This window comes from Rutilus rutilus (assembly GCF_951802725.1).
Source record: "Rutilus rutilus genome assembly, chromosome: 7".
In the NCBI taxonomy this organism is placed as follows: Eukaryota; Metazoa; Chordata; class Actinopteri; order Cypriniformes; family Leuciscidae; genus Rutilus; species Rutilus rutilus.
Window position 1 is genome coordinate 10,656,189 of NC_140221.1, and position 69,715 is coordinate 10,725,903.

Here is a 69,715-nt window from a genome sequence, read left to right on the forward strand (position 1 = left end):
CGAGCCCCAGAGACAGACCCCCCTGTGAAGGTGTCGTCAAGTAGACAGCCATCGGCACAGATCCTCAGTGAAGACCACGAGAACTAAACAAGTCCTCTGCACAGACACTATGGTCAGCTTCAACTCCACAATCAGACTTGTCATGCAGCCTTGAATTAAACCACACTATGTTGCTTTGTCTGGAGAACTGGCCTCCCGACTGAGTCTGGTTCCTCCCAGGTTTTTTTTTTTTCTTCACCATTCTGTCACTGATGGAGTTTGGGTTCCTGGGTACTGTCACCTTTTGACTTGCTTAGTTGGGGAAAGGTATAATTAAGAAATTCACCGTAAACGTTTTACAATGTATAACTGTTTATTTCAAGTGATATAACGTGAATATACATGATGAATCAGAGTTCATTGTAAGTGGCTTGGAACATGCTCGTATAGATGGTGTACAGGGACAGACACAGAAAGACAAAACACCACCAGGGTCACACACGACGCTAGAATAATATAATAAATTATGTAATAATGTGTCACACAGGGACTTCAGGGAATGTCTTTTTACTTTTTTTTTATCGTAAATTATATGGTAATTCAAAGTTTTTATTTCCCCCCAAAAAACAACACTATTTTACAGTAAAATGTCATATAATGCAATATTGAACCATGCAATGTCCATGATTTCCCACTGCATATGGTGAAGTAAATGACCAATTAACAGGTTTTTATTGCAGTAGTATAGTCTTTTTTCTGTACAAACCTTTTTTACAGTGTAGGGGTGAAAACCCCCTGACTGACACTTGACCACTGACTTGAGCACCTGGATGCCTTTTTTTACTGTGGCCTTTCAGACAGAGGTCAGACATGTCTACACGACTGCCAGATTGGACTACATGCAACAGCTGCTCAAGTGCTTCTTAACTGGGAAGAACTTCACAAGTGATAATCTGAGGATCTGTTGGACATGGATGCCATCATCACTTGACTGACTGTGAAAGCCCAATTGCCATGATGCTAATATGTATGTAACCTTATTATTGGAGACATTATTATTGTGCATTTGGAATTTAGAGATACATTTCTGCTTCCAACATCAACCTTTGTCAATGGAATTCTTACTGTGATAGTATCTGCAGTGATGGGTGGCCAACAGAACATCTTATCAGGGCAGATCATCCTTCGGATCCTCATCAAACGGAACACACACACACTCACACACAAGCTCTCCAAACATGTATGGACTGGAACAGATAATGGGGTCTTTGTGTCGACTGCTATCAGCTCCTTTTGGAGATCTAAATCTGTTTCGTGTTTGCACGCATAAGTCTGTATTCAAAGGAAGTGTTCCTGGATCCTCATCCTTTATTCATTAATAACTCAGTAATCACCCTATCCCAACAAAGATGTTGATCCAGCAACATGTCCTACTTGGAAAAATCACAAGTTCTGTTTGCAGCATATAGTAACTGGGATTTTGCTTTCCTAAACAATGGATGGGGCAGAAGTGGTGAGAGTGAGTTGAAAACAAGCATTATTGCTGCAATTCTGTTTAGAGCTGAAATAGTCAATTTTACCTTTAATGTCAAATTGTACAATAAGGTACAGGTTTTATTGTTCACAATTCATTAGTTCATATTATTAAAAAAAAGAAGTAATTTGCTCATTTCCCATACAGAAAGTTGCTTAAATACCATAGTACAGGGAATCAATGAAGAAATAAACTAGCTAGTCGCAACCGTTTTCCAAAACAGTAGCCTAGTAACTTTTGTCATCAAACCATATTGGTTCAACAATATATTACTGTCATTCATTAGCCTGCAAGTCCTGCAGGAAATAACTTCTGCTAATAAATCAGTTTGAGATTGAATTAATGGACCATTTTGCATAAGCATAGCTATAATGTTAAGACTGTGTCTTAAGTACAAGTATGACCAACTAGCGGTTAGTCAATGGGCAATCAGTCTTATGTTTTAGTATCAAATTAGACCAATCTACATTTTTTATGTAACTAACAGTTATGAACAAATAAGCCTGAAGGGTTGCCTTGTGCACAGCTATGGCATATGACACAGCGCTGCCCACAAGGCTATTTGATCCTACACAACATTTTATTTTTATCAGCTCTTTTGTCTTTGGGTCATAATATTCCTCACAGATTTCTTCTAGTTCTAAATCAGATACATATAACACAGTAAAGATTACATTTATATGACTGCATTACTGAGAGATTGATTGCATGTGAATTAATTCTATCTGGAAGCGTCTCTCTAGACTCTCTATTACCAAGAAATATATGCTAGAATTTTTCAGTTTCTAAGCTATTTTATTGATAAATCTCAGAACAGTGTTGACAATACATTTCTGCGCTACTGAATGTTTCTGGTCGCACGATCTGCACTGCATCTGTGTGCGTGCATTACAATGCATCAGCACTTTGGTTTAGAATGCCGACTACTTATGTGTACAAATAGCTGTTTAAAACGTGCATTCACCCTATCAATTTTGAGGATCCAGATGGTATAATCAAACATATATTGTGTAGCGCTCTCAGAGTAGCCTATTTATTTGTCATTTTAACTGAATGTCATGGCAGAGCATTAAAGTTGACTGCTATACTAACAAGAAACTATGATTCTTCTAACAATAGAAGACTTTACAGTGGCCACAGCATGCACATGTCCACAATAATGTATGGGTATCCCATTTGTCATTTTAGGTTTCACAGGGGTGCTCAAGAGCACACTCGGAACAGACTTCTGCCAAGCCACAGGCTTCAACCCGACAAAGCGGCATAACGTCACAAAAGTGAGGACTTGGAGGCAGTCATCAAGGGTGTAATTTGGGACAGAGCCATTGCCTCTGCAAAAAGCCTGTATCTCCTTTGATAGCCATTCAATGGTAGCTATATATTCTGACCAAATTCTGTTTAAATGTAAAATTGGAATGGGACACTTTATGGAATGTCTCTTTTATAAGAGACACACACACAAAAAGTAAGGGTCCAAATGCATAAAGGTTTGGAATGACATGAAGTTGAGTAAATGATGACTATCCTTGACTGTTATAATTTAATTTTTATTTAATTTTACTTTACTTTTTGCGAACTATTCTTTTACTCAGACTATTGACAGGTTGCTAGATATCTAAAGAACATTGTACATGTTGCTTTGGAAAAACAGCAGTATAAAAAAAGACCTTTGGTTTTGAAAAATGAACTTACTGCCAAGCACCAAAAGCTCACTACAGGAGAAAACCCCTAAAACCTGGACATGGAGGTGTGGGTCAAGAATAATAAACTTCACTTTGCACACACATAATTACATTTTCACATCTGGTATATGTCAGCAGAGGAGAATCACAAAAAAAAAAAAAAGCAGGGACTGCACTGGACTAAAGTTACCAAAGGAGGAGAAACCAAACTAAGCAATTAGTCCATGAGCCAGGGGGGTTGATCGGTATCATCGCAGGGACAAATGCTATCATTGTTTTTTGGCAAGGTATACAGCCCTAGTATTAGAAAAATCACGATAGCAGTGCAGGTGGTAGCAAAATCACTTTTTTCAGCTCATGAAGTTACTAACCCACTAAGATAAATTCCGTTTTTGAAATCTGGTGTATATCTGGTTTAGGCTCATGCTAGGGATTTTGTCAATATTCTATAATATGGTGCTTGGTATCGTTGGAAAGGGGGCCTTTTAGGCTTTCATTTAAGCCCAGTACTGAATCTGTCTGACAAACACAGAGGTCACACTTCTTTAAACCAGAAATAACACACATTTTTTCCCAATTTCCGCCTAAACTGTATGCTTTCTTTTATCCCTGTGGCATGAAAGAACACCACAGACACAAAACTCAACAACTTCAATACTCAAGAACTTCTGATGACTCAGAAAATGTATAATATACCCATACTATTTATTTGTGAGAGCCTTAAATTAGACTTGTGCAGCCAGCACAAGTCTTCAAAATAGAATAGAGCCAATAGAATGGACAAATAGAATACTCTATTAGTCCAGGGCCAAATGGCCTATTTATTCATGTACAGTTGTAATAAAAAGTAATTGTTTCAATAGTGTTGTCAACATAACACTTGTAAGTGGTTTAACAAAATGTCTTTTGATATTCACCCACTTTCAGTTAGAATGTCAGAAAGTAGCTTATGCACTTATGTTGATGGATTTTGACAGTTGGACAAGGTTTTGTCCGTTTTGTGAAAAGATTGTTGGTTCAGTTGACTGGTTATAACAACACTACCAACTATGCCATCTTCAATCAACTTCCATTGAGTTCCAGGGGTATTAAATGCTAGCCTGACTACGTCATACTTCTTACTTCCGCTCAATTTCATTTCGCTTCTGTACTCAGTCTGAGACAGCGTAATAGCTTTCTGTTTTCCTCCGGCCTGAAAACAGCCGGCCAATCAACGAACAGAGGGCGGGCTGAGAGCCGTGACGTAGACACTGATTGTACCGTGGATGCGTAGATTTACTTCACATAATCTGCAAAAGTCGTTCACAGCCATGTTCACTCCGGTATTTCGCTCGATGGTTTTGTTTTCGCATCATACTACATGTGTTTACAGTGGAAGTTAGATGCGGCTGAGCATGCGCATAACACACGCCATAACCAAACGTTATGTGATTGGCTTACGGGAACCAATGATTTTAAACTTCAGACAAGCGCCTCCCCGCGAGAAAGAAAACGCTTTTCAATTATGCCATGCCAGACTCTGTCTACGAAGCAAAGCGAAGTAGCAGAGTTTGGTATTACCAGGCTAATTAAATGCAAGTACAAAATACTTTTTCTCTTGTGCTTGTGAATTGGTGGGGAATAGTAGCAGTAGCTAATGTAAGCTTGGTGTTTTTAGCAGGCTAGCTATCTAGCAGGCTAGCTAGCTTGCAGGTTAAACAGTGTAACAGTAACTGCTACAGTGCAGTCTGGGCTCTCAAGTGTCACGTGACAGACACTTATTTCGGTCTTTTGTCACGCCCTCTCGCCACACATTGTATTTCTCACACGGAAAAACTATTTATAATATATTTAAGCCGCAGTGCCCAAAATGTCTCTGGCCGCGCCAGTCTCATTATGGAACCGGCAGGAATCAATCGCTGTAAAAATCTATTATTGTCTATCCATTATAAAAGTGCATCTATCCCTTATAAAAGTGCATCTATCCATCATAAAAGTCCATCTATCCATTATAAAAGTCCATCTATCCATTTTAAAAGTGCATCTATCCATCATAAAAGTCCATCTGTCCATCATAAAAGTGCATCTGTCCATCATAAAAGTGCACCTATCCATTATAAAAGTGCATCTATCATCATAAAAGTGCATCTATCCATTATAAAAGTGCATCTATCCATCATAAAAGTCCATCTGTCCATCATAAAAGTGCATCTGTCCATCATAAAAGTACATCTATCCATTATAAAAGTGCATCTATCCATTATAAAAGAGCATCTGTCCATCATAAAAGTGCATCTATCCATTATAAAAGAGCATCTGTCCATCATAAAAGTGCATCTATCCATTATAAAAGTGAATCTATCCATCATAAAGGTCCATCTATCCATTATAAAAGTGCATCTATCCATTATAAAAGAGCATCTATCATTATAAAAGTGCATCTATCCATTATAAAAGTGCATCTATCCATCATAAAAGTCCATCTGTCCATCATAAAAGTGCATCTATCCATTATAAAAGTGCATCTATCCATTATAAAAGTGCATCTATCCATTATAAAAGAGCATCTGTCCATCATAAAAGTGCATCTATCCATTATAAAAGTGCATCTGTCCATCATAAAAGTGCATCTATCCATTATAAAAGTGCATCTATCCATCATAAAGGTCCATCTATCCATTATAAAAGAGCATCTATCCATTATAAAAGTGCATCTGTCCATTATAAAAGAGCATCTATCCATCATAAAAGTACATCTGTCCATCATAAAAGTGCATCTGTCCATCATAAAAGTGCATCTATCCATTATAAAAGAGCATCTATCCATCATAAAAGTACATCTGTCCATCATAAAAGTACATCTGTCCATCATAAGTGCATCTCTTCATCATAAAAGTGCATCTGTCCATCATAAAAGTACATCTATCCATTACAAAAGTGCATCTATCCATTATAAAAGAGCATCTATCCATTATAAAAGAGCATCTATCATCATAAAAGTCCATCTGTCCATCATAAAAGTGCATCTATCCATTATAAAAGTGCATCTATCCATTATAAAAGTGCATCTGTCCATCATAAAAGTGCATCTATCCATTATAAAAGAGCATCTATCCATCATAAAAGTACATCTGGCCATCATAAAAGTACATCTGTCCATCATAAAAGTGCATCTATCCATTATAAAAGAGCATCTATCCATCATAAAAGTACATCTGTCCATCATAAAAGTGCATCTCTTCATCATAAAAGTGCATCTGTCCATCATAAAAGTGCATCTGTCCATCATAAAAGTGCATCTATCCATTATAAAAGTGCATCTATCCATTATAAAAGTGCATCTGTCCATTATAAAAGTGCATCTATCCATTATAAAAGAGCATCTATCCATTATAAAAGTGCATCTGTCCATTATAAAAGTGCATCTATCCATTATAAAAGAGCATCTATCCATCATAAAAGTACATCTGTCCATCATAAGTGCATCTCTTCATCATAAAAGTGCATCTGTCCATCATAAAAGTGCATCCATCCATTATAAAAGTGCATCTATCCATTATAAAAGAGCATCTGTCCATCATAAAAGTACATCTATCCATTATAAAAGAGCATATATCCATCATAAAAGAGCATCTATCCATTATAAAAGAGCATCTGTCCATCATAAAAGTACATCTATCCATTATAAAAGAGCATCTATCCATCATAAAAGAGCATCTATCCATTATAAAAGAGCATCTATCCATCATAAAAGTGCATCTATCTATCATAAAAGTGCATCTATCCATTACAAAAGAGCATCTATCCATTACAAAAGTGCATCTATCCATTATAAAAGAGCATCTATCCATTATAAAAGAGCATCTATCCATCATAAAAGAGCATCTATCCATTATAAAAGAGCATCTATCCATCATAAAAGTGCATCTATCCATTACAAAAGTGCATCTATCCATTATAAAAGAGCATCTATCCATCATAAAAGAGCATCTATCCATTATAAAAGAGCATCTATCCATTATAAAAGAGCATCTATCCATCATAAAAGTGCATCTATCCATTACAAAAGTGCATCTATCCATTATAAAAGAGCATCTATCCATCATAAAAGTGCATCTATCCATTATAAAAGAGCATCTATCCATCATAAAAGTACATCTATCCATTATAAAAGAGCATCTATCCATCATAAAAGTGCATCTGTCCATCATAAAAGTGCATATATCCATTATAAAAGAGCATCTGTCCATCATAAAAGTGCATCTATCCATTATAAAAGAGCATCTATCCATTATAAAAGTGCATCTGTCCATTATAAAAGAGCATCTATCATCATAAAAGTACATCTATCCATTATAAAAGAGCATCTATCCATCATAAAAGTGCATCTGTCCATCATAAAAGTGCATCTATCCATTATAAAAGAGCATCTGTCCATCATTAAAGTGCATCTATCCATTATAAAAGTGCATCTGTCCATTATAAAAGTGCATCTATCCATTATAAAAGAGCATCTATCCATCATAAAAGTACATCTGTCCATCATAAAAGTGCATCTCTTCATCATAAAAGTGCATCTGTCCATCATAAAAGTGCATCTGTCCATCATAAAAGTGCATCTATCCATTATAAAAGTGCATCTATCCATTATAAAAGAGCATCTATCCATCATAAAAGTACATCTGTCCATCATAAAAGTGCATCTCTTCATCATAAAAGTGCATCTGTCCATCATAAAAGTGCATCCATCCATTATAAAAGTGCATCTATCCATTATAAAAGAGCATCTATCCATCATAAAAGTACATCTATCCATTATAAAAGAGCATCTATCCATCATAAAAGTGCATCTGTCCATTATAAAAGTGCATCTATCCATTTTAAAAGAGCATCTATCCATCATAAAAGTACATCTGTCCATTATAAAAGTGCATCTGTCCATTATAAAAGAGCATCTATCCATCATAAAAGTACATCTGTCCATTATAAAAGTGCATCTGTCCATTATAAAAGAGCATCTATCCATTATAAAAAGAGCATCTATCCATCATAAAAGTGCATCTATCCATTATAAAAGTGCATCTGTCCATCATAAAAGTGCATCTATCCATTATAAAAGAGCATCTATCCATCATAAAAGTGCATCTATCCATTATAAAAGTACATCTGTCCACCATAAAAGTGCATATATCCATCATAAAAGTGCATCTATCCATTATAAAAGTGTATCTATCCATTATAAAAGTGCATCTATCCATCATAAAAGTGCATCTATCCATTATAAAAGTGTATCTATCCATTATAAAAGTGCATCTAAGCTAAGACTCCTATGTAAAAGTTTTTAAGCTAAATTAAGAGTTTTCTGAGAGGATTCTTAGAATCTTTATGAATACGGGCCCTGGACTTTTCTCTCAGTATAAATCAAGTACACTGAAGTGTAATTTTAAGTATATTTCTGAGAAGTACATAAAATGTAGACTGAAAGTATACTTTCTTATTTTAAGTTTAAAAGAAGTATACTAAGTGTGAAAAACACCAAGCTTACATTAGCTATTGCTACTATTCTGCTACTATTCCCCACCAATTCACAAACACAAGAGAAAAAGTATTTTGTACTTACATTTAATACCCCTGGAACTCAATGGAAGTTTATTGAAGATGGCATAGTTGGTAGTGTTATTTATAATAAAAGAAAGCATACAGTTTAGGCAGAAATTGGGAAGAAATGTGTGTTATTTCTGGTTTAAAGAAGTCATGTGACCTCTGTGTTTGTCAGACAGATTCGGTACTGGGCTTAAATGAAAGCCTAAAAGGCCCCCTTTCCAACGATACCAAGCATCATATTATAGAATATTGACAATATCCCTAGCATGAGCCTAAACCAGATATACGCCAGATTTCAAAAACGGAATTTATCTTAGGGGGTTAGTAACTTCATGAGCTGAAAAAAGTGATTTCGCTACCACCCCTGCACTGCTATCGTGATTTTTCTAGGGTGTATACCTTGCCAAAAATCACTATGAGACTTTGTCCCCCCAGATGATACCGATGGACCAAATTTGGGGCCCTGGCTCATGGACTAAATGTCTTTATCTGTAGTCCAAGGTTTTACAGACCTAATGCTTGTTTTAAGGTTAACTATGTTTGCATTGCACATCCAGGCACATAAAAGGTTCATAACAGTTACATGACATAAAAAGGTTACATAAAAGGTTAATAACAGGTTCATAACAGTTAATATAAAAGGTTAAAACCACATAAAAGGTTCATAACAGTTAATAACAGTTGTATTATTTTAATTTAATACTGTGAAGCTGCTTTGATACAATCTGTATTGTGAAAAGCGCTATACAAATATACTTGACTTGACTTGACTTACATGAGTGGAATTTCACTCTACAAACTAGTGAAGCATTTTTTTTTTTTTTTTTGGGTAGACACCACATGGTTTCATATTTTGTTATGAGGAAATTACATTTTAAGTGAGCCGTAAGAGTCCAAATACGTGTTTAAGGCTGTTGCAGGAATTTCTGTTAGCATAGGGAGAAAAGACCAGGCAGTAAAAGGTGACACAGCAATGCGACAAGACTCAAAGAACTTTATGAGAATAGATTTAATATATACAGTATATACTGACACTTTTGTTGATTGATAAGTAAACAAAAGGTATTTGTATTTTTAATCTTATACGATATTATTAATTTCCATATGAATCTAAAGAAAATTCTAAACACTGAGCAAGGTGGAACATCTTGTTTAAATGTTAACTTCAAAACTTGCGACACACAAAATAGTCTGTCACAGTGGTGATGACACAGTGGAATTAGTGTGAGTAAAAAGTACAAATAAATAAATAAACAAAAATCAGGCATGAGACTTTGTATGGCCTACAAAAAAAGAAATAAAAAAATGACAAATAGGTTAAAAAATTAAAGACTCTATTTGACTTCTGAAACTTCAAACAGTGCACCTAGAAAACATCCTAATGCTCCATATAGAGTTTTGAACATAATACTGAACATAATTCTGCAAAAGCTTGACTGTTTGTTATAATAAAGCTTATATTAAAGTAACGTACAGAACATAATGCAGAGGCAAAAATGTATATATTTTGCTGGCAAAACCAAACAAACCGCAAAATAAAATCAAACAATAATCAATTAAAAGTATGACAACATTTGATGCAATGTTGGCCACTCGAACCAAAATTACAATTTGTTTGGTTTATACTGCCCACTTGTGGCCAATCTGGAGGGTTTGAAAAATGGTGAAGACCTCAACCGTGGACACTGCAAGCTGCGCACACAGCTTCAATTTTCTGTTCTCTTCAAACCTGAGAACATCTTGGTGCACATATCTCTCTCTTTGTCTAAATAGTCCTTGTAGCACCTGAAAAAGATCAGTTGATTAGTTTAGCTTTCACATTCACACATGTAAGAAGCAGACTTGACAAAAATATGAGAATGAATACTTACAGAGCAAGCTTTTTCAGCAAGGTGTTGATGTCAGGGTCAAATGGCTTTTTCGCCTGAGCAAGTGTAAGGTAATCTTGTGCTTTCTCATAGTCTTTCATATCCAAACAAGCCTCATAAAAAAAAGAAAGAAAGTTCTAAATATTATATCAATACTACCATATGGCCTTAATTGGCAAACTGAACACAAATAAAAAGCCACAACTATGAAAACCTGATTGGAAGATTCTTCCAGAAGCTGAAGTATTCACTACCGGTCAAAAGTTCAAATCATCATATAACTGATCAGCATATTGCTATGATTTTCGAAGGATCATATGACACTACTGGGGTAATGACTGCTGAAAATTCCACCTTTGGAGCCTTTGTTCCCTTTCGATTTTGGTTCACTCGACATTGCTACAGAAGCTGACGCTATGGGGGAAACTCATTTCGCTGAGACATACTGAAGCCTAATTGAATAACGCTGCTCCACATTCAACAGCCAATGGCGTTCAAGCGCGCAAAATAGGGAGGAGCCTGCTCCCTATATAAACATATGCACTGAGCGAGATTGCCTCAGAATTGTTCTTCTTCACGAGAAGTCTTCAAGAAGCTTCATCGTGATTCATTACATTCAGCGGACAACGATTTTGCAGGGGTGTGGCTAGCGCTTCCGAGCATCTCAGAGTGGGAAAAGAAAATAGAAACAAGCGGTTACACGCTTCAGTCTGCTCGCAGACCAGCATGCTTCAATGGCGTTGTAATGTCAGTGGTTCAACCCCAAGATGAGCCAGTCTTAAGAGCGGAGATTCACTCCTCGCGAAGCGAGCTGTGGAGATTGTGATCGCTGAACTGAGGGCCCGACATGCTGTCAAGGGATGGAGTAGTCCAAGGAAAATGGAGACTGCATCCTCTGACAGTGAATAGGATTTGGAACATTCTAAAACCAGCGGAGGTGGATCTGTTGGCATAAACAGAGAACTGCCCACTAGATCTGCACGCCTCTGGATAAACTGAGAATCACAATTTTTTGGTTTCAAACTGTTGCACCGGGTAGTTCTAGGAACTTAGTTCTAGGAACTAGCCACCAGGGTGGTTCCCCGAGAACTAATGGTTCCCCTAGGAACGTTTTCTTGGTTGCATTCGCACCGCCAGTAGGAACTCTGAAGTTATGTAAGCCGCGCTTGCTGTTGTGACTATTTTGACGGCGCGGCAGATTGTTGCGTTGGATTTTCTCCTCAGAGTAAAAGTTTAGAGGTCCATCTATTACCGCTTTCCATGTTCATAGAGTTAGTTTCTGGAGTAAATATATAGGCTATAATCTGTGCGTTTATACAGCCTTTATATTGTTTATGTTTACTTGTGTATATGTTTATAGAACAAATATCTTGAATTAATGATTCAATGACAAATAATTTTTTAACAGATACTTATCACCATCTACAGCTTCCGGAGACATCAGTGTTTAAACCTGAAATATAAACTTTTATCCCAGTTCTAATATATACTGTGTGGTTGAAAAGACTGTTTGTGAAGCTCTTTCATACCTATATATGACAGCTACTCTCTACTCTCAGCATCCCAATCCCGAGCTGTGGAATCTGCATGTTTGGCTGCCAAAAGCGGAGCGCGCCAGTGTCGTGTTAACTTAAAAACGATCAATGAATCTTCTACCAGGCATCTCTATGCTCATAAATGGAAAGTCTTTGAGAGCTGGTGCAGCTCACAGAATATATATCCTGTAAACTGCCTGACTCCAGTTATTCTGTCTTTCTTGCAGGAGCGTTTGGACGCCGGCCTCGCCACCTCTACGCTTAAAGTATATGTGATTGCTATATCGGTCTTCCATAGCAAAGAAGATAAATCGCCCAGTTGGCAAGAATGACTTGGTGATTAAATTTCTACGCAGCACAAGATGATTTAACTCAACGTGCCCTTCTACAGTCCTGGACATGGAACTTGGCGTTGGTGTTAAGAGCCCTTTCAGACTCTCCGTTCGAGCCATTCAGCATCATTAGCCACTTTTCCACTGTTGGGCCAGTGCGAACCAGGGCTAACAGCGTACCAGGCAGGGTCAATAGCCTCAGACCTTGGACCTCGAGCCACAAGGCCAAAATCAAGCTGCGTTTCCACTGTCGGGCCAGTAGCCCCTAACCTAAATCCCGCCCTTAACACGCCTCCATAGAACAACGTCACTCAACCTCACCATGTCACCAGCTGACTGAAAACTAGCTAGATCGCAAAATCAAAATAAGCATGACAGAAGCGAATGTTTGGTCTTTACTTAAAGACTTAAGATTCCAGCATCAATATTTGACCAATGTTTACAAATTAAAAAGAAAAATGTTACAGTGACAGTAATTTATTAATTTGTGTTACATAAGAGAACACTGCTTCCATTTATTTGTGATCACAGGAATGCACAAAACAACTCAATTAAGGCTTTTAAGTCCAAAGGCTTACACATTTAGAGAAATATTAATAAAATAAATGTTTACGTCACATTTATTTGGAAAGAGTTTTCAATTAATTTTCCATGAAATTATGCAATCTGAGGAGGTTTGAGCGATCTCTCCCATCTCACTGTACTGTTATCCTTTCAGCCAAAGCAACAGAGGGAGCTCCAAACAGAAAACAAGAGTTAACCAGAGTATATGTCATTTATGACATATGCGGATACATCAGTCCAGTATCAACAAAGGAAACAGGGAAGAGAAAGAAGAAGAAACATGAAACAAAAATACACAATTATAATGATATATGATAAGTTCTTCAAGCAGTCTCTGGTATTTTCCATAAACATATGTGTATTTATTATCGCAATAGTTGGCATAAGTATCCTTTGGCATCGCATAAATATATTTCTGCCTCATATGGTGCTCAAAATCCCCACCGGATCACAATCTGCAGTTATTTCAAACATGTCTGAAAGTGAGTTTCAAGCTGAAAATTGTTTTAAAATGTCTTAAATGTTGAGTTTAGCTGGTAGCCTAGCATGAGAACATGGGAAATGAGCAGCCTTGTTGACCCTCTCCCAACTCAGGTAAACTCCGCCTTTGTTCATAACCACTCCTCAAGCCCCAGTTGGCCCGCTTTGGACCAATGTATTCTGTGTGCCAAAACCCCCTGGCCATTGACCCTGGGGAGGCCCAATCAAGCTCCGGAAGTGACAGTGGAAGCGCGACTGGCCTTGGCATGCACTAGCACGCTCGCTTTTGGCCCAACAGTGGAAACTCTGCTACTGAAGATGCTCTCTAAAGTGCTGAAGACAGCACTTTTGCTTGATGTTGCATCAGTCAAGTGAGTGGGTCACTGACATGCACGCTCTGTCAGTTAAAGAGTCTTGGATGAAATTTGGCCCTAATGACTGTAGAGTAATGCTCAAACCGAAAAAGGACTATGTACCTAAAGACCTCTCAACTCCATCCGGAGCCCAGGTTAAAACTTTGTCTGCTTTCGCTCCAAGGGAACCAGCTGTGGGAGATGTGCTTCCTTCACAGTTATCATGCCGTCCGCGCACTGTGTTTTTAAGTTGAGCAAACCAGACAATTCAGCCTCTCTGATCAGCTCTTTGTGTTCTGTGATGGTCGCACCAAAGGGCAGCCTGTTTCAAAACAGCGACTATCCCATTAGATTGTGGATGTGATAGCGCTGGCTTACAGCTTGCAATGCCTGGTTGGGAGTTCGAGCCCACTCCACAAGGGGTATGGCTTCTTCATGGGCATGGGTAACCGGAATGAGGACATTTGTTTAGCAGCAGGATTTTACAATCTGGATGTTTTCTTGCTAGTTTCTCTGGTCCTGTCAGTACAAGAGAGCTAGTTTGTGCCGCACGAAAGCCTATAATGTTCCTTTGCTAAATTATGAGCAGGTGTTTACAGTATGCTTATACTTTATTAGACTTCTTTTCCTCTGAAGCGAGGTATTTTGTTTACTCACAGACCTCATAGATGAGCTTCTGTCACAGCAGTGATCAACTAGGTCCAAAAGGCTTCACTGCTTAAGCCGGTGAAGCCATTGTTTCTTAGGAATAAGCTCTGCCTACGCGACTCATTTCTAGCAAGTGAGGTGTCTTCCTTTTTATGAAACACCTGCATCAAGCCATATAACTTAATTCCTCAGCCTTCATATCAGCACGGCTGCTATGGCCCAAGTATGTCTGTTCGTAATTATTTCAGCTGAACGTAAATGTTTATCTGAAATTGAAATACCTGTTTCGAACTCCTGTCATGGTGGTGTTCAACTAGGTCCTCAGTAGGACTCAGTATGAGTCTCTTCATCAATGGGACGTAACTATCGCTCAAGTATAGTAAAGCTTTAAGTATAGCTTTAAGTAAAAAAGCTATTTTGTTTCATAAGTAAAGCTCATGTTGTGCTTATGCACCTTATATGAGTTGAATGTTGTCTTCATCTTTACAAAGCCTTTTTTATGGGCCATTAGCTTTGCTTATGCCAGGAGTGTCCAGACTTTTTTTTAAAGGGGGCCAGATTCAACGTTGTGGACGCCTGGGGGCCAGATACTTCTCTACCATTATATATAAAATATTAATAATATTAGCCTTCATGTTTTGTCTCTTGGAAAAGCTAGAGTTGACAGTAGCAGTAGCTTGAGGTGGGACGCAGATGTAAATTCATTTTCATTAACACAAACAGTAACATCTGTAAAATTAACAACCTCATTTCTAAAGGGTATAATTTAAATATTCTTACTGAGTTAGAACTATTCTACACTTATTAAAATTAACCATTGGTTTCTCTAATTTGACCTATTTTTCATTAAGAATACTCCTTTAATATTTAATACATGTCTATAATAATAATAATAATAGTAATATAATAAAATTAATAAATAAATATCTTACGTTTCTGCCACAATACTATGTTTACAGTTAGTGTCACTACACATGGTTGTGATTTGTGGATTGAAAAGTAGTCAGTGTTGTTGAGAATGTCAACGCTTGTTTCATCTGGCTTTAAAAAAAGTTTAAATCACCAAGACATTTGTGTTTGTATCGGAGACCTCTGGCGCAAAACTTGAATGCTTCTCACTGCGCTGTTTAATGGTTGCGTGATCGAGACCGGTCAGCAAATAAACGCATTTGTTCTGAGCTCATGCTGCGCTGTCTTTTGGGCAGAGCTAATAACTTGTCTGTTTCGTTCCGGGTTTTTTGGCACGTTCAATGTTTCTCAAAAGCAACAGAAATGGCAATGCTTATCACTTATCAGTTTACTGCAACACCTGGCCTAAAAGCTAGTGCTATCACCTTGTGTTGACACTGTGAAACTGCATGATTTGTAAATTAGCTTATGTGTGGCAGGCCACATGTAATGTATTCTAATAGACGATCTGCGGGCTTTTGACATTCATCCCCAGGCTGTAATTGGTCGGTGGGCCGCATTTTGCATGTCCGCTACGCAAAATGCATACAGGTTGGCAGGTCTGACTTTCAGTAAACAAATGAAACTTGTATGAAGACCCGAGTTAATTCTTTGCCCAAAATAATTACGAAGGATTATTGCTACTACAGACCGCTTACACAAAATACACACGGGAGTATAAAAATGATATAGTTATTCTCTTATTTTATATCATCAGCACTAGGGCAGCACGATCAATCAAAACTAAACCGGAATCGCGATTTGGCTTAGTGCGATTATGAAAGCACAAATTTCTATTTTTTTCTGATTTTTTATTAAATAAATAGGCTATATGCTTTAGTGAAGAAGGGCTCTGTGATCAGTAGTAAATGCTGCTAAATCTCTGAAAGAACTGCAAGTTTGAGTCACTTATTACGTGCAGTCGTGCATTTGAAAAAGAAACATGCGTCAAACATCTTTCCAAACTTGTAATACGAAGCGTAAAACTGTTGTCCAACAAATGACAACATTTAATAACATGTATTTACTCACGTCGAGTGTTTGGAACTTCCTTTTGTGAGCTGATGTGGCTTCTCATAGAATGAGGCAGACAATATATTATTTAATAGTATTCTATTCAATAATAAAGGCTATGCATTATGCAATATTGAATAATGCAATATTCAGTACCGGTATACGGCGCAACCCTAGTTTCGGCATACATTAACATGACAATTGTGCTCCGAGTTGCACCAAAATAATAGTCTCGGTCCGAATGAAAATTACACCTTTCAAGCAGTTCAGTTCTGGTGAGAAAGAAATCTGACCCGACGGACCAGTGAACCATGCTGTAGCATAATTCATAATGGGAAATGCATTACAAAAAAATCAGCACTGTCTGCAAGAACGCTGTGCTGACAAAGCATTGATTCTCACTCTAATTGATATGATCTTTTTGAGATATTGATGCATAAACACATTGTGGTATGCTTTGAAATGTGACCTTGTGAAAGTGAACCGAACCACGATGGAGAAAATGCAACACTGTAACAATTTAAGTCCCTGTTTCAGAACAAAAACGAATTATCTACACGTCTGAAAACACCCTTAATTTCAGTGCTTTTCTCAGTAAATATTCATATTTGTGATGAGCTAATTAATTTATCAGCATATCACGTGATTTGATTAAAATGTTGACTTGATTGACAGCCCTAGATTTTACAGAGCAATATGTTTTTTGCTAAAAAAAATTATGAACAGATTTTCAACAAAGGAGGTAAAAATGTCAAAATATTGCCCAACCTGGCCGCAGCGAAAGAGAGCTTTAGTGTTCTGGGGGTTGATGTCCAGTGCTTTCTGACCAAAGTAAAGGGCCTTCTGGGGTTTTTCCAGTTTAAGGTACGTGAGTGAGAGGTTGAGCAGGAAAAGCAACTTTATCTCTTCAAGACGCTGCTTCTCTTCATCATCCATCGGCTCACGATTCTGCAAAAGCGTCATGGCCTATACCATGGGACAACAGTATGTTACACTTAGAATAAACTACTAATTTTCAGAGTACATTTTCTTTCTATGCATTTACAAACTCTCATACTTGCGAAACAAATAAGGCACTTATAAGCAGAATACCTGCTTGTATCTCTCTCGAGCATCTTCGTAGCGCTTCTTATTGTAGCAGAGGTTGCCAAAGCTCCGCTGTGTTTCCAGCACATTCAGCAAGGTGGACAGAGGGACAGTGTTCTGCTCTTCCTGGGGAATGTTGAAATCACAATCTTAGATACCGCAAACAAAATAAAAGAGAAAGCTGAATGCATTTAATCATACCAAAGTCAAATCCATGAAATCATCCACTTGTGCCGAGTCCAGAAAATCAAGGACGTGCACCTCATAGAGGACTGTGGCTAATGGAGGTATGTGTGGGGGGCACCCAAGGTCCCCATAGGCATATTTGGGCTTGAAGAGAAAGCGAGAGAACTCGCCTTTCTTCATAGTAAGAAGGCCGAGCTCTAGGCCATACAAAGTAACATCTGTGGAAAAAGAGGTCTGAGTGTCTAGCACTGGACAAACGAGACAATATAAAGGAGAATCATAATGATTATTCTTAATGGGAGAATTCAATTTCCATCCTACCTCTACCAAGCTTCATCATTCGTGGATATCTGAGGTGGTTGGTGGTCTCAAATGGTGCGTCAGAGTACTCAATGAAACCAGAGAAGTGAACTGTGGATGAAATGAGTTCATGTCGAGAAGCTAATGAGAAGCTAGCAAAAAAAGGAAATGTGTGACATAAAAGTATAACACAACCAAAAGTTTTTTTGTTGTTGTTTTGTTGAAAGAAATTAATACTTTCATTCAGCAAGGATGCATTAAATTGATCAAAAATTACAGATATCTACTTCCTAAAATATTAAGCACCAAAACTGTTTTCAACTTTTATAATAATAAGAAATGTTTCTTGAGCACCAAATCAGAATATTACAATTATAATGATTTCTGAAGGATCATGTGACATTGAAGAAGAGTAATGGCTGCTAAATATTCAGAAATTTTAAATATATTACAGAAAATAATGTAAGAGTTAGTTTATATGATCAAATAAATGTAGCCTTGGTGAGCATAACAGACTTCTTTCAAAAACATTAAACCATCTTACGACCTCAATGTTTTGAACAGTAGTGTATGTTACGAATCATTCATCTCTGCACACCACTGGACTATCATAAGCGAGAAACTGGAACTATGACTCCATTAAAACCATGTTTAGTTCAGCCATTTACTTGATACAGATGCATGCATTGGTACAGGTGGGCCTTCCCCTGCATGGACAACCTCTTTGAGAATTCCTCCATCCCCTAATATATCTTGCATTTGCCATGCCAGACGCTGGAAAGGAGTCTATGACAAAAATAAATACAAATATTAACATTATTACAAAATGTATTACAATTATTTAACTCATGTTAAAACTACTTTATCTGAGTTGAGCAACACTTTTTACAATTTATAAAACAGTTAATTTTAGATAAGCTGCTAAATTTAGCAAAATGTGGCAACATGAAACCCTGCTAACAAAAATACCAGTATTTCATAGAGGAACTCCCACTACCAAATAAACACCAAGAAGTACAACAGCAACAGGGACTTGGTACCATGTGTTTTGGACCATGTTAAAACCTTGGTACTCTCTGAAGCATCTTGGAGTAACACATTTATACATGGCCCGTGAATATGCTAATTGTTCAATATTGTGGTAGGCCTAACGTTACATATCAGCACCATGAAACTACGGTCTGATATCGTCATTATACCATGATGGTACCGCAGTACTACATGGTGAGGTCAACTCAACTCCAAGCCTGGCTGGCCACCGCCAAATAGATCATCATCATCATCATCACACGTGGAAGTTAAAAAGCTCTTGACTTTGTGTAACATTTGTGTGCATTATACAATGTGAAATTTGTGCACATTTTAGTCTTGTAGAGAACTTGCGTTACTATAAATCTCATTTTAAGCACACATAAAGAGAAGTGAATTGCTTGCTAGCGTGTTTTGTTGTAAAAATAAATAAAAATGCATCATTAGAAAATTAGCTTATTTCCTGATGTGCAGTTACCTCGATTCCAAACTGACGGCGCTCATCTGGAGCCATAAACTGTAATATTCTCGACGTCCTGCCGTTTGTTGACATTGTGCATTTGATTTAGACTTTTGAGCGGTAATTCTGCAGGTGAGTTGGTCTCATTTAATCTGTCACTGCTAGTGCGCGTGACACTTGCGCCAACTAGCGTCCGTCATGTTCATATACCGGTTTAATAAACTATTGCTGTTGTTAAATGAAAAAATAAGGCACAAGACGCAGGTGTTGTCAGGTCAAATCTATAAAAACGGTTACTCTTTTCAACATACTATATTTGGGACACTCTTTTTCTAATCTTACATACTATTTAGGATACTGGGACCGATTGGGACGCAGGGGCTGAATGACGGGTAGGCTTTTCTCAAGAACACGCCCACAACAGGGGAAGCTCGTGAATATTTATGTATTTATGTACACTGGAACCAAAATTCAGCCGCCTTTTTACTTTTATTTATTTTCTATTCGAAAGCAACATATGGTAGGAGGACGGTTAGTATGTGCAAACAGCGGAAAACTGTGTCGTGCAGTGTGCGCATGTCATTAAATCAAAGCTTATGACACTTTATTTAGCGTATGTTTGGATTAATTGATCGAAATGATTTTATTACATTCACGTCAGCATGATCAATTCATGTTTATAAAACAAATAATGTTGTAACTGAATGTACAATACATTATAATATTTTAATGATTTCAGATCTTGAGAATCAGATTCACAGATCTGCACATTACCAGGTGCAAGAAAAAAAATCCCAATTAATTTAAGGCTACATGAGATAAACTATACACTTACTGTAAATTATTGTTTAATTTATTTTTATTTTTACAGGAAGATATGGCATTTTTTGGAGGCCATTACAGTGGAGCCTAGATTCATGGGGAAGTTGAAAAATTAGGAAGTCTGGGAACAACTGAAGGAGGCAGCAATGAGGGAAGGAATCATTAAAATGTAAGTTCTTTGAGAATATGTGCTCTGTTTATTACATGGTGTATTTTCATTCAAATGTAATATGTACACTGCTGCTCAAACGTCTGGAAGATATTGAAAAATATGTAATGTATTCCTTTGATGCAAAGCTGAATTTTCAGCATCATTACTCCAGTCTTCAGTGTCACATCCTTCAGAAATCATTTTAATATGCTGACTTGTTGCTCAAGAAACATTTATTTTATCAGTGTTGAAAACAATTGTGCTGCTTTATATTTTGTGTACACTACAGTTAAAAAGTTTCAAACTTTTTCTTTTTCTTTTTTTACTTTTTGAACTTTATATTGATTTTTTTTTTTCATATATAATAAATGCCAATATTCCAAGACATGACATAGCCTATAATGGACCCTTTTCACATTTCTGCGGTTCTCAAAAGCGGAAGTCTTCATAGTTGGGTATAGAGGTGAATGAAAACTACAACAAAATTGATTTTTGTGTTCACATTTGACCAATAGCAAAGAAAGAATTCTGAATTTGTTTTGTTCTTCGCTGTCTGTTAAACTCTATTATGCTGTGACATTTTTCCTCTTCAAAAATAGTGGTTTGATCTTTCTGATGAGATTTTTGTCCACATTTGAACAGAGGCAAGTTTTATATTTATTTAAGTTTTTATACTTATTATACAAAGTATAATTGGTTTCTTGGTACAAACATTTTCTGTGAATGAAGTGTTGGGTTGCAATTGCATTTTGAAATCAAGACCATTATTATTTCCACTGATCTTAAACGTCAAAATAATTTGAATATGATATAGGCCTATAACCGGATGATCACGGCACAAGCCATGTTTCGACGAGAAAGATCTTTCAATTCAAAGTAGGAAATAGTTTTCACTGGGACAACTAGCTCGGCAAAGGTCATATTACCTACTACTATGTCAGAGCTGAAATAGACTGAGGTGAGAACATTTGACTTCTTGAAAATCCAACAGGAACCTTTTCAAATGAAATGCTGGCACAAATGGCAATGTTTCCTAAAAATGACCTGATTGTTTATGGCCTGTCTGTTTCAGTGAAACACCCAGTGATTAGTTGAAGTGGATACACTAAAGCAGATAAAGGAGGAAGTTCTTTAAAGTGGAGTGAGGAGGAGCCTTGATCCCCACTCCTTCTTGACATGCCACATACAGACTTTGCTCTTACTTCACCTGAGTTTTCACTCACTCTTTCTGTATCTTCGAGATCACACACAAACACAGGCTCCAGCACGATATTGCTGCAGTATGGTGAGTTTATGCATTCAAATAAGAAAAATATTCAGCGTACAGTTGTTTTTGTTCCAAGGTATAACCTATTTGTCTAACATTCCAGTAAATGGTAGAACTTTAAAAGGTTACTATGTCATGTTATGCAACAAAATATATATAATGCACTTTGTCTTGATCTACAATCAATGGCTGTGTTTTCACTTTTGTTCATGTGTAGGCCAAACAGTAGCTTATCAGACAGTTATGCAGTAAAGTCATGCACTTATCATCTGACAGATTATTGCAAATATATGCACCATTTATGGAAATACAGTGGCCTTAAATGACATTTAAGCCACACTTCAAATGTATGAACATCATTGCGGTAAATACAAAATATAATTACAGATGTCATTTCATCAAGACACAAGCAGTTTACAAACAAAACATTACACAAAAAAGGTTTTGTTAGTTTAAATGATCAAATAATATATACTGTACACAAAATGTGAGACTTAGTGGATCATGCTTATAGTTAAAGCTGCAGTCCATAACTTTTTTGGGTTAAAAATTATCCAAAATAAATGTTTGAGCAAGTACATAACCAGCCAGTGGTCAAAACTATCTGCTTGCCTTAGCTCGATTCAAAACGGTAAGCTTGTAATTAATTCCTGTGGATTTCCGCAGGAAATTCGAGCATGTCTTTGCGTCATTACGTCACATCTGTACACATAAAGAAGGTGTCCCGGCTAGTAGGCTATGTTGCGTGTGAGGATGTTGTTGGTGGAGATTTATAGCCTTTTCTCACAGCACTTGATATGATTAAACTTATCAATTTGATGGCGGATCCAGAAAACTTCAAACGACAATCATCAGTGACAACTGGAGATTCACCCGTTGTAAAATCCAAAAGACTTCGGACTTCGGAGTGGCTACAGAAATAAAGAGAACCGGCCCACGCGAAAACAAGGATAAATATCGGAAGGGCATTAAATGTAGTCACGCAATGCTGATGTAACATTAACAATTTGAGAACAAGGTATAATTTGCACGGTTTGACTTGATATGATAAGCGATCGTTAGATTGAATCAGTGCGATTTACTGCAATGCTTTTTTTCCCTCAGTTGGTCAGAACAAAAGTGGATGTTACTTACTTGTTCGGATTACATTTTCCAGTGAAAATTATTATATTGGTCATACTTCCAGTAAGTAGAATCTGTGATTCCGAATGACAGTATCCACACCGGCGCGGTGACTGACAGCCGCACGTTCTCCTCAAAACATTGGATTCACAACCCACGTAAAGTTGATAATTCTGCGAATATTGGCAATTGCAGATTTCGAACAGAGATGACGACAAAAGAGGAAAAACTACGGACTGCAGCTTTAATGACATTAACTACACCTACGGTTACGGCAAATCCCAAACTATTCCTGTTTCCTAATCATGTTTTGTTTTGTTTTGCATTATTCAACTTAATTCTGTCATAAATAAATCATGTTAAGTTTTTTTATGTATTTAAAGCAAATGAGAAGCAGAGTACTTTCATGCAGAATGTTGTATTCATATTCGAACCATGTCATCCTAAATATTGTATATATTTGCATCTGTTTTAGGATAAAATTGAGACTGCTAAGAGCGAGGCAGAGGAGGTGAAAGTCACTATGCTGGAAAATGCAAATGGAGAAGGACAACTCAAGAATGTCAATCAAAAAGCTGAAAAGCCTCAGTCCACCGTGAGTCTCCTTAGTGTACAGTACATCAAGATTTATGCCACATCTAGAATTAAGACATCATGTTATATTTATTAAATTTTACAATTGCATATGGATGTCTTTTTATTTAAGCCTGCTAAAAGAGCTGAAGGTTTGTGCCAAATCTCAAGAGTGTAACTCTAAACAGCTGAACAGTCTTTGTGTTTATTGATGTGACAGGTATACTATTACTGGTATACTGAACATATAAACATTATTACTCACAGTATTCTGTGAAACTTAAAGGATTACTTGGTAACACTTTACAATAAGGTTCATTAGTTAACATTAATTAATGTATTAACTAACATGAACTAACAATGAGCAATACATTTGTTTCATCTTTGTTAATGTTAGTTAATAAAAAATACAGCTGTTCATTGTTTGTTCATGTTAGTTCACAGTGCATTAACTAATGTTAACAAATACAACCTTTGGTTTTATTAACGTATTAGTAAATGTTGAAATTAATATTAACTAAGATTAATACATGCTGAGGTATTGTTCATTCTTAGTTCATGTTAACTAAGGTAGTTAACTAATGTTAACTCATGAACCTTATTGTAAAGTGTTACCGATAACTTTACACACTTCACACACTACATGTTAAAGGTTCATAATCTTCAAATCCAGTTCTATTTTCATTTCAATTTCAGAAAAAGATTTGTAAGGAATCTGCAGCAAAGCAGACAGGGAACCAGAAGATGGAGTTTCTGCGGGCTAATAAAGGACTCGTAGCCACTGTCCTGATTTCAGCTGTTGTTATATTCACTGTTGTGGTTGCCATGCTTGTCACTAAAGAAACAGAAGGGCACAGTCACTCAGAAGTGTACAACGCCACAGAAATTCCATAGCAACAACTGCAGAAGACTGCTGGGACAAATCTGTTTGTTTGTTGTTGACTCATTTTCAGGTTTAAACATACTTAAAGGAATAGTTCGCTTCAAAATGGAAATCCTGTCATCATTTACTCACCCTCAAGTTGTTTCAAACCTGTATGAATTTCTTTCTTCTGCTGATAACAAAGGAAGATATTTTGAAGAATGTCGGTAACCAGACCATTGACTTCCATTGTAGGAAAAACAATACAATGGAAGTCAATAGGGTACATTAACTGTTTGGTTACCGACATTCTTCAAAATATCTTCTTTTGTGTTCAGCAGAAGAAAGAAATTCGTACAGGTTTGAAACAGCTTGAGGGTGAGTAAATGATGACAGGATTATTATTTTGAAGTGAACTATTCCTTAAATTATAAGAAATGATATCAATGTTTTTGCATTCTCTTGCAAATGTTTTTTGAGTTATTTGCAAGCGATCGCAAAGTTTCTCGGGGAACGCAAAACCTTTGCGATGAGAACGTAAAATCTTTATTTTTAATTTTTTCTCCCGTCTCATATTTTTCCATCACCATGTCCCTTAGGAGCTCAGTAGTTTTAAGTTTGTATTAAGACGACGATTTAAACACTCCTGTTGTGAGTGAAAAATCAGGTTGTGGGTACGTTTTTTCTCTAAGCTCATTATTTTTTACTTTGTCATATAAACATGACTTGGCAGGAAAGGTTATCAAGAAAAACACATTCCCCATGAAAATTGTGCTGCTGATAGTTTGGTATGTAAACACAAGGAGATGTGATTGAAAGTAAGGGCATTTTCTGAGGTCAAGTGCACGTATCCTTTTTATTCTATACAGCAGAGTGGAAGGAGCACACACATTTTTGTTTTTGCTATGATTACAAAGGACTCATCTTAAAGATGGGCTTTGTTTGAGGCTAAAGATTGTATATAAAAATCACTTTTCAGCATTAACAAAGTTGTATAGTTCACAACCACATTTTTTTTATATATATATATTGGAAACCATCACACTGTCATAATCATGGTTTGAAAACTGTATTTAATTTCTGATGAACGTGAAAATAAATGCAGAAATCTATTATTTGCTGTTATGACTGAAATAACTTCATACATCATTCATTTACTTGAATGAACAATGTCACAAGGAGTCAGGCAGCCCAGTCTAGTTGCTCCATAAAGAAGGAAAATGTTTCCTCTATCGTGCAACATTGACATATTTAATGCACCATTTGAATATAAGTCTTACTATTCATTTGAAGTATTTTTTTTTTCTTTTTTCTTTTGTGACCGTATATTGTTCAGATAAAGCAGGGTTTCTCAAACTCAGTCCTGGAGGGCCACTGTCCTTCACAGTTTAGCTCCAACCCTGATCAAACACACCTGAGCAAGCTTGATCAGCTTGGTGTGTTTGATCAGGGTTGGAGCTTAACTGTGAAGGACAGTGGCCCTCCAGGATCGAGTTTGAGAAACCCTGAGATAAAGGCTAAATTTCACAATTTTAATATTTAACAGTATTCTCATAGTCTACTGGCATATTATGTAAATAAACTTTAATATTAGTGGTCAAAATATAAATACAAAATCATGCAATATGAAATTTACAAAGAATCGCCCTGCTCTGAAATGATTTTAACTTTGTGTTGAGGAAGATATTCAATACAAACATTCAACTCTATTTTTATCCCCTTTCTGAGAAAGCAAAACAAAGAAGGAGACTAATAAGGGGTTGTTCAGAATATATTTTTGTATTCCACTGTGCTGATTTTTCACTGTTTTCTATGTAAACATGATATATGTGTTTGGGGTCGTTATCATGCCGTTCGGCACAGTTTCTGAAGGGAGGGCATCATGTTCTGCTTCAGAATGTCACAGTACATATTGGAATCCATGTTTCTCTCAATGAAGCGCAGCTCCCCAGTACCAGCAGCACTCATGCAGCCCCAGTCCATGATGCTACCACCACCATGCTTGACTGTAGGCAAGACACAATTTTCTTGGTACTCCTTACCAGGGCATCGCCACACATTCTGGACACCATCTGAGCCAAACAAGTTTATCTTAGTCTTATCAGAACACAGGACAATAGTTCCAGTAATGCACAGCACAAGGACTCAACTTCTTTGATTGACCCTCGCGAGGCCTGTTCCAAGTGGAACTCGTCTTGGAAAACCTCTGTATGACCCTGGCCTGTACTGTAACTCAGTTTCAGGGTGTTACCAGTCTTCTTATAGCCTAGGCCATCTTTGTGGAGAGCAACAATTCTAATTCTCAAATCCTTAGAGTTATTTGCCATGAGGTGCAATGTTGAACATCCAGTGGTCAGTATGAGAGAATTGTACTCAAAGCAAAAATTTGAGCTGCTCTAAAACAAGATACACAAATTTGTATGGTCCTCTCAAGCAGACAAAAACATGAACATGATGAATATAGGACATGTGGCTTTGCATGGTTAAATGACGTACAGCTATTATCACTTAGGGTGTACTCACTTTTGTTGCCAGCTATTTTGACAATAATGGCTGTATGTTGAGTTATTTTCAGAGGACAGTAAATATATATTGCTACAAGCAGCACATTGACTACTCTAAAATATATCCAAGTTTCATTTCTGTAGTATTGTCCCTTGAGAAGATATACTAAAATGTTTGCTGAAATGTGAGGGGTGTACTCACTTTCGTGAGATACTGTGTGTGTATATATATATATATATATATACACACACACACACACACACACACACACACGCGTATGGTGTATGTGTGTGTGGAGAGAGAGAAAGGGGCAATAAAAGGAATTCTGTTATAATGTAGTTTCATATATACATTTATATTTACTCCTGGTAAAAAATAATAATAATAATAATACAAAATTTAGGCCAAGCCCAATACCTAAACTAAGCTTTTACTTTTCTTAACCAGTTATCAAAATTTAAGCAAATGCACTACATAAAAAGCCATAGCTGTCTTTGAAAAACATCAAAGACAGGATGAAGTTTTTGGCAGAATATGGGAAGTTTGATTTAGAGTGGTTCAGCAGAATTATGATGAATCACAATGAAACACGCATTGCATGGTGATGTTCCTGAGCGGTGTCTTCGAAAATCTGGGGAGAAATATAATAATAAATAAACAATGTGTCATTGTGTGAGGAGTCTTTTTACCTGGTATTGGTGAGCTTCTTCACTGTGAAAAGTCATTTAATGCTTTGGAGTAAAGGAGAATATTGCAGAATGGCTTGCTTCCCACAATTGAAAGGTTGTTATAAAGAGGATTGCTCCTGCCCAAATATCAAAGACAACCAAGAAGTGGCTTGAGAACAAGTCCATTAGGCTCATGTTTTGGCCTTCTTCAAAGTCCAGATTGAACCCTATAGAGAATATTTGGTCTCACATTAAACTCAAACAAACTGGGAGACATTTTTCTACTCATGAACTGTTTGAAGCCATTAACATTGAGTGGAATAACATTGACTCTTCTTCCTGTAAAGAACTGTCTAAGTTTACCCACATGGCGTAAACATTTAAAGAAAACAAAGGGGAAAGCTATTCCATGCTAAAGTACTTTTCTACAGTATTATAACGTGCTAATTTCCTGACGAGTGATTTTGTGATTTAAACCGTTAAAGACCACTTTTTTTGAATTGGCCTATCCCCCCCCCCCCCCCCCCCCCCCCCCCCCCCCAGTATGTGTGTGTGTGTGTGTGTGTGTGTGAGAGAGAGAGACACTGTACATGCAAAGGGCATGAATATACAGCAGAGGGCACCATCCAATCTATCAAAGTGTTACTTTTACATAGTTCCAATTTTTAAATGGTTAAAAAACATCTTGATTAGTTTTAGTCTGATTTAAAATTAAACTCTTAATTTAGAGTTTAACATTAAACTTGTTTAATTAATACTAAGATATATATTTTTTGGGGGGGGGGGGGGGGGGGGGCAGCAAGTAAACTATGGTATATGTATGATAGATAGATGGATAGATGGTTACTTTATTAATTCCCTAACAGTTGTATGGCTGTATGGTTATATGTTTTATGATTTTATGTTTTAATGGAGCCAGTGCTATGGCATTATGTTTTATTGTTGTATATCAATTGCTGTGTGATTTAATATGTTCTTTTTTTAGCCACCATGTGCCTATAACATCTTGCCAATGGACTACAGTTGAAACTTAGCCTGATGGCTAACACTGGCACATTTACAGAAATGTTGTCCTTAAATAAATAAATGAAATGAAATGAAACAGTCAGTTCTGGAATTTCATGTGTTGTAGACAGGAATGGACAAGTGAAAAGACCTGGTCTGACAAAACGTGGGGTGTTTCCAGTATGCAGTGGTTATATCAAAAGTTACGCAAAGGACAACCAGTGAACCAACATGCAGGGCCCAAAGCTCACTGATGCATGTGGGGAGCAAAGGCTTCAGCCCGCCTGGTCCGATCACACAGAGGAGCTAACGTAGCTGAGATTGCTGAAAAACTTGATAGAAAGGTGTCAGAACACACAGTGCATCACAGTTTGCTCCGTAGTCACGGTCAGAGTGCCCACGTTGACCCCTGTCCACTACCGTAAGCACCTACAATGGGCACGTGAGCACACGGGCACACGGGTGTGTGTCGGTTACCTAGGGAAGAGATGGCAGCAAGATGCACTATGGGAAGAAGGCAGGCCTGTGGAGGCAATGATCTGCTTGAAAACCTTGGCATTCATGTGGATGTTACTTTGACACGTACTACCTAGATAAAGACTGTTGCAGATCCCTTCATAGCAGTAGGCTCTTTCAGCAGCATAAAGCACCCAGCCACACTGCAAAAATGATTCAGGAATGGTTTGAGGAACATGACAAAAAGTTCAAGAAGTTGTCTTGGCCTCCAAATTCCCCAGGTCTCAATCCGATATGGGAGGTGGTGGTCCAACAAATGCTTTAATTTTCAGTGCCAGATTCAACAAGGTGCTGGAAACATTCCCCAGATATTTTGGTCCATATTGGCATGATATCATCACAGTTTCTGCAGATTTGTTGACTGCACATCTATGATGTCGATCTCCCGTTCCCAATGGTGCTCTGTTGGATTGAGATCTGTGACTGTGGAGGCCATTTGAGTATAATGAACTAATTGCCATGTTCAAGAAACCAGTTTGACCAAAAATGACTACAGGAGGCATTGCAGAATATCACTAGTATGGTGTCTGAAATATTATTTATTTTGCATTTTTTAAGTGGTTTTAATGGTTACCTAAATTATATATTAAACATGACATAGCTGCTGTAAACAGTTTGATACTGGCAGCAAACATCCTTCTGAGTGAACAGTGTCTCTCAAGGTACATTTGATTTCACAAAACAAAATACTTGTGAAAGATAAGGAAATGTACAGAATGGGTCATAATTCAATAGAAAGTTGCAGTTTGAACAGGTATTTCAGTTTCCATTTCACAAGGTTATCAGACAATCTGTCTTCTAAACAAAAACTTTTTAGAAAGTCTTTTCATTTTGACACATCAATTTGTGAATTTTCCATTCAACGAAAAGTCGTTTATAATTGTAGCCTAAAAGGTGATCAGGGCCTTATTCAAACAGCTGCACTGATGTTCTCATACACTGCCAGCCCACAAATAAAAGTCATTTTTGGATTTAAATAGGCAAGTGCTTGAGAGTCTATGATTGGATCATTATCACAGTGATTATTATGTTTCTAGCATGTTATATGTTTGGAGACAGTTCTTCTAACCCCAAATGATGGAGTGTGTAGCTTTTCATATCTTAAACAACCATGTAGGAAGACACATCATGGCCATATTCCAGGATGACAATGTCAAGATTCTTCAGGCTCAAATTGTGAAAGAATGGTTGGGAGGGAGCATGAAAAATCATTTTCACACATGAATTGGTACTTCTGAGTCCAGACCTTAAATTCAGTGAAAGTATTTGGGATGTGCTGGACTCCTGCATTGTCAATACAAGATCTTGACCAAATGCACCCCTTGATGGAGATAAATGTTGTGATGTTATATGAAACATAATGATTCAATCATAGACTTTTCCTTTTTTGACCGGACAGTGTAGAATGTACATATAATTATGAATAATCAAAAAGAGGACTCTTATAAATACAATTATTTTGACTGAGCTTTATGAGGCATCAGGGCATCTACAGATGTTTGAATTTGGCCTTTCACACAAAACAGGAACAACATAAATAGTACATTTCTGTAACGTACGTCTTAGCAGCTCCTTTAGGAAACTGTGAACATCTCACCACAGTTGAATTTTCATAGAGGTATTTTGCAAGTACTTGAACAGAAGTTGAATATTGCATTGTTTCATTGTCTGGCACTACAACGTATAAATTATAAACAAACAGATACAATACATAACCAACTATCATTGGTTTTTATAATAATTCTCAATATAACATATTGCTTTCAAATGAGCAATATCTAAAAACGAAAATACTGTGTAGGCAAAATACAGCTTATTATGGAGGATTTCACATTTCGGGTCCACTAAATAAAAAAAAATACACTCCGGTTTCCCCTTTAGTGCACTACATCATTTCCAATACATGATCATTTCTTTCAAAGTATTCTATATATTACTAAATGATTTGTAGGAACTGAGGTGTTAACAATGATGTGATGCTGATTAGGAAGCTTTCTTCATTTCATAATTACTGACTAGACCAAAGTCTCAAACGCAGTACTGATATTCTATGCAATATTATCTCAGCTAAAGGCATTCACTTACAAGCAGCTCTGCGTAACAAATGCACATCATTTAAAAATAGTAATGTTTTAAAACAATACACTAAAAGAAGACTGTGGATAAGACCTCTGATTCTGTTTCGATGCTAGATTAATATCAAAGTGACAGGAATAGGCATGCTGGAGAAACAAACGATGTCTTCATTACACAAAACTATCTCCAAATCCACCTGAAAAGTGTACAAATAATATAGTTTGACTGCTGAGCCCAGCAGTCAACAGCACCAAATAAATAACAATTAGTTTGCTTCACCATCTAAACATTCATCTCAAATGCAGATATAAGAGCGTGCCTGCATTTTCTGTAGCAAAAGCATTTCCTGTTTTGAAATAGATATATTTGTTAAGTTAAAAAAAGTGATGGGAAAAATATGAGATGGGAGGAAACCTTTAAATTCAGTGCCTTTGCGTTCCCTCGCAAATTAAGCTTGCGATACTTTAAAAGAGAACGCAAAAGTTTTACAAACAAAACGATTGCATTCCTCTTAGAAACTTTGGGTTCGCTCGCAAAATGTTCGTGTTCTCTTGCAAAATTATTGCTTTTCCCAGAGAAACTCAGCATTTTCTCACAAAAGCACAAGTTTTTTCCAGTTCAAGTTAAGTTTTGTGAGCAAATACAAAGATTCTCATGGAAATGCCATGCATTCAAGTTTTGTGTTGAAAAACAAAATGGAGAAAAAACTTGCAAATGCAAAGTTACTCGGATGAATACAAAATTTCGTGTTTCCCAGAGAAACTTTGCGTTCGCTTGCAAAATAATTGAAATATAGCATTTTCAATTCATCATACAGACGCATAGTCTTTTGGAAAACTGATTAATATCACCTATTTCTAAAAGTGAAATAAACTAAAACCGACTGTGCTTAAAACAAAACATCAGAATAATAGTCACAAAATCTTGTTTCTTGTTTTCCTGAAATGTTTAGAATTTGTTCGCAAGATACCTGAAACAGATCAATGCGGGCAGTTTTTGGATCAAGTGATGAAAAAACTTGGCAAAAGCACCAAAACGTTTGACAAGGTTGCACAGAGATGCACTTAAATCTTATTCAATACAGCCACAATGTATCCCGAGCTATAGGACAGAAGGTCCACAACACCTGATGTCATGCCGATACGGTGCCACAGATCAAACTAAGCTGTGAGCACTTGGAATGAATACATAAACTGTTCCTAAACCTCATTCCAACCCAACTATTGGCAGCAAAGGCTGGTGCGACTGACTTAACATCTCCACTGCTACAGTGATGGCTTGACCTGTTGTGTAATCACAGTTTCTACAGATTAAACGGGTTACTGAAGGTTGGATGGGTTTAGCCAATTATCTTCTTTGTCTAAACGAGTGTCTTTGTATTGCTGGCAGGTATGTAACAGATTCACACTGGCAAAGACAAAGCGACCAAAGTCACTGATGTCCAATGAGAGTTGGAGATTTAGGGCGACATGAGCGTCAGAGACAGTTGCGACAAATTGCATTAGTTTTTCGAAACTTTATGCAAGAGCAGAGATTCAATGCACCGACTACCAATAGAGCGCTGCAGTGATGGCATATTTTTGAAGGACAAGAAGCAACCAAGGATTTATCCATTGGATTTTGGAGTATTGAAGAAAATAAACTGTGACCAACAAACGCAATGAACACGATTTGTATGAACTTTGAAGCCTAAATAAATACAATCAAAAGTAAAAAGTTAAACGTAGGCTATAAGCAAAAAACGCCACGGTGACGACTTCAAAAATTACCATCACTTAGCTTCTAACAACGTCTTTTTAAAACATTCCTTGATTATAAACACGAGGATGATAAAACGGGCTAGTGACTTTACTTGTTCGGTTTGTTGACGTTTAGTGTCTCTGACAACTTCTGTAGTGCCATTTAGCCACTTGTTAGCAATCGCCTTTTCCATGACAAATAAAATCACAAGGGAAAAACATGAAAGTATCTTGAGTTAACCACAGACCCTTTTCAGGTGTTTAAGCAAAAACCCAATGGACTTTCGGGACAATGGAACCGGAAGTGCTAAAATGCTAACTCGTTTCCGAGTTTTGGCCTACAAAAATACGTCATCCCTGCAGCACTGTATAAAATTTCCTGATGCTGAAATACTACTAGCAACCAACAGTTAACTTGTTGACCCTGAACAATTGAATCGCTGTCAGTGTGAATGCACCTTAAGAGATGAGTTATTGCAGTTTGAATAGAGTAAATTGAAACATTCCTATCTATCAGAGGCAGGAATCACCTGTGCTGGTAACTGGGGCTGTACTTTGAGTTATCTAAAACATGAATGCAAAATATCATGCAAAATACCTTAGTTACAACCAACTGGTCATTACCATTGGATTATAATCAGCAAGTCTGTAAACTTACTGTAATTCTGTATTGCTTGTACCAGTGTTTCACAAATCCATGAGCCAGATGAAAAGTTCTGAGTCTATACGCTGAGGTCTGAGGGAATACCATAGAGGTTAACCCCTAAAGCATGGCGATGCTCTCTGGTGTACAGTTGAGGTGTGTGGAAGTGCTGCTGCCACCGGGTGACTTGAGACTGCGGGCGCCACATCCCATTGCAACACCCTTCCCGATACCCCCCATGATGACCGCTGACCCCGGATGGAGATGTTCACTGCGTTTCATTAAGGCTGCCATTATCGTGTCACTGTTGACAGTGCCAAACTCATAGGTGAAGGTGCCGTAGTACACCAGGACCAGCACCGTGAATACCCATTCACAGATCGCTGCGGCGTGCTGCAAAACAAAACTCTCATGGACGAAGAAGATACCACCTTGAATGGGAAGTATGATGTTAAGGAATGGGCACACAAACCTTCAGCATTAAAAATATGGTTATAAACCAAAGATCTGAAAATTAAAAAAAAAGACTTAAGAGTTCTGACTCCGAGGTGTTGGGAATAGTGTTGGCATAAGATTTATCTTAAAAGGGGTGGTATAATGCCCTTTTCACAAGATGTAAAATAAATCTCTGATGTCCCCAGAGTGTGTATGTGAAGTTTTAGCTCAAAATACCCCACATATATTTTTACATAGCATGTTAAAGTTGTCACTTTTTGAGGGTGAGCAAAAACGCACGGTTTTTGTGTCTGTCCCTTTAAATGCAAATGAGCTGCTGCTCCCGGCACAGAGAGCGGAGCTACAACAGCTCGTTCTTGGCAGATTTGATTACCTTACACAGACATGCACTGAAAATTTCAAAAACGTTTAGCCTTTTATGTTCAAACTGGAGTCAGAAAGATGGAGAGATTCAAGAAGAAGTGACAACATTTCTAAATGGTTAGTTGATGAATTAATGTAACTTATGTGTAGTTATCTTCTAGTCATTGATTAGCATATTCTGTCATGATAACCTATAAATCGTGTTCCCGTTCCCGCTTATGTAAATTTTAGGGTACATGATGTCACTAACCCGGGACCAATGTCATGTAGTCCCTACCAGCCGTTTGTAGTCCTTAAAAAGCTATTTCTTTAAAAGTAAATAGATCCCTTTGCTTTGAACTTTGAGCGTCGTAACTTTGCAGATGTTGCTCAAACAGCAACATTACACACTAACTAAAGTTAGAAAAGTGAAATCATAATCAACCACCCCTTTCAGGAAATACACTGCTCTGAAACATGTGAATTGTATAACTGTGATATGGCTGTTCATTACAAAGAAAAAAGAAAAAAAGAAAAAAAAAGAAAGTGTTTTACAACATGGCTAGGCCAACTTTGTTAATTGTAATGTAAGTATTCATCTTTTGTACTGTTAGGCCTGGTTTCACAGACAGGGTTTAGATTAAGTTTAGATTATTATTGTAATGTTTATGTGCTTTGAGACATGAGGTTATGTCGTCTCTCACCACATGATGCTTTGCAGACTCAGCTGTGATCATTCATGTGCTTTGAAGGAGGCGTGGCTTTAGAGAAGGGAGTGGTTGTGAAGGGTGGGTGGGATCTCATGATTTCAAAGCTAGCTTGCTATTGCTAGCCTCTCCGATATTGCCTATCCTACCTTTAAAAGCAGCATTATAACTTTAGGATTTTGCTTACATTTCTCAACGATTACTCAATGTTCTTTAGATACATGAAACTGGCAAAGCATTGTTTTATATTCTTTGTTCTAATGTTTTTTATTATTATTCTTTGATCTTTATTTTATTGCAGACACTGAAAAACACTTAAAAAACTTCAAGCACAGTTTACTTTTTCTTTGTTGTGTATTTTTTTTCTTTATTATGGATTGTTTGCTGAATAAATACTTTAAGCATGTTTATTTTGTTCTTTGTTCTACTGTTTGTTTATTTAATTTCAGTTGGTTTACTTAAATATTTACTTGGAAAAACTATTTAACTAGTGTATTAATTTTTATTAATTTAAACATTAATGTTACTTTTTAAATAAAAAGTTTTTTGCTGTAGTATCGAAATTTGTATTGCAACCCGTGAAATTTCACCAGCATTGGACTACTGAAATATTTGTGAAAATATTGTGAAAACTCTACTAATAAACTTATTTACTGGACATTGTATCTTTTGTCATCCACTGAAAAGCAATAAGCCACTGTGTTTTAGGCTGTTTGCTTCATGTTCAAATGTACTCATCCAAATTTGAGTTTCATGTATCAGATCATGACTTATGAACTCCTGGTAAGGATACTAAGGACAAGCGATACCAAAGCTCCAGCTGAGAGCGCCACACGCACATGAGCCATCCAGTAGTCCAGCGCTGTCTCTGCTATACGGTACGTCAGAACGCACTGCAGACACACAAACAACAAGCCGGCAGGGAAAGCTACACCAGCTCCCACATAATGAAGAGTCTTGGCATGATCAACCTGAGGAAAAAAAAAAAAGACATCAGATGGAGAGGGTGAGACTGTGAGAAGAATGCAAGTTTATTTAGATTTATATGTAACGGGCTGAAGTTGTGAGTCTATTATCATATGTTCACCTGAAAGTTCCCAACCATGACCAAACCCAGGGCATTAATGCAGCCGGACACCAAAGAACTTGTGTTGGTCCAGCAATGATGGCTGTGTTCAATCACTTGAGCATAACGCAGCATGCACACCATAACCACTGCAGGGACACATCACAAAATGATAATAATAATTCATTGCCTTTGACAGAGGTGTATTTCTAAGACAAACTGAAGTAATATTGACCAAAAAAAAACAACAACACACATTTAAAGAACAGGAGCTGCATTACAGAAATGCCATATCTTATTTTTTTTACTTAAGACTTGAAAAAGTTATATTTCTTAAGTGAAATTATGGTTACTAAACAGATTGGATAGGCTTCTAAATTAGATGTTTGTGTAATACAGGCCCAGATTAGGAAATCAACTAAATATCAGCTTTAAAAGTAAGTTTATTTAGTTTAGTCATTTTCAAACAGTAAATCTTACCCATAAATGCCCCAACATTGCCTATCAAACTGAAGAGACAGCTCTCAGGTGGATAGCAACCACATTTACTGTCAAAAGGAAAAAAACAGATATTAGACAACTGTTGCATGATAAGTTGATGATAAGTTGGAAACCAGGAGGCAACTTGAACGTGTAGTCATTTTGTGGTCTTCCAGATAAATTCAAAGTAATTTTTTACCTAATGAGGGGGATGTCTTGAAGAGTGCAGCAGGACTTTGGGAAGCCCCTCTTAGCTGTTTCCTCTGTACATGTCAAATTGTATGTCCTATTATATAAAGAACCAAGCATAAAAGTTAACAACAGTATGTGGTGACTTTAGGATTTGGGATTTAACCCTGTAAATCCTGACATACATAATTATAGTCCTTATTTTTATAAAACAGTTTGCTAAATGTTTAAACAAAATATTAAAAAAAAGGTTTGCATATGTTTGTGTGGTGTTATTTAATTTATTTATTTCTAGTTTCATATTTGATACATCAGGCTTAAATGACTCATATAATATGATATAAAATATGGAGTTCATATTCAGGGAAGAAAAAAGCACCTCGAACTGAGCAGAAAATGACATTTATTTGGCCAAAAAGTGACATTAAATTCTGATAGCTTGTATGTTAATAAGATCTTTATAGGAGTATATAATTATCAGTTGTCACTCTACAGCAGGGGTGCCCAATCCTGCTCCTGCCGATCGACTGTCCTGCACAGTTCATCTCCAACCCTAATCAAACACACCTGTAGCAATCAATTAAGGTCTTCAGGTTCACTTGAAAATTAAAGACAGGTGTGTTTGATTAGGGTTGGAGATGAACTGTGCAGGACAGTTGATCGGCAGGAGCCCCTGCTCTACAGTATTTCTCCCAATAATGTCATAGTAAGATGATAATCAAATGCCTGACGCATTTTAATGTGATTTAAAAAAAATAAAAAAAATGCATGTCAAATTATGTAAACATAAGTTTCTTTACACCAGTAAGTGTTCAAGTTGAAAATTGACAAACAATATAAAATGTATTCTTACGTTTACATTTTACGTCAAAATCAGTAAAGATTTCACAGCAAAAAGAGGTGTACCACAACCTCAAGGGGGACGTTTTTACAATTACTTGCTAAAAAAGTATAAACTATCAATCAAATGACAGAAGGCATGTAGTAGATTGTGCATATACATTGATAAATTATATATAGATACAGAAGGCTTTATAGGGTTAACGTACCAGTTCTCAACAGGACAGACATGGTGGTTCATTACTGCCATGGCGTAACTAGAAAACAAAAATGTTAATGATTATTTGCAATAAGTACATGACTTGTCTGAATGTATAGTATATCAGCTAAACAAATAAACAGTTGAGATTAAACATAATTCTCCTTCACTTAAACACTCACACAATCCATATCCCTGTGATGGAGAAGGCAGACAGGCTGACAGGCAGAACAATCCAGGCAGTCATTGGTCAGTCCGTGAGACGCCTGAGACCCCCGCATGAGGGTGTGCAGGACGGGGCTTATGGAGAGACGGTGTGAGACACCAGCAAGTGAAGCCATGCAGTGTGGGGGTGTGTGGACCAGCGGGGGGGGCAACGTGATGCTCCTTCAACTACATCTGGAGGCTCGCAGATTGCCAACAACCATCAATATCTAGTTTAAAAACACAATACACTGATAAAATATGATTGCAAAGATTATACGCCACACAGCTGCAATATTACTGAAATACAGTTATCAATGTAGAGACAATTGAATTGAGACACTCTTCGTAGGTCATTCCATGTCAAATCAACCAAATTTCGGAAACTTCCCCAGCTCAATTTTTTTTTTCTTCTGAAGAAAGACAAACATAAATAGTGATGAAAGCCAAAATATTAAATGTAATTAGTTTATATTTACAGGGTAATCCACTATTTTGTACAGGGAGTCAAAATGGCAATTTTTAGCCACATAGATGGCAGCATCAGTAGTTTATTTTTACACAGAGATTGGTAGGTCTATTAATAAAATATGTTTACTTTAGCAATTTTTGCTGTATTATATGCCAACGGTGACAGTATCTCCGGTATTGAGCCATAGAGGGCCTTTAAAATGAAGATACCAAAAGAAAAGGTCATGCACCTCCTCTCTATCTCTCGCTCATAGAAAAAGAGGGGAGTCGTTAAGGTCAGGATATTCAAGCCAAGCCTTCAAACTGACTTCGTCAGAGAAGAAACGGCATTTCAGATTGGGAGCAAATGTTCAGATTTTGATCAAAGATTACCACAACAAACATCTTTTTCTGTGTATTATCTTGCACAGATTAATTGAAGGCTAGTAATGTACGCTAACAAAGTAAATAGGGTAAATTTTGATTTCATGATGACTTTAAGAACCAGATATTAAAAGTATATTAAGATATCTTTAATACTTCTTGATGCAAACTTGGGGCAAAAAACCACAAGAAGTGCTTCTTTACCATTTTTGAACTGTCTCCGTTGGCATATACTGCAAAAAAGATTGGCAGATTTCACTAATAGACCTACCAATCTCCGTGTAAAATAAAACAATGAAGCTGCCATCTTTCTAAAGTAATTTTTACAGCCTGTAAATTGGCACCAAATCTCATTAGTCCAGTCATTTTATGAAAAAAGGTTGAACAAATTGCAACAGAAGCAAACTCAACTGATTTTGTATCCTCAATATGTCCTGAGTAAGGAAAAAAATCCCATTAGGGGAAAGTTTCGAAAAAGACCCAAATATAGCCTTCATACGCCTATTCATTCTTTTTCTTACGTGAATAGGGAAAAATGTTAACCTTTAGATATCACCATGAAAATTACTGAGTTGATTACTTCAAGACAAACAAAAAAAGGTATTACAAGTTTTTTTTTATTGTTTGTTAACATGGACAACCGGTGCATACGCATGTGCCGGTATCAAATTTTCATGCTGCGATTAGGCTAATTGATTGAGATTTTATCACGGTATATGGTATTATCACGATATTTTAATTGCTCAAGAGAAACGGATGGATTGGGGGGGGGGGGGGGGGGGGGGGGGGATTAGCCTATTAACTATTTGGGTCTTTTTCGAAACTTTCCCCTAATGGGATTTTTTTCCTTACTCAGGACATATTGAGGATACAAAATCAGTTGAGTTTGCTTCTTTTGCAATTTGTTCAAGGTTGACCCCCATTTTGGCTTAAAATGACTGGACTACATGGACAACTTGTCATTTTGACCCCCCTCTACAAAACAGTGAATTACTCAGTAAATATACATTCATGAAATTTAATATTTAGGCTTTCTTCTCCATTTAAGTATTTCTTTCACCGAACAAAATATGATATTATATCTGGTTGAGTTGACACAGAATGACCCCATATGCTAAATTACAAACATGCCACAGTGATGGCAATAGTTATGAAATAAAAATGTATGACTCTTTAATATTGAAAATATGCAATGCACATTATTTCGCCGAGGACTTAACTCTCTTGAAGCACAATGTAAATCCCAAATAAACCTTTGCTTTAAAAGCGTGGAGTATAAAGACAAAAACTTCGCAGTTGTATTAACAAATAATAAAACTGTTGTTATTATACGATATTATCATTCTGGGGTGAGCCCTTATTTAAGTTACACAGACTTCATATGCTTAGATATGGTTACGGCACGTCCACGAAAGACGTCAGATAGATTTGTAATCGGTTAATCTGAGATGAAAGATCCTCTGAAGCACAAGTCAGACCAACAGCCGTACTAATAATGTCCCCTTCAGTCCAAATCAGTCTCAATGTCACATCAGCAAATACAGTACGACAAAACTAACCAGATAAATGTTTACAATTATAACTACGGTTAACGGACTAATAGAACGAAATGACAGTAAATAATAACTAAACAACAATTTTTAAAGATAAAACTCAACATCGTGTAGCTTGCAAGCTATCCAGCACCAGATGCTATTGCAAGTAAACAACTTTATAAAACGGCTAAAATCTCCTTCTCTACGTATTTGTGTACCTACACACGTAGCATATGTGTTTCTACGGCATTTGACCTACCGTATATTAGTGTGTCATTACTGAGATATTATGTTTTGATATGTAAAAGCATGATCCTACCGCAGGCCCCGCGGCTCCTGACCGGATGCTGCCTTTGCAGTCTGAGTCTCCATCAACAGAGGGCGCCCTCATCTCCCTTTGCACCTCCAAATCTGATACATTGAGTATGTTGTTCTTGGCAATAATTTACAAAACAATTTCCTTCTTGTCCTTTTTTTATAAATTACATTTTGACTTTGAATTCAAATATATACACACTCACACACGTATAAATAAAAATGTATTTGCGATTCAAGTGAGTAATTCAGAAGAATTCAGTAACCACTCTGACCAATTCATCATGCTTTTTGATTCACCGGCTTGTGAGTCATTCCTTCGAGATTTGGACTTCACTAGTTGCGCGGTATGCATGCTGTTTATCATAGACTGTAAAAAGCTGTTGATTCACTAAAGCAAATAATTTTTCAGAAACCAAAATTTACACAGCGTGACCGATTCTCGAGCGAATGTTTACCTAATGAGCCGGTATTGCCACCATATGTTTGAAGACTGAATTGTCGCCAGAAGCTATAAAATATATGGCCCAGATAGCACACTTCTATTTGATGTGATGTTTACATCTGGAAGACGTATTTTTAAGAGTGTTTGCTCATCTGCAATACGTCTATGTCAGATGTCAAATAGACGTTTAGAACAGTGTTTCCCAACCCTGTTCCTGGAGGCACAACAACACTACACATTTTCCAACTCTTCCTAATCAATCACACCTGAATCAACTCATCAGCTCGTTAGTAGAGACTCCAAGACCAGAAACATATGGGTCAGATAAGGGAGACATCCAACATGTGCACTGTTGTTGTGCCTCCAGGAGCAGGGTTGGAAAACACTGGTTTAGAAGATGTCTTTAAGATGTAATGATTTAGAATGTATGTTAAACTGACATCTTCTAAACGTCTATTTGACATCTGACAGGAAACGTCCTATAGACGTATTGCAGATGAGCAAACACTTTTAAAAATACGTCTTCCAGATGTAAATATCACATCAAATAGAAGTGTGCTATCTGGGATATAAATAAAAGTATGTGGGCATTTATTTTTATTTCATTTATTTCTTCATTCTTGCCCATATTTATCCTACTTGTTGTATATTGAATAGTACTTCTGTGTAGAACTTACTGTTTCTGTCACATCTTTCATATCACAATATGGCAGAAAAATAGAGGGCATCGGTAGAATATTATTAATTTCTTAACTGTGCGTCTATCTGTCATGTAACAATATAGGCCCAAACTTGTCTCTTGTGAATTAAATAAATTAAACTGCATCTCGGATCTGTGTGTTTCTGGATTTCGTGGTGTTCGCTTGTAAATGCAATAAACTACAAAACCCATAATGCCACATTCAAACCGGAAGTAAACTGTCAACTGACAAAAGTCATTCGAACGGGTGTTGGGTTGTTTTGCTAAAGCACTGGCATTGCTCTCAGCCTCGGTCAACCAAAAATTAATTTTCGCATTTTCGATTGCTATAATTTTCAATGAACTCGTATCACCTCACATAGGTTATACATCGTAGGAAGTCAGACTGAGATATCTTGTCATTTCAGTGTAGTTTCCCTAGCGATTCCCAGCATGACTTCTCGTCGGCCTGACAGCTTTGAGGGTTTGGGTTACAGGGGCAGAGAGGATCCGTCATTCAGTGGGGGGTATTCGGGCAGGTCATTCAATAATTCATCCAGCTCTGACCTCCAGCACTGGGTCAGCACACCTCCAGATATACCTGGAAGCAGAAACCTGCATTTTGGCGATCGCACACCGCAATTTGAGGCGGCACCTGCCCAACCAGGAGCAGCAGACGAAGCGCAGTCAGCGGCTCCGCCCTCCGGTAACAATGAGTACAATTTATGACCAGCATGCAAGTGATATGTTATTACTGAAAGGGAACCCACCTTTTTCCTAAAGAGCCGTACTGCGTTTTAGATTATGGGTGGCGCTTTCGGTTTGGGGAAGTTCCACTTAAAAAGACTGAAACAAAGCATATAGGTTGCGCTACAAATAAACCTTATCCGGCAGTTTGACCGAATGAACTGTAACATTTCCTCCATTTTCTATTTTCAGAAGACAGGACAATAACGTAACATTTGGAATTTTAATGCAACATGGTAACAAGAATATCTATGGAAAGAGTTAGGCTATTTTCAGTCGCTGAATTCTTTTCCTCCTGATTATTTCCCAAGTTTTTTCTAGAACGGGTAGAACAGCAAGCATCATGGCATCGACCTGGAATGCTATTACACACTGACTGATGTATATAATCTAATCAAAACCATCATAACATCAGTCACCCAATATGTATTTAATAACACAAATTAGAAAACTTTGTGTTTCAAACAATAACTTGAAGATAACTCAAATGAATTGGCTCATTGAGTTGATCAAGTAAATCGTACGTATGAACCAGTTTATTAAAATTAATTGGATTCCCTACCCTCCTTCAAGACTGAACAGATACAGAGATGTACAACATAAACAATACATTTGCAGTTATGAGACAAATTAATTAGAGCTATTCTACATTTATTTTAATATGTAAATGTCTTTTTGCATATGACTAATTTTGAGTCAACATTATATGCAAAGTGTTGTTAAGCAGGTCCTGAACTTTTCTGGGGCCTATACCATGATGCCGGTTTAGGTGGCTAGCCAGGTATGTCTCAGTTTAGTTTGCACCAACCCTGGGTTTTAGGCAGCATTAAAGTGGTTTGGCTTTTAGCAGTGTTCATCGCCATAGTAACTAATGTTTCAGCTAACCTGGCCCAGGGCAGGTTATATTCCAAGTAAGAGGTTGCAAACCAAATTTGGACCAATCAGCTGTGAGCAAAGTGACACATATCTGATGCAATAAAGTGAGTCCACCTGTTCCTACTCCAAATTAAAGGTCACGACATAGCAAATGATTTTTTAAGACAAAACCGTCTGGCTTTAGTAATGCTTTTTTAGAATAATAATTCTGTATGATTTAGATATTATTTATGTAATTATTACACCCATAATCTATCACACATGTACAATTTTAGTTTATCAATTATTACGCACAGTTTAAATGAATAGCCTACATTTATAAACGTAATATAAATACGCTTTAGAATCAATAGATAAAGCTATAAAATGACTACATGTGAGCTTAAATGTTCAATTTCAACTTGAACTTCACAACCTTTACTTGCACCGATATAGAAAGACTTTTTCTTTTAGTTGTTCTATTTCATAGACAGCTATTTTCTTCTTACTGTGTAAATTTGTTTAAATTCTTAATATTTTTTAATTTCATAATATTCTGCAGAAGAAGTGACTCACAGTTTCACTCTTTCTCAGCCTGTGATTGGCTGATGACTGATGACACACCTAAACTCCTAAACTCAGGATCAAAGTCTGAGTTGACAGATAAAGTTGATGATCAGCATCATGGTACCATCAAAGCCTGGTTGGATTGGTTTGGTTTTGTCAACTCGAAACTAATCCTGTAACCCTGAGTTTGTTCAACTACCTTCATGGTACAGGCCCCGGATGCAGATGACACTTAAAAAGTTGTCACTCTTACAAGCACTCCATGTTGTTTACTGCTAGGTGTAAGCAAACACATGACTCATTCAGAGACCTTTAAAATAAAATGTACAAAGGCATATTGGTCAATTCAACACTTTTTTTTTTTTTTTTCTTAAAATGACAACTAAAATCTGTCTTTCAGAGCAACTGAACAGATTTGCTGGTTTCGGGATAGGCCTTGCAAGGTAACGAAACGCAATAATCACTACTTAAAATAATGTTCTTTTGAAAGTCCAGTGAGATTCAGATATGTGAAATAATGTTAGTAAACTCATAATCATTTTTGTATGGTTTGAATTAGCCTCTTCACAGAAAATGTCCTGGCCCATCCCTGCATTGTGTTTCGGCGTCAGTGTCAGGTAGGCTGAATCCAGGGAAGACAACGTTGAGCACACAAATCCTACAACCTCAGTGTCTATCATGAAAGATTTTTAAATGCTTATATCATAAATATGTATGTGTTGCTTAAACGTACTCTGTTTGCATTGCATAGTCCTGATAAATATCATTTAATTCTGTCATAAAATATCATTTAAAATCATTTAAAATTGTGAAATTTTGTTTCAGGTGAATTACCATGCCAGGTGTTACCACTTGTCCCCACTGACTGCCATCAGCGTGATGTACAATGTCACCAAAACTCAGGTAATATATATATATATATATATATATATATCATATCTTTGTCGCTGTGTCTTTGCTCAGGAATACCTTCTTTTAAAGAACAGGTTGAAAGCAGGGCAATTGAGTACTCCTGGAGTTCCTCAAGGCTCTGTGCTTGGACCTATCCTTTATACAGGCACATAGTAGTTTATCCTACACCATTGCTACGCTGATGACACGCAGCTTTACTTTCTTTTTAATCAGACAATGTTAAGCAAATGTAAATGCAAATTCATCAACTTTCATTCCACAAGCGCCTTATAACTTTGGATAAGGAAACCTCTGAATGAATCCCAACAAAAATATAATGTTTAATAGCATAATTTATTGTATTTTGTCCATCTCTCTCTCTCTCTCTCTCTCTCTCTCTCTTTCTCTTTCTCTCTCTCTCTCTCTCACACACACACACTCACACACTCTCACAGGGTCCTAAGGCTTTATGGAAAGGAATGGGCAGCACTTTTGTGGTACAGGGGGTCACGCTGGGAACAGAGGGCATCATCAGCGAATGCACCCCACTACCAAGGTATAAAAATATACAGTGTGAGCCATCACTACTAAGTGTCCACGAAAACACCTTCTAAAGGTTATTCACTGCTTATTTCGTTTGTCAGTCTATGTTCTATAACAAAAAGTTTAATCATGACTTCTATATTTAGATCTAGATATTTTGATAAATGACAGTTTCAGTATTTGAATTTAATTGATCAGTTCTCATGTTGTTTCCATTGCCATTATTGAGGTAAATTACTGTTCTGTCTAATATTGTGATGTTCATTCACAGGGAGTTATCACACAAGTGGAACCCTAAACAAGTTGTGGGACATTTAGTACTCAAAGGGTAAGTTAAGCTAAGTGAATTCACTTGTATTTTTGGTATTGTTTGGAAAATGCTATAAGCTGCAAATTGTTTATCTCGTTTCATTTGAGTCATAATTGTACCCCGCTCTTCCATATCTGGGATCTATTTGAATAAGCTTCTGACTAAGCGAAATATGCAGGTAGTTTTTTTATATAAAACAAAGTCCCACAGAGAATACGGAAAGGGAATTCCATAGGCTTGACATTTAAATATCCTTATCTTGTTTTGTGCAGTCCTTTGATCTTGTGAAATCATTGTGTGTTTTTTTTTTTTTTCAGTTTGACATATGTGGTTGCAATGCCGTTTTACTCAGCAAGTCTCATAGAGACTGTACAGGTAAGATATTTTAATACAATATTTTTCTCTTGTATTGTTTTTGTCAAAAAAACTCTTTTTCATGCTCTTGCATAAAGCAAAAAAAAAAAAGAAAAAAAAAGTATATTCTGTGAATTTTGTGCTTAAAACGAATGAAAATAACTGCCAGTAGAACAAGACAAGATATATTTTATCTTGTGCTGGTTTGCTTCTCATGTATGTGTGTCTTGTATGAAAGATGTTTAGATAATTTTATTGGAAAACAAGACTTTGATTGAGAAAATAATGTTTGCTCTATGAAAATAGTTTATTAATCATTTATATAATACATTAAAACATAAAATATTACAAATATGTTTTCCAACTGTTAGGGGATTTATGGTTAAAGACCCAAGGACCAGATATTATTAATTGCAGTCAATTTAAGACAAGAGTCAGAATTATAATGAATTAAAGAAAAGCTTTACTGAAGATAGTTTGCAGTTTCATCAGACATAAGTCAGCTTCAAGACTCACACAGGAGTTCATAGGCCGCTCCGCTTACAGTTACAAAGATCACAGGAGTTATACCTTCACCAAGGTCTAAGCTACGTCCTTGCTTCAGGTTGAATGATTCTGATTGGCTTAGAAATATACAAACAGTAGTTGTCCACACATGGACTGATAGGCAGTAGCACATCTCCATAGTCTGTACGGCTGCCACCAGGACCCTGAGTTTGGTTCGAGTGGTCCTCCGAGGTCACAAGACTGTGTGTCTATAGGTGCCAACATGTTGAAGAAAACAAGTCAGTCCAATATCCAATAATGCCACTTGTTCCTTAACCTGTAAACAAAAATACTAACACACACACAGACACACAGCTTCTTCAATGTTCGATTTGGCCAGGCTCTAACAGGAGAGTCTTTTCAAAACATTACTTTCTTTCTCTCAAGGAGAGGACACTTTAATCTAACACCTAAAGTAATAATCTAAAGTAAAGCTGACCCCTGTGACCATGTCAGGGTTCCCCAGCAAAACTGCTGCATGTATTATTGACACATGTTGAAGACCTTTCTCAAACACAAAACGAGTCCATATTTCATTTCTGGAATCTGGGCTAAATGAGCAAGCACTGTTACTGGATTCAGATATCAAATACAGACATTAGAGAATACATGAAAAGAACATTTCAGTATCACACTGGTAACTTCTATAACTAAGTAAAATCTCACCAGCCTAGAGAAGTCATTCAGCTCATTCGATATTTAGAAGGACAAATATTGATTAATACCTTGATTATAATCACTTATTCGATGTATATATTGAAGCAGCAGTGGATTCCAGAATCCACCTCTTCAGTCACCCGTTTAGACCAATGTGGGGTCCAATACCGCCACATCTGGTCTTTCCATAGAGGCTGCTTCAAAATGTTAGATTTCTGACCCATGCTCCCCTGTTAGGTTATAATTTTGAAAAAACAGAGAATATATTTTTCCTTCAATGACTTAACATCAACAAAATATCCTACATAGCACATTATTGATCTCCAGAACCTTTGGACATAGCTGTCTTTATATGTCTTACAGCTGTTATTCATTTTTGCTAACTTGGTTTTTATCATTGACTTATTAACTGATACAAAACAAGTACATACACTCACCTAAAGGATTATTAGGAACACCATACTAATACTGTGTTTGACCCCCTTTCGCCTTCAGAACTGCCTTAATTCTACGTGGCATTGATTCAACAAGGTGCTGAAAGCATTCTTTAGAAATGTTGGCCCATATTGATAGGATAGCATCTTGCAGTTGATGGAGATTTGTGGGATGCACATGCAGGGCACGAAGCTCCCGTTCCACCACATCCCAAAGATGCTCTATTGGGTTGAGATCTGGTGACTGTGGGGGCCATTTTAGTACAGTGAACTCATTGTCATGTTCAAGAAACCAATTTGAAATGATTCGAGCTTTGTGACATGGTGCATTATCCTGCTGGAAGTAGCCATCAGAGGATGGGTACATGGTGGTCATAAAGGGATGGACATGGTCAGAAACAATGGTCAGGTAGGCCGTGGCATTTAAACGATGCCCAATTGGCACTAAGGGGCCTAAAGTGTGCCAAGAAAACATCCCCCACACCATTACACCACCACCACCAGCCTGCACAGTGGTAACAAGGCATGATGGATCCATGTTCTCATTCTCTTTACGCCAAATTCTGACTCTACCATCTGAATGTCTCAACAGAAATCGAGACTTGTAGCCTCTTTTTCCTATTTGTAGTGGAGATGAGTGGTACCCGGTGGGGTCTTCTGCTGTTGTAGCCCATCCGCCTCAAGGTTGTGCGTGTTGTGGCTTCACAAATGCTTTGCTGCATACCTCGGTTGTAACGAGTGGTTATTTCAGTCAAAGTTGCTCATCTATCAGCTTGAATCAGTCGGCCCATTCTCCTCTGACCTCTAGCATCAACAAGGCATTTTCGCCCACAGGACTGCCGCATACTGGATGTTTTTCCCTTTTCACACCATTCTTTGTAAACCCTAGAAATGGTTGTGCGTGAAAATACCAGTAACTGAGCAGATTGTGAAATACTCAGACCGGCCCGTCTGGCACCAACAACCATGCCACGCTCAAAATTGCTTAAATCACCTTTCTTTCCCATTCTGACATTCAGTTTGGAGTTCAGGAGATTGTCTTAACCAGGACCACACCCCTAAATGCATTGAAGCAACTGCCATGTGATTGGTTGATTAGATAATTGCATTAATGAGAAATTGAACAGGTGTTCCTAATAATCCTTTAGGTGAGTGTATTTATTCTCTGGAAGCCAGGCTAAATAAGCAAGCGCTGTTGCTGTATTCCTAGCATGGGCCACACCTGCAGTCACTACTCAGATCCTAAATACAGACATTGGGCCTCATTCACCAATAACTTCCTAAGAATTTTCTTAACTTTGTACTTGTAAACTTCCTAAGAAAAGTCTACGTCGGATTCATGACATGTTCTTAAACAACAGAATTGTTCACTCCTGTGTTCCTAGGATTGATGAATCCCACGTCTTCGTAATTGAAAGCGCGTGTCAGTTGATCCTAAGTAGCATAAGAAAACGGCCTGCAAATTCCCATATAAGGACATGACAATTCTACTGCAACATATAAATGCCAAACGAGGCACAATATTTGATTTAATCAGCTTAATTGCTGATGGAAATTGCAGCGTTAGTGCTTCTTTGCATACTGTGTGTGTTTTTTTGTTTTTTTTTGTTTTTTTTCAACAAATGATCAGAAATTTTTTACAGTAAAATACTATCATTGTAAACGACTGTAGAATTAAATAAAATGCAGTAACCAATTATTTGGCGCAAACTGTCATCTCTCAAATGTGCATAAGAGTGCTCTTGAGTGTGTGTAGATTTTGTTCTTAGCTAAGAACAAATCCAAGTTAAGAAAACATTAGTGAATGTCAGATTCTTCGTAAAAAGTGCGTAATTGGGGTTTAAGAACTCTTTCTTCGTAAGAACGGTTGGTGAATGCATTGTCTTTCATCATAAATACCAGGATATATACACTAGTTTTTATAAAACTATGATTTCCAATTCCTTTTATAATAAACGAAGAGGGATGGTTAATCCATTCTTTTCACTACCCCCTTATAGACCCTTTAGGTTCAAAACACAATGGGAGTCTAACTAAAAATAAACAACAATAAAAAATAAGACTCATAATAAGCACTTTTAAGTCTCTACTGAATTCATCCTTCAGTTTACGGTCTACATAATTTGTAGTTCTCTTAGACATCTAATGTCATTCATCCATTTAATGGATTAAGAAATAAAACTTTTTTATAACTTACATTCACTCCTCCTTTGTTCGCCCACCGTCCTGTCATAAAAGTGAGGGAGCTCTCTGGATAATTTTGATAGTGACTTAGCCAATGTGTCACTTTGTCTCTCTGCCGTCAAGTTTATTATTATGATCCCACCTAGTTGTCTATTTAAATTTAGACCCTCAGTTGAATTTAGACGAGTTTTTATCCCATAATGGACGGCAATCTTCAACTTCCCAATTCCAATTTACATTAATACTAATCCAGAGAGTAATTCAGATCAACATCATCGATGACAAAATTAGTCATAATTACCAGTAGCAGACAGAGCTGGAAAACCAATCCAATTAAACTCCTCCCATGTTCTGTATCATCTTTTCATCAGATTGACTTTAGCTTCTTTAAAGTTTGTCATTTCACTTAACCCATCTGTAATGGTAAAACACTCATTCCAGAGGTTAATGACACAATATCCACAAAATCGTAAAATAATTGTACGCCAAGCGAACACATACAAGACATAAAGTGCTGTCACCTCACACACAAACAATGATACTTGACACACACAAACAATGATACTTGACACACACATCAATATAAACTGCTCATAGTCAAGGTTTTCTTTAGCAGTTAGCTCTAAAAATTTACTTCACATTTTTCTTCAGGGTTTACCTAATTTTACATGGTCTCTAAACCAGTTTCAAAGCATGTCTGTTCATTATTCATTTGTTTTTAGAAAAGTCAGCTGGGTTGTTTTGGTTCATTATCATTATTTTGTTTAAGCTAGCTTTAGCAGGCTGATAAGAGACAGACAGAGTACCATCCCTGCCCTGCCTCCACGCAAGCAGTCTATCTCACTATACACACACAAATAATCTTTTCAACAGCCTCACAAGACTGTGACTTAAATTCATTACAATAACCTTTGATCATTCACAAATGTTAAAATGTAAATGTTTAACTTCCAAATTAGAACCCTTTTTATCCAGACTTCTCTTGAATCTACAAAAGCGGTCTTCATCTTTAGCCACCACCATGTCGTGAAATTATCCTATGCCATGTCTAATGACCTACAAGAGTGAAACTATGATTGAGACATATTAGTTCAATATCAACACTTCTATAAATTGTTCTTGCCCATAAGGCAACCAACATCATAAAAAGTTTTGTTACTGTCTCCACAACAAATAATGCCAATCACCTCATGGTTTCAGCTGGCTCTTAAAAGCCCATTCCCATGAGCTCTTGTGTGAAAAAGCCCATTCCCATGAGTGTGTTGTCCCCTGGCATAGTTGTAAGTTGTGGCAACTTGTCACAATTAAAAAACAAGTCATCCAATGAATGCGGTTTCTGGTGAGTGGTATGGAGGAACATTTCTGGGTCAGACTGCTGTAACTTCTCACAGCTCATTGAATGAGAGAGAGACTCTGAGGCATTCAGGACTGGAACACTGTATTTTCAGTTAGTTTTGGTAAGTCGATCAAATGTCTGTGTTGCAATAGTACAATAACACTGCAATTGTGGAATGACATTATTGCAATAGTTGCTAGAAAGCTCAGCTGCAATCTGTTAAGCTGTAAAAATAACAACATTAATGCTAGTGATATAATGTTGATTAGTCATATGTTAAGGACTGCCAAGGCATTTGTATTATGGAAAAATATATAATTTAATTGGCAATTTTCTTTTCTAAAAAATGCCACTATTGTATGTTGTTGCCGTATGGCAACGTATCATAAAGTACCTTAAAATAATATTTTGTTCCATTGTTTTATTTTAATTTTTTTTAATTTTTAAAGCACTTCAAGTTAAGCCATTCTAAAAAAAAAATAAAAAAAGTCAGATATTTTTTTCTATAGGTCCTTATCATAATGCATGCGGTAGAGGGTTAATAATTCAATCTTTTGACCTTATTTTATCTCTTGTTCTTTCTCAGACAAAAACACTTTCTTAGTAGACATTTAGAGTTACGGGCTGAATGGCCCTGCTGACCACAATTAAAACACTCTCTGTCATCTGGTGGATTCGTGTCAGCCTCAACTACAGCAGCAGACACCTTGCCTACATTTTGATCATTGTGAGCTTGCAAACGGCTCTAACTTACTGCACACCATTGAAGCAGTGTGTCCCAATCAGGAATGTAAACAAATCATTATCATTAGCAACACATTTATTTTCATAAGCTCACGGAAACGCTCAACATATTCTAAGGGGGTTTTCACAATGTTTCTGTTTAACTTTAGTCACACTTGTGCAGGGAAATGAACCCCAACCCATAATTAATCATCGTACGCAATACAGGGCTAACAATTTTTTTAATTTTTCCGATTGTTTGTTTGTAGCCAGTCAAGTTGTTGTTTAACTTGCCAATCGGAATCAAAACCATGACTCACCAAGTTCTGCCAATTTCTTTGAAGTGAGTGCTTCAGAGCAGAGCTGCTTACAGCGTTTGCTCTCTTCTACCTTACTATTCATATCAGGAAAATCTTTTGAGTTACTCGATTTGTCAGCCATATCTTATTCACGGGTTAAAACTCACCTGAATTTATTTTGCAGTGATGGAGAAAATCACAAAGTTACCAAATCACAAAGTTACATATACTGGTCCACACCAATTTGGGTCACAATTTTAATTTTTCTCGGGATCGTTCCTGATGCATCCCTGGCAAACGATATTTTTATTATTTTATTTACCTAAATCCCTACCTGTCTGAATCACTTAGTTCGGGGCACCCCTGTCCGAAATGGGAGAGATTGAGAGTCAGGTTCGCGAAGATAAACTTAGAATTGTTTAGGCCTACAACAATTGCGTTACTACATTCCGCTAGTGGGGGTGACTACACCTACACCACGTGCTCATGACAGGCTTCCAGTGCTCCCACCCAAAAAGTGTCCAACCGTGTTACTACACTCTGCTAGTGAGGGTGCCTACACCTACAGCACAGCCTGTGTCAGGCTCTTCATGCTCCCACTCAAAGGTGTACACTCTGTCCTGGTGGTATTATATCACTGCCCGTCTTCTTGACGTAATCACTACAGGCCCTTCGTGCTCCACTCAAGAATGTCAAGTGTTATCACTCTCCCTTCTCTCAACCTCTTCCACCCAGACAGTCCTATTAAAATAATAAAATCTTTCTACCTTGTTTGTTGATTAGCCAGGGATGTCACCGAATAATAATTGCCCGCATTCTCCACCATTGACTGGACCCAAGGACCAAATATGATTAATTAAAAATGCAGTCAATTTAAAACAAGAGTCAGAATTATAATAAATTAAAGAAATGAAAGAAAGGCTAAGAAATATATAAACAGTAATTTTCCACACATTGACTGATAGGCAGTAGCAAACCCTATCAGATATTAATAATACAGACATTAGAGAATACATGAAAAGAACATTTCAGTAATCACACTGGTAACTTCTATAACTAAGTAAAATCTCACAAGCCTAGAGAAGTCATTCAACTCATTTGATATATAGAAGCAGGGCTCTCAAAATCGCTAGCCCGACGTCCTGGGGCTATTGTGTTTTCCAGTCGGGCTACCAAAATGCATAACCGGCTTGCCCGACGGGCTATCTGAAATAGTGTTCGCTTCAGTCTTGTTATAATCAGATTCAGCGCGTTCTTCATCTTCAATCCGCAGAAGCGCCGAGCAGAGCGCACGTCAGAAACAGAGGGCAGGGTGTGTGTGTGTGTGTGTGTGTGTGTGTGTGTGTGTGTGTGTGTGTGTGTGTGTGTGTGTGTGTGTGTTCATCTGAGTCTCATTGGTCTGTCACTGCTCGTCAATGTCAGAATATTTGAGATGACCAATCAAATCAAAGTAGGCGGGATTTACATTCACAGAAGCTGATGAGCGCGAATTTGAGCGGAGCGACTGACGCTTCAGTTTACGGTCAAGTGCGAGATAAGATGCAAGTAACTAAACTAAACATTTCACATTTGACAGTTTTTTTAGGTCATAAATGTGAAACGAATGACGAAAATAATCAGGCAAACGAGTTTACTTTTGTCGAATTTCGCCATTTTGAACTGAAAATAGGCCTATGTAACGTGAATCATGTAATGTAATTAGTTTACTGTCATTGTGAGGGGACAAGAAACATTAACAAAGCCATTTCCATCATGTTAGGCACACGATTAATAATGAATGTGTACATGTTGAGAATTAATATAGTACAATTTGGAGCCTTCAGTAAATTAAAAAAGTTCAGCTTTAGGAGGGGAAGAGACGGCAAGATGAGGAGACTGAGAGAAAAAGAAAGAGTGATAGATAAGAAGTGAGAGCAGGTATTGACAAATAATCTACTGCCCGCTGACATGGTTTTAAAGCTATTTCTTATCCTTTTTTTGACCTTCAAACGTCTTGAAATGCACATATCAGAGAAATAAAAAATTTGAACCCCCTAACAACCTTGAATCTAGGACCTCTTTGATTATAAAGCCCTGTCTACGGCCCTGTATTAGGAATAATGAAATAATGAATGTGTACTTGTGAATGAATTTAATAAATAGTTACCTAGCTTTCCTAGTAGCTTTCAGTAAATGAACGCATCTGAGAAAATTATTCATAAATCAACCTATCAGTTGACCCTATGTTTACTTTCTTTACTGACAGACAAAAATGAAAAGCCTATATCAGTCAAAGCTCAGCTTTAGGAGGGGAAGAGACAGAGCAAGAGAAAAACAAAGAGAAAAAGAGTGTTATGCTAATGAGGAGAGAAAAATAATCAGCTGCGTGACATGGTTTTAAAGCTATTGTTATCCAATTTTTTTGGCCTTTAAAACATCTTAAAATGCACATATGTAGATCAGAGAAATCAAAATTTTCCATGAAACCCCCTAACTACCTCACATTCGGGACCTCAGTGATGATAAAACCCTGCCATCTGCATGTTAATGAAACTAGTTAATAGTGAGCATGTTCATACTGGTCACACAAATTTCAGTTCAGTTAGACCCAGATGCATATTTGTATTGATGATTCTCATTTGATTATTTTATATCCAATTGTTGATATTTGTGTTTTGAAAAAGTTTTTGATTCATGTTTTGACTCCTAACCAATTTTCTACATTAAAAATTGTCTTTTTATTTCTTTTTATTCATTTCGGGCTACCAAAATCTGAAGAGTACATGCCCGAAGGGCTACCAGCAGTTTTGAAATTTTGCGAGCCCTGAGAAGGAAAAATATTGATTAATTCCTTTTTTGAGTGATGAGTGATCTAATGAGTGATTATAATCACTCATTAGATATATATATTGAAGCAACAGTGGATTCCAGAATCCACCCCTTCACAACAACAAATAAAGTGCTTTCACATTTGAAAAAGATCTTAGCCAGACACTAGATCAGGCTAGGTGCTTTAGGAAACTCAGTTTGATTTGATCTTGTGGTAAATGAGCAAAGCAGTTTTGGGTAACTACCTCTCCATTGCGTCAGTTTTACATCTGATAATTATTGGAAGATTTGAGTTTCTATGCAATAACCGCATTTGTTTTGTTTTCATTTTGACTTTAGCTTTTTAGAATTTGCTGTTGGAATTGTGCAATCGAGAACATTTTGAGGTTGTAAAGTCAAAATCAAGTTAATTTTGGGAGTCGTCTATGAGAGTGATACTGATTAACTAATGAATTAACTTCCATTATTACATGGCTTGGTTGAATTCTAATGTAGAATGCGGTCTGTTATTTCTTGATAACAGACCGCTGCTAAGTATAACACACCATTGCCATGAAAAACAGAGCGTTGCTATGGACGCAGGATTCTAACCGTAGAGACGGAACGGACTATTTTCTTTAGCGGAAGCAATACAATCGTTTTTAAATCAGTAAACTCCTTTTTAAATCAATATTTTGTGTCAAATTACTGATTTATTTGGTGGGTAGCCTTGTAATATCCGCTTCGCACCGGGGTCCTGATCAGCCTGTCGGGGTTGTATTCGCTATAACAACCGCCTCGCTCTACATTATCCCTTACTTAATTAGTTAAAGTTGTCCACTTGCATCAATTGATAAATCATTTGTGTTGTCTCTCAGAAATGTTCGTGGAAGTTGATGTTTAGCACTTTACATGTATTAAAAAGCTTTTGTAAAATCTACACTACCATTCAAAAGTTTGGGGCCGGTAAGATAAAAAAAAAAAAATCTTTTTGAAAGAAGTCTCTTGTGCTCACCAGTAGGGGAGACTGCAAGTGAAACTCGGCTTCCCCTATAATGTCCAAAAATTAATGGTCAAATATGTACTATTGTGTTAACATTTTATTGACTAAAAATGCGTTAGAACACGTTCATCTCAAAGACGAGTTCGTTCAGAATCAGTTACGTATAACAGGTCGGCTGACTCGATTTCCTTCTCATACATTCCCGTAGCGTCACAGTGCATTTCCCTGTTGAAGCCCAGCATCCATTGACTTCAATAGCCGCTTTCCGACCAAGTAGTTACAAGAACTTAGTTCTAGGAACTGTCCACTTCTAAACAGTTCTAAGAACTACTCTCCCCCAAACTCAGTTTTGCTGTTTGCGTTCGCACTGGCCAAGCGGCCATAGGAACTGGTAGGAGGGGTAAGGGAGTGACGCAAGCACAGTGACTTTTATTTTGACGGCACGACGGACCTTTATTTTGGCGGCGCTGAGAACGCCAGAGCAAACAATGCTCGCATTCTCTGTGTTTATTAGTTAGCGATCTGTCTAACAGTACTGTTTAATATGTTATTAGATAGAACTGTAATAGAAAGTAGACAGTATATTAAAAAAAGGTTATTAGCCTATGCCGTGTGGTTGATGTCCAGTGTTGCTAGCTGGGCAGATAAACATAATCATGTTTGGCTTGGTCCCCGCAAAGTTGCGTTGGATTTTCTCTTCAGCATAAAGGTTTAGAGGCCCATCTATCACTGTTTTCCATGTTTGTATAGTTAGTTTCTGGAGTAAATATATAGGTTTATCTGTGTGTTTACATTCTAGCTGTTTTAAAAATGGCGGGTGCTGGTGCTCCGCGTGCGTTCGGTCAATCAGCGTACACTAACGTCACGGGTAGTTCCTATAGTGCTGGTTTAGACCCTACTCTGAAGTAGGACCTAAATTAGTTCCTCCAAATGGAGTTCCTAGAACTAAAATCGTTCCTAGTTCCTGCGGTGCGAACACGCCGACATCCGGGTACTTTAGCCAATAGTTCTAGGAACTGTGAAAAGGTTCCTCCGGTCGGAAAGCGGCTAATGGGGCTGCTTTGAACAGTTTTTTTCAGTGCTACGAAACTAGACAGTCATTGGATAAATGCTGCGATTATGTCCCGCCCACGGACGCTCAGCGTCTCTGGGGGTGAATGAGGAGTGGGCTGGCCTGGACTCCGGGCTTCTGCGTGATGATTGGAGGATCTGTCGAAAGGCTGCATCTCCTTTTGATTGACAGCTATTTCATACAATAAAAAGTAGTGATGGGAAGTTCGGATCATTTTACTGACTCTCTTCGATCAGGTTAATCATAATGAACAAATCTTTTTTTCTAGTCATTTCGTTCATTTAAGGGGCTTTAAATTTTATACTTTTAACAGGCAAATTCCCTCAACACATCCACCTACGCAATCTTGATCATATTCTGAATTAAAGAAATCATTATATTGCCGTCAAAAATAATTCACAGGGAACATAAATAATGACTTTACCTTCCGAGTCTTTCATTAATTTGTCACGTGACAGACACAATGAACGGATCGTTCATGATCGATCATGGTCGCTGACGCTGATGCTATTCGAGCTCATATCAGTCCCATTTTGGGACTATGCCAGCAGCCATATCTCCCTGTAGCCCAAGACTGGTTGCCCACTGAAGCTAAGCAGGGCTGAGCCTGGTTAGTACCTGGATGGGAGACCTCCTGAGAAAACCAGGTTGCTGCTGGAAGAGGTGTTAGTGAGGCCAGCAGGGGGTGCTCACCCTGTGGTCTGTGTGGGTCCTAACGCCCCAGTGTAGTGACGGGGACACTATACTGTCAAAGAGCACCGTCCTTCGGATGAGACGTTAAACCGAGGTCCTGACTCTCTGTGGTCATTAAAAATCCCATGGCATTTCTCGTAAAGAGTAGGGGTGTAACCCCGGTGTCATGGCCACACACCATTGGCCCTTACCAATCATGGCCTCCTAATAATCCCCTTACATTGAATTGGCTCTATCACTCTCTCTCCTCTCTCCACCTATATCCGGTGTGTGGTGAGCGCACTGGCGCCGTTGTACTGTGGCTGCCGTCGCATCATCCAAGTGGATGCTGCACACTGGTGGTGGTTGAGGAGAGATCCCCTGACATGATTGTAAAGCGCTTTGGGTGTACAGGAGTACATATGAAAGCGCAATATAAATGCCCGATTCTATTCTATTCTATTCTATTTTGCAAGTGTAGTCGAAAGACAAACTGCAGCAACCTATTTCTTGGTATTTGCTTGTCGAAATTGTTTGCCAATTTTCATAATACATTTCACACAATTATACATTTATATCTTTATTATATTATTACTTATAATATTTTTTTTATATTATTAGTAGTAATAGTAGTAATAATTAAAAAATTATTATTAGTAGTAGTAGTATTATTATACTTTATTATATTATTATTTATACCTTTATTATATTTATACAATTATACCTAACTCTGCTGGCCATTGAGAGGACACTGTTGAAGTCACTGGAAAAGACGCCTAGTTGGTACGACAGGGTCACAGAGCATTTTCTTGAAAAGGAACGTAGGGCAGAATTTACGTATAAATAAATGGAAAATTTTTATGATGTAGGCCGAAAATGAGCTTCCCCTCTTTGAAAGACCAGCAGCACTGGTGCTCACCAAGTCTGAAATTTTGTCATGACTTTACTGTCATTTAAAAAAAAAATCAAATTAATGTTTCCTTGCTGAATAAAAGTATGATTTAAAAAAAAAAAAAAAAAACTGACCCCAAACTTTTAAACAATATTGTAAATAGACTTTGACTATATGTAACTAGTTTTTAACTAAACTTAGAATAAATTTAGGTTTGCTGTCATGGTGGTTTCTCTGATTGGGAAATATAAATTTTAAGTGAATACGTATATGTATTATTAAATTAAATATACCCATTTTTGCAAATACATAAATATATTGAGATTTTCAAAAAAATCTGAAAAATACAGAGATTTTTAATTGTTGTTGTTATATCGCCCATTCCGACTTCATTTAGTGTCTCTTCTTGGTGTTCCCTTACCAGAGTGAAATAATCCGAGACAACCCCGGCATCCTGGACTGTGTGAAAGAGGGTCTGGGACGTGTAATGGGTATGGGAGTGCCTCACAGCAAGCGTCTCCTTCCTCTCTGGAACCTGGTGTTCCCCACAGTCCTCCACGGCATCCTCCACTATCTTATCAGTTCTAGCGTGCAGCGGCTGGTTCTTTACCTGTTGCGGCGTCGCAATAACGGCTCACCGAAGCATTCGCCCCCTGACTCGGGAGCAGACACGGTCCAGTCAATGTTGGATGCATACTTCCCTGAGCTCATGGCCAGCTTTGCCGCCAGCCTGTGTGCAGATGTGCTGTTATTTCCTTTGGAAACGGTGTTGCACAGGCTGCATATCCAGGGAACGCGCACCATCATCGACAACACCGATCTGGGTTTTGAAGTGTTGCCCATAAACACCCAATATGAAGGAATGAGGGACTGTATTAATGCGATTCGCCGTGAGGAGGGCACCATGGGCTTCTACAAGGGATTCGGCTCCATCGTGGTGCAGTACTCGCTTCATGCCGCAGTGCTGCAGTTCACCAAGATGATCTACTCGACGCTGCTGCGAAACGCTTGATTCTGAAAGGATTAATTCCTTATTAATTCACTAAGAGGTCCGTTTTTGGTTGAGTTGGACATTCCAAAAAATGTGTCCTAGTATGAATTGATAATTACAGATATGCGAGGTTTTCTTTACCTCTTCCTGTGATTTTTGTCAGTCTACTTCTGTACATTTGTTTTATAAAGCACTGGTTTCATTGATTGCACGACACATTTATGCAAAATATGCTCTCATATTCGCACTGGATTTGAATTATTCTCATGGTGACCCCCAACCCTCCGCCACCAGCGCCAAAACATGTATGTTTATAAAACCCTGACCTTTATAATTATATTCCCATACTGTTTGCTCAGTTTTGTTAATGGTCACTATACTAGGTTTCATAATGTGGTTGATTTTTGGCAACATTGGTTGAAGCCCTGTGCCAAGTTTCTTTGTCATTAAATTATTATTTGCACCTTAGTGAAACTTGTGCCAGTGTTTTAAATAGTGAAAATGTTTCTATTGCCAGGTTTAACAAGATATAAGAGATAAAAAATATATATTTATTGAATAGAAGCCATTATGTACACAAGATTGCATGTGTAAAACTAATGTACCTCTGGTTCCTGGGTGAGTAAATGATCAAGTTCTAAATTATTGGGCACCATGCTTTAAAATAAATGTCTACAATCTGTTTCATGTGATGTTTTATTTTTAATTTTTAATTTTTTTACTACATTTCATGTTACATATGTTACAATAAAAATTTAGCCTATACACTACTGTTCAAACATTTGGGGATAGTAATTTTAATCAAAGGTAACTGTAAAGACATTGATATTAATGATATTACAAATGATTTCTATTCAAATATGCGCTGTTCTTTAACAACTTCTTATTCACAGATGTATCACAGTTTCCACACAAAAATAGCTGCACAACTGTTTTTAAACATTGATTTTAAAAGATAGACCCCAACATGTCAGAATGTATGTTTTAAATCTAATAGTATTATTGTAAATACGGGGGTTCCTCAGGGCTGCGTGTTATCCCCAAATTTATTTTCTGTATATACGAATGAAATCAAGTGTGATATTATTGGTATGTCACTTTTGAAATAAGCTGATGACATGACTTTGGTGGCTTGCATAACAGACGAGCAATCCCTGGTCACATAGACAATATGTTGATTCTATGGTCCAAAGGTTCCAAGAAAGTTCTCTGGGTTTGAATATTAGTAAGATGAAGGAGTTGTGTTGTGGGAGGTTTCGTTCATCAAATACCTTACATTCACTATCCGAACCACTTAGACCTTCACATATTTAGGTACTGAGATTGATAGGAATCCATCCTTTACTCAGCATGTGAATACAGGGCTGCCAATTCTCACGCATTGAGTGTGAGACTCACGCAATTGACACTTTTCACGCTCTCACGCCACACATCCATTTTCTCACGCAGAGAAAAATTGCAAAGCAAGCAAAGAGGACACTGACACCGACAGACAAGACAGAGCTGGTTACTTTTGATATGAAACAAATTCTCAGCTCTCAGATTCTTTCAATTTTATTACGAAATTCAAACAATAAATAATGTTTTGGCGCTTGTAAATGTGATGTGACAGATCGCTGTAGCGCCTCAGTTCAAGTGGCACACATGAACCGATCATCTCTTACTCTAAGTAAATAAACACGAATGAACAGGTATGTTGAAAGATATATTACTCACCGAAATGTATATGCCTCATACATAATATCGATCAGTGTTGTTATTTTTAACCTTTACTAATAATACCAGCTGACAGAGCTTTACAGCATTAGGTGAGATTTTTTTTCTTGAGAAAAATTAACATGTATCTTTACCTAGGCTAATATTTATCCAAATGAATCGATAATGAAACAACGGTGCACTCTCTGCCTGGCCTTTAAAGAACAATTGCTCAACTACCATGCAACCCTCAATGATGCAAGATCCTCTTATTTCTCCTCTACCATTAGGAATTCCACGTGCAGGCCCAAATCACTCTTTGCTATGGTTAACAAGCTCACTAATCCACCACAACATTATATAGGGCTCTGGGGTGCTTGTGAATAGCTTTTCCCAATTCTTTTCAGACAAATTGAAGTCAATCACTGAATCCATCACCAAAGACACTCCTCATACAAGTGACTCAAATGTTAATTTGATGCTATCTGATTCAGCTCACTCAACAAACTCTCTCTCTGCTTTTACTCTGACTAGTCCTGCTGCCATAAGCGATCTAATTGTGAAGTCTAATTTCACATCCTGCCGGCTTGATCCTACACCTACTGTTTTGACTAAGATGTGTGCACTCGAGGTTGCACCCTTCATAACACGTTGGCTTCCGCCATTGTCCCAGCAGAATTATAGATTGCTGCGGTGACCCCGATTCTTAAAAAAAACAGGCCTTGACCATCTAAACATGGACAATTACAGGCCAATATCTAATTTAACATTCTTGAGCAAAATCATTGAAAAGGTTGTGGCTTCGCAATTGCGATCATATTTAGATTTTAATGGTGTTTTTGAACCTTTTCAGTCAGGATTTCGCACATCTCATAGCATTGAAACTGCTCCTCTTCGGTGGTTAACAACATTCTTTTGTCCATGGATTCAGGGTTAATAAACATCTTGATGCTTCTCGATCTAAGCGCTGCATTTGACAAAGTCTCCCATGAAATACTGATCTCTCTGCTTTCTGATATCAGCATCACTGGTTCAGCTCTTTCCTGGCTCATTTCTTACATCAGCGACAGAAAGTACTATGTCACCATACAAGGGTATAGATCTGCCACTGCTTCGCTTACACAGGGTGTTCCTCAAGGTTCAGTTCTTGGCCCACTATTGTTTATCATCTATATATATCCAATTGGTGACATCATACGCAGACATGGACTTCAATTTCATTGCTATGCTGATGACATTCAAATGTATCATACCACCAGCCATCATAGGCCATCCCTGCCTGACTCACTTACTGCATATATCAGGGACATCAAGCATTGGATGAGTCAAAAGGATGGACCTATCCTTTGATATTGATGGAGTTCATGTTAAGCATTCGTCATCTATTCGTAACCTTAATCGACTCAAATCTATCTTTTGGCTCTCATATTTCTTCTCTTGTTAATTTTTTTTTTTCCATCATCGTAATATTGCATGTCTTTGATCTTCTCTCACTCTAGCTGATGCTGAAACCTTAATTCATGCATTAATCACAACACGACTGGATTATTGCAATGCTCTATTTCTTGGTCTGCCCAAAAAAAAAACAAATAGCAAGATTACAGTATGTTCAAAACTCAGCAGCAAGAGTTCTCGCCTCCACCAGGTGTTCTGCTCACATTACTCCTCTGCTTCATGACCTTCACTGGCTACCCGTGGCATCACGTATTCACTATAAGGTACTACTTCTAACATTTAAGGCATTAAATGGTCTTGCACCTCCATATCTGTCTGATCTTTACTCTTACCGCCCTGCCCAGTCCCTTAGATCAGCAGAACTTAGTTTATTGTCCATCCCTCGTTTCCGGTTGGTTACTGTAGGTGGAAGGTAATTTAGTGTTAATGCTCTTAAATTATGGAATTCACTACCCCTTACACTTCGTAATATCTCATCTGTGGCTACATTCAGGACTCAACTAAAAACATATCTATTTAACATGTATTTTGGAAAATGTGACTATATGTGTCCTTATGTGATTGTAATGTGTGTGCGGGTGTGTAAATGTATTTTAATGTACACATGTAAAGCGACCTTGAGCTACGGAAAGGCGCTATATAAAAAAAAATTCACAATTAAATTAAATGAAGTTTTCTTATTGTGGAAAAAGCATTTTCTGTCTTTGACCCGATTTTAGCTTTTCTTTTGCTTAGAATTGACCACCACTGAGAAAATGAAACAAATCGGCAAATACAAATCACACCAGCAGGCTGCTTTCTGTATTTTCATAGCACTAAAATTATAGATATTTACAGATAGATACTTCAAATATACAACAACAAAGATAACGGGTGGATCATTTATGGAAATACTGTCACGGTTCATGAATTCACTGTTTTCTTCGTGTCTCGTGTATTTGTTGTTCTGTGTGTGTGGGTGTGTGTGAGTGGGCGTGGCCGCTAGTTTCAGCTGATCAGCGCGCCAGCTGATCTCATTCCCTGCACCAGCTGCTGCCAATTCACTCACCTATAAAGACTCATCGCACTCTCCTCTCTTTGTCAGATCGTTGTTTTGGTGTCCTCAGTGTGTATCGTCGTGTGCCGTCTCCAGTCCTGTTCCTGATTCAAGTTTCCTGTTCGGTGTCTTCGTGGTGTTCGTCTCGTCTGGATGTTCACTATCACTGGATTCACCGTCACCTGTCTTCACCAGCACGCTGACCATCTAGTCCCTGCGCCACCAGCCCACCCGAGTTCTGTACTTTGTGTCATTCTGACCCTCAATAAAGAGTTACTTGCATTATTGCTTCCGCTTCATGTATTATGACAGAACGATCTGACCAAGCGATGGAAGCAGCAAGTGGATCCTCTTCTCCTCTGGAAGATTTCATCAGGTCCAGTATTTCTCGGATGGATGCCCAGGAGAGGAACTTAACTGAGTCGGGTCGGGCTATTCAAGCTCTTGTGGCGCAGGTGTCCGAGCTCACCCAGCAATTGCAACATCGACGAGCTCCCACTGCGCCACCCACACCGGCCGCTCCCCCCGTACCACCACAGAGCGTCTTCCAGTCAGAGCCCCGCCTACCGGTTCCTGAGTTATACAACGGTGAGCCAAACTTTTGCAGAGCATTCCTAACACGCTGTTCAATGCATTTTTCTCTGCAGCCCAGAACCTTTGCCCCCGAACAGAGCAAAGTGGCATTTGTGCTCACGCTACTGACTGGGAGGGCAGCGCTATGGGGGACGGCGGTGTGGGAGAACCAAGATCCATGCTGTGCCTCATTCCAGACACTCGCCGCCGAGATGAGGATGGTGTTGGACCGCGCGGTCGCGGGAAGAGAAGCGGCACGGATCCTCGCGGACCTCAAGCAAGGCGGAGGATCTGTATCTGATTATGCCATAGAGTTTCGGACTTTGGCGGCAGAGTGTCAGTGGAACAAGGAGGCGCAGTGGGATATGTTCCTGCATGGGCTGGCTGACCGCGTCCTGCAAGAGATTTATGCCCTGGACTTACCCACTACACTCAATGGATTGATTGAACTGGCGCTTCGTGTGGATTCCCGACTCTCCCGAGTCGAACGTCTGAAGGTACCCGCTCGGGCTTCTGGAGCGGCTGAGACCACGCGAGTCAGCGGCGGGGACGCGGTCAGCCCCGTCTACGATCACAAGCCCATGCAGGTCGGGCGAGCTCGGCTTTCCCGGGAGGAGAAGGAAAGGCGGAGATCCCAGGGCCTTTACCTTTACTGTGGGACTGCAGGACACTTTGCTTACAACTGCCCGGTAAAAGGGCAAGCCCGGCAGTAAATCTGAGGCTACTGTCGGGTGGGATCTCCGCTGAGAAGACCTCATCAACATCTACGCTCCTCCCGGTAAGACTAAGATGGTCAGCCAACACTCACGACTGTCGAGCACTTTTGGACTCCGGGGCAGAGGGTAACTTCATGGACTACATATTTGCACACAAGATTCAGATTCCCCTGTTACCTCTCACCCGCACCATTGCAGTTCACGCCCTTAACGGTCAAGCTCTTCCTACCATTTCATTCACCACTGGACCCATTACACTCACAGTATCTGGCAACCACACGGAAACTACTTCATTTTAAATTCTGGACTCCCCCCTCGCACCCATTGTTCTCGGACACCCCTGGCTCATCAGACACAACCCCAAGATTGACTGGCAGCAGAAATCAGTGTTGGAGTGGAGCAGTAAATGTCATGAGTCCTATCTTGTGTCTGCTTGTTCGTCTGTTTCTGTTTCTGCGTTTCAGGAGGAAGCAGTGGATTTGTCAAACGTGCCCACAGAGTATCAGGACCTGAAGTAAGTGTTCAGTAAGTCTCGGGCTGCTTCTCTCCCTCCGCATCGTCCCTATGACTGTGCTATAGATCTACTGCCAGGTACGTCTCCGCCTAAGGGCAAGCTTTACTCTCTGTCTGTTCCCGAGAGGGAGGCCATGGAGAAATATATTTCTGATTCTCTGGCATACAAATTCATCCGACCTTCCTCTTCTCCAGCGGGGGCGGGGTTCTTTTTTGTGGGGAAGAAGGACGGTTTTCTGCGACCTTGCATTGATTACCGAGGGTTGAATAACATCACGGTAAAGAATACTTATCCTTTGCCGTTGATGTCTTCAGCCTTCGAGAGGTTGCAGGGAGCGTCGGTCTTCACAAAACTGGACTTACGTAATGCTTATCATTTGGTCTGCATCAGGAAGGGGGATGAATGGAAGACCGCTTTTAACACCCCCAGGGGGCACTTTGAATATTTGGTTATGCCTTTTGGGCTTTCCAATAGCCCAGCGGTCTTCCAGGCACTCGTCAATGATGTGCTGAGAGACATGGTCGATCAGTTCATTTATGTCTACCTGGATGACATATTGATTTTTTCTTCGTCTCTCCAGGAACACGTTCAGCACGTCAGACGAGTACTTCAGAGGTTGCTAGAGAATGGGCTTTTTGTCAAGGCGGAGAAATGCGCTTTTCATGCACAGTCTGTTCCTTTCTAAGGGTACATTGTGTCGTCTGAGGGAATGCGTATGGATCCTGAGAAGGTTAAGGCTGTGGTGGATTGGCCAAGTCCAGATTCCCGTAAGGCCCTACAGAGGTTTCTGGGGTTCGCCAATTTCTACCGGCGGTACATTCGCAATTTCAGCCAACTAGCCTCGCCTCTGACCGCCTTGACCTCCCCCAGAACTACGTTCAGGTGGTCAGACGCAGCTGAGGCTGCGTTTGCCAAACTGAAAGGCCTCTTTGTTTCAGCCCCCATCTTAGTTACCCCTGATCCATCACGTCAGTTTGTGGTGGAGGTCGATGCGTCAGAAGTGGGGGTAGGTGCAGTGCTATCCCAACGTTCTTCTGCAGACGACAGAATGCATCCATGCGCGTTTTTATCTCACCGTTTGTCCCCTGCCGAACGTAATTATGATATTGGTAACAGAGAGTTGTTGGCAGTCAAGTTAGTATTGGAAGAATGGCGTCACTGGTTAGAAGGGTCGGGGGTACCTTTTATCGTTTGGACCGATCATAAGAATCTGGAATACATTAGAACCGCTAAAAGATTGAACTCCAGGCAGGCTCGGTGGGCACTTTTTTTCGGACGTTTTGACTTTACTCTCTCGTACCGCCCGGGCTCTAAAAACATCAAGCCCGATTCTTTGTCACGCATTTTTGACCGTTCCACATCGCCCGTCTACTCCCAAGTGCATTTTTCCGGAGACCTTAATTATCTCCACACTCTCATGGGAGGTCGAATTGAAGGTCAAGACGGCCTTACAAGGGGTAACGCCTCCAGTCGGCTGTCCACCGAACCGTTTATTTGTGCCAGAGGGATTACGGTCCAACGTTATTCAGTGGGGGCATTGTTCCAATGTGGCTTGCTATCCAGGAGTCAGTCGCACTACATCTTTAGTCAAGCAACGATTTTGGTGGCCACGTATGGCTCGTGACGTTCACAGTTTTGTTTTGGCTTGCTCAGTTTGTGCCTCTGGTAAGACTTCCAATCGACCCCCAGATGGGCTCCTTCAACCGCTGCCGATCCCTTCGAGACCCTGGTCCCATATCGCACTAGATTTTGTCACCGCCCTCCCACCCTCTCAGGGTAACACGGTAGTTTTGACCATGGTGGACCGGTTCTCGAAGGCGGTCCATTTCATTCCCTTGCCCAAATTACCCTCAGCCAAGAAGACAGCGTTAACAGTCATTAACTACGTCTTTCGGTTACATGGCCTCCCGACGGACGTGGTTTCCGACAGAGGACCCCAATTTGTGTCCAAATTTTGGCAAGAGTTTTGTAGATTACTGGGTGCGACTGTTAGTCTGTCCTCAGGGTTTCATCCCTAGAGCAATGGCCAAACTGAGAGAGCCAACCAGGATTTGGAGAGAACGTTGCGATGTCTGGTCTCCAAGAATCCCTCCTCATGGAGCCAACAACTGTCAATGGTGGAGTACGCCCACAATTCGTTACCGGTATCATCTACGGGCCTATCTCCGTTTGAGTGTAGTCTAGGTTACCAGCCACCAATTTTTCCTAGTCTGGAATCTGAACTCGCGGTCCCCTCCGCTCACGCCTTCGTCCAGAGGTGTCATCGCACTTGGACTAGAGCCCGCGAGACTCTACTCCAAGCGGGAGCGCGCACCAAGGCCAAAGCCGATCGCCACCGGTCTAGGCCTCCCGTATACGTCGTTGGTCAAAAACTGTGGCTTTCTACCAAGAACATTCCTCTCCGTTCCGTCTCTAATAAACTTGCTCCCAAATTTATTGGCCCGTTCACTGTCACCAAGATCATTAGCCCGGTGGCAGTCCGCCTCAAACTCCCTCCAGTGTACAGGAGGATTCATTCCGCCTTCCATGTTCCCAAAATAAAGCCCGTGTTTCATTCTCATTTTAATCCGCCTGTCCCGGTTCCCCCCCCGCCGCGACTCGTAGAAGGGGAACCTACGTATTCGGTTAAACGTATTCTGGACTCAAGGCGGAGGGGATGTGGATTCCAGTACTTGGTGGACTGGGAAGGTTACGGTCCGGAGGAGAGAAGTTGGGTTCCTGCTAGAGACATCCTGGATCACTCCCTTATCGATGATTACAATCGACAGGTAAGGGAGTCTGGGGACGCCAGGAGGCGTTCCTAGGAGAGGGGATACTGTCACGGTTCATGAATTCACTGTTTTCTTCGTGTCTCGTGTATTTGTTGTTCTGTGTGTGTGGGTGTGTGTGGGTGGGCGTGGCCGCTCCTTTCAGCTGATCAGCGCACCAGCTGATCTCATTTCCTGCACCAGCTGCTGCCAATTCACTCACCTATAAAGACTCATCGCACTCTCCTCTCTTTGTCAGATCGTTGTTTTGGTGTCCTCAGTGTGTATCGTCGTGTGCCGTCTCCAGTCCTGTTCCTGATTCAAGTTTCCTTTTCGGTGTCTTCGTGGTGTTCGTCTCGTCTGGATGTTCACTATCACTGGATTCACCGTCACCTGTCTTCACCAGCACACTGACCATCTAGTCCCTGCGCCACCAGCCCACCCGAGTTCTGTACTTTGTGTCATTCTGACCCTCAATAAAGAGTTACTTGCATTATTGCTTCCGCTTCATGTATTATGACAAATACATGTGATATGGTACAACTACAGTGCAATGCAAATAGTAAATATAAGATAAAGTGAGAAGTAATAGTAAATAGTTTAGTGTATTGTCAATAAAATAAACAAACCGTAAACAGCAAATAAAAATGTAATGAATAATATTATTATATAGGCTATATTATATATAATATCATAAGTACGATAATATAATAATAATATATTGATAATAGCATATAGTTTATGTATAATACTATAATAATAGCAATAGAATATGAAATATCAATTACTGAATATAGACAATAAAAAAGTTAAATAGTGACTAGTGGATAGTACAATAATTTAACAGCATAACTAATAGAGTGATAATCGCAAGTGGTATATAATAATAATAGCGAATACAATGTCATATCAATTGCAGAATAATATAGACAATAAAAAAAATAAAAATAATTAAAGGTGCTTTAAGTGATGTTGGGAGAGGTCACTTCTTGTTGACGTTTAAAGTATTGTCAAACAAAACAGAGGCTAGCTAGACCCTCCCTTCTCCTCATCCGCGCACTAACCCCCCAAACCCCACCCCAAATCCTTCTTGTCGGTTATTGGCTGGAGCAGTTTGTTCTCTTACAAGAGGTTCTCTCGTATTGCGTAAGTTGCTTATGCTATGGGAGAGTCATCTTTTCTCGAGATATGAAGCCAGAAAATTATCCTTAAAGGTGAACTAAGTAACTTAAACGAACAGCTTCGGAGTCATTGGAATGGTTATATGACTGTTTTCGGGTTGAATGGTGGTCTTC

The 69,715-nt window shown here is 38.4% G+C and overlaps 4 protein-coding genes across 4 annotated transcripts; 2 read left to right on the plus strand and 2 right to left on the minus strand.

Moving 5' to 3' along the window:
• Positions 1-9,772: 9,772 nt before the first annotated feature.
• On the minus strand, positions 9,773-19,765 carry fkbp6 (FKBP prolyl isomerase 6). The gene is made up of 8 exons (XM_084413494.1): positions 19,600-19,765; positions 18,761-18,878; positions 18,114-18,203; positions 17,808-18,010; positions 17,613-17,732; positions 17,289-17,486; positions 10,650-10,759; positions 9,773-10,563 (listed from the first exon to the last, which is right to left on the minus strand). Exons 1-8 carry the CDS (start codon positions 19,672-19,674, stop codon positions 10,485-10,487), a joined length of 993 nt encoding a protein of 330 aa, XP_084269620.1. The 5' UTR covers positions 19,675-19,765; the 3' UTR covers positions 9,773-10,484.
• Positions 19,766-21,807: 2,042 nt separating this feature from the next.
• On the plus strand, positions 21,808-24,421 carry LOC311293903 (uncharacterized protein). The gene is made up of 3 exons (XM_084414458.1): positions 21,808-21,839; positions 23,419-23,538; positions 24,213-24,421. Exons 1-3 carry the CDS (start codon positions 21,837-21,839, stop codon positions 24,408-24,410), a joined length of 321 nt encoding a protein of 106 aa, XP_084270584.1. The 5' UTR covers positions 21,808-21,836; the 3' UTR covers positions 24,411-24,421.
• A 6,112-nt stretch (positions 24,422-30,533) lies between these two features.
• Positions 30,534-40,758, minus strand: tmem150ab (transmembrane protein 150Ab). Its single transcript, XM_084414459.1, has 8 exons — positions 40,702-40,758; positions 37,992-38,243; positions 37,820-37,867; positions 36,781-36,867; positions 36,582-36,649; positions 36,123-36,250; positions 35,829-36,006; positions 30,534-33,961 (listed from the first exon to the last, which is right to left on the minus strand). The coding sequence occupies exons 2-8, from the start codon at positions 38,054-38,056 to the stop codon at positions 33,651-33,653; spliced, it is 885 nt and encodes a 294-aa protein (XP_084270585.1). The 5' UTR covers positions 38,057-38,243; positions 40,702-40,758; the 3' UTR covers positions 30,534-33,650.
• Positions 40,759-42,064: 1,306 nt separating this feature from the next.
• On the plus strand, positions 42,065-60,371 carry slc25a46 (solute carrier family 25 member 46). The gene is made up of 8 exons (XM_084414640.1): positions 42,065-42,527; positions 44,391-44,433; positions 44,550-44,607; positions 44,816-44,893; positions 45,337-45,437; positions 45,696-45,752; positions 46,052-46,109; positions 59,118-60,371. Exons 1-8 carry the CDS (start codon positions 42,275-42,277, stop codon positions 59,703-59,705), a joined length of 1,236 nt encoding a protein of 411 aa, XP_084270766.1. The 5' UTR covers positions 42,065-42,274; the 3' UTR covers positions 59,706-60,371.
• The last annotated feature ends 9,344 nt before the right edge of the window (positions 60,372-69,715 follow it).

What these genes read in the sequence shown, in the direction of transcription:
- fkbp6 (XM_084413494.1), bottom strand. Translation starts at nt 19,674, where the DNA reads ATGTCAACAAACGGCAGGACGTCGAGAATATTACAGTTTATGGCTCCA. An exon ending in AATGATGAAGCTTGGTAGAG is followed by an intron (nt 18,011 to 18,113) that starts GTAGGATGGAAA and finishes CTTTTTCCACAG; the next exon opens with ATGTTACTTTGTATGGCCTA. An exon ending in TTGCTGAAAAAGCTTGCTCT is followed by an intron (nt 10,564 to 10,649) that starts GTAAGTATTCAT and finishes GATCTTTTTCAG; the next exon opens with GTGCTACAAGGACTATTTAG.
- LOC311293903 (XM_084414458.1), top strand. An exon ending in CTGAAAAGCCTCAGTCCACC is followed by an intron (nt 23,539 to 24,212) that starts GTGAGTCTCCTT and finishes TTTCAATTTCAG; the next exon opens with AAAAAGATTTGTAAGGAATC.
- tmem150ab (XM_084414459.1), bottom strand. Translation starts at nt 38,056, where the DNA reads ATGACTGCCTGGATTGTTCTGCCTGTCAGCCTGTCTGCCTTCTCCATC. An exon ending in CAAGACATCCCCCTCATTAG is followed by an intron (nt 36,650 to 36,780) that starts GTAAAAAATTAC and finishes TCCTTTTGACAG; the next exon opens with TAAATGTGGTTGCTATCCAC. An exon ending in TTTGGTATCGCTTGTCCTTA is followed by an intron (nt 33,962 to 35,828) that starts GTATCCTTACCA and finishes TTCCCATTCAAG; the next exon opens with GTGGTATCTTCTTCGTCCAT.
- slc25a46 (XM_084414640.1), top strand. Translation starts at nt 42,275, where the DNA reads ATGACTTCTCGTCGGCCTGACAGCTTTGAGGGTTTGGGTTACAGGGGC. An exon ending in ACAATGTCACCAAAACTCAG is followed by an intron (nt 44,894 to 45,336) that starts GTAATATATATA and finishes ACACTCTCACAG; the next exon opens with GGTCCTAAGGCTTTATGGAA. An exon ending in GGACATTTAGTACTCAAAGG is followed by an intron (nt 45,753 to 46,051) that starts GTAAGTTAAGCT and finishes TTTTTTTTTCAG; the next exon opens with TTTGACATATGTGGTTGCAA.